The sequence below is a fragment of the Vipera berus genome, assembly GCF_964194415.1.
Source record: "Vipera berus genome assembly, chromosome: 7".
Lineage (NCBI taxonomy): Eukaryota > Metazoa > Chordata > Lepidosauria > Squamata > Viperidae > Vipera > Vipera berus.
The window spans coordinates 40,725,531-40,797,619 of NC_138209.1; the positions used below are offsets into that span (position 1 = coordinate 40,725,531).

General features: G+C 41.0%; 1 protein-coding gene across 1 annotated transcript; it reads right to left on the reverse strand.

The window, feature by feature from the left end:
* Positions 1-803: 803 nt before the first annotated feature.
* Positions 804-33,304, reverse strand: MYOZ2 (myozenin 2). The gene is made up of 5 exons (XM_081332076.1): positions 30,438-33,304; positions 27,822-27,991; positions 24,679-24,808; positions 13,241-13,424; positions 804-1,100 (listed from the first exon to the last, which is right to left on the reverse strand). The coding sequence occupies exons 1-5, from the start codon at positions 30,511-30,513 to the stop codon at positions 866-868; spliced, it is 795 nt and encodes a 264-aa protein (XP_081188202.1). The 5' UTR covers positions 30,514-33,304; the 3' UTR covers positions 804-865.
* Between the last annotated feature and the right edge of the window lie 38,785 nt (positions 33,305-72,089).

The window sequence follows — 72,089 nt, forward strand, 5'->3', positions numbered from 1 at the left end:
TTTTCAGATTCCTAGTGGCATACCTACTTAACAAAAGTATAGACTTTCTTTATTTTGGTCAGTTCAAATCTGAACATAAATAGTAAGTATGCATTCAGATTCACAAAATGATGTCATGTTTAATTTTATATCATGTACACATTGGGTCAGTCGGGTTCATTGAAATATGTAGTTTAACCAAGAGTACCTAACATTTGCTACTATATCTCAGTAGCATCTGACTGCTCTTTAGAAGGCCAGATCCTGAAGCTAAAACTCAAATACTTTGGCCACCTAATGAGAAGGAAGGACTCACTGGAGAAGAGCCTAATGCTGGGAAAGATTGAGGGCAATAGAAGAAGGGGACGACAGAGAATGAGGTGGCTGGATGGAGTCACTGAAGTAGTAGGCGTGAGCTTAAATGGACTCCAGAAGATGGTAGAGGACAGGAAGGCCTGGAGGAACATTATCCATAGGGTCGCGATGGGTCGGACACGACTTCGCAGCTAACAACAACAACAACTCAGTAGCATGTCTTATAAAACTAGAATTGATAGATAAATTTGTAATATCATTGAAATTGTAATCATTATCTGACCTCTTAATATAAAAATTGACCAGTGAGAATCAATTCAGATTATATTTAATATATAAAATGTAAAGGTTGGAAGAAAAAGTCAAATGTAGTTTTTTTTAAGAATGCATTGGCCACATAGTTTTATTTGTATTAGGAATCAATATCAATATTAGTTAAGCCCAGAATACAACTGCATCATCAGATCATATTACATTCAATAACATAAAATAGGATGTTGGAACAGATGTAGAGAGCATTAAAAGATTAAAACACTGCCAGGCTGAATCTGATTTGTGGTGCACTTACTTTTCACAAATCATCTGTTTCTGGAACACCATTGATTTCTGTAGACTGTATAGTTATCATTATGGGAATATTCTCAGAGGTCCAACCTTTAGGAGTCCTGTTGAATGATCTCCTGGTAGAAAGTGGGTTAGCAAGGAGCATAAATCGTGGATCATTTAGCAGCAGAAAGTTAAAATCTGGGACTTTGTACTTGATAAGCTTTGATGCTCTTTCAAAACCACCAAAAGGAGTGGCAACTCTGTAGAGGATGGGGATAAAACAGAAATAAGACAAATGCCTTGTTATTCTTCCTTATTATTTGCATCTGAAATGGGGATTTTCAATTTTTCCCCACTGTGTTGTAAAATTCTTGTTCTTCTATTTAGAACAACTTCAGCACAATTTAAAATACATCAATTTGTTCTAGATAAGTGGTACCAAACTGCAATCTTAGTGTGCAGGCTTAATTTCACTTATTGTATCTAGATAAAAATAATCTACTTTGTGATTTATATTTCATTTTTGTGGTTTGTGAAACTCGAGCATCCCATCTACCATATAACAAAGAAGCTTATCATATTTGAGACAAACTATAGATTTCTTGATTGCTAGCTCCTGTGGTAATGGTGATCATGTATTTGAGATTATGTACATGTCTTTAATTTTTAACAGCCAAATTCTATAGCTATTATTAAATCATCATCATCATCATCTATAAAAGAGCCAAGGTTGCCTACCCCTGCTCTAATATAATGAATAAATTTGGCAAATTTATGAAAGCCAATAAATTGTATTTTAATATATAAAGAAACATTATTGAATATATTAATGATACATATTATTTGTATTCTAGATCAACCAAGAAAAACCAGTAGTACATAGTTCAATATGGCAAAAGTAATCCTCCAGATGATGTCAAGGAATTGTAATGCTCTATATTGCTTGAAACCTAAACATATAATTTGAGGTCTGACTCACTTTGTACAATCAAATCTCAAAGACAATAAAATCTCCTTAACTAAGTTCAGGGAAGATGTTACCTAGCCTGGTAACAAAACGTTCAGAAAACCACCCACAAGCACGGAGAACGAACCTTTACCCTCATATTTGGTTCATCTGGACGACGCTGATCCTATTATTCTGGGAGTGGTCTTGCAGTTTTCCACAAGCGTCTTTGAAAAACTACCAGATCAGATAACTATAAATGTTAATGATATTGACAACTCAAAGGCAACATGTACCTTAATTGCAGGTTTACATATTCCCACCTACTTTCCTCACCTACGTATATAGTTGATTTGACTTACGTAAAAATTTTATTTACAAATCATGCTAAATGGTTTAGTAGAAGCTGTGAATATCTAGAAATAAGCCTCAGTACACCCTGAGCTGATGTTGTCCTATTTCTTCTGTGCACTTGGCAAGTCTTTAATCTTAAGTAAAGGTAACATATACCATGTTGGCATGCTCATTGGTAGTAACAGCATCAGAGAAATCAATGTGAAATCATGGGTTTTGAAGTTTGCATAATTTCCAGATCTGAGATTGTGGTTAATTAAAATCAGAAGTGACAATTTTTTATTTGCAAGCTACAAAATAAGTCCCAAGGACTTAATTTCAATTAATATTTAAATGCAAATAAACTTAGTTTTGATCCTAATCTTTAAGATCAGTGGGGTCATCGGTATGAAAACATAATATAAATATACGTAAACATAAATACATCTTTATCCACACCATGGAATTGCAGAAATTTGCACATTTAGCCAGAGTGAGAAATTTGACTGTGCTGAAAGGAAGAGATATTTAAGGAATAAAAATTAGGTTTCTATCATTAAAGAAGAAGGAAAATGATATTAAATAATCTTTTGAATAAAGGCCTATTATTTTTTGGTTTCTTGTTCTCATAAGAAATTGTGTGCAAGAAAGACAGTCTGCTGTATTACATATGGAAATGTTTGGAAGGAGTTAATATAAACCAGGAGAAAACTGGTTTAATACTTGGGGCATCTGCAGTATGTATCTACTGATCATCTTAATAAAAAGCATTTAAAGTAAAAGTTAGCTAAAGTCACCATATGTTAATTCTTTAAAATTAAATACTGATGGAATTGGCATGCTTCAGAGCAACATGATAGCCTCCACTATTATCTTTACTTCCAAGAATGTCTCTAGATCCCACAGAGGCGCCGTAGGAGTCTTAGGATGTATAAATGGCCATGGCTGCAGTCCAGACCTTTGTTTAGAAATGTCACCTCCCCAGAAAAACAAACAGGCTGAGCTTAGCTGGTAGGGAGCATTCTGGGGCAATGAGAGTCTAAAAGCAGCAGCAGAAAAACTTACTCAGTTTAGAGGGAAAAGAGGCAGTACCCAGTCAACCTCATCTGGATTTGGAAATTAAACAGGATCACTCCTAGTCCTAGTTAGTCCTTAAACGAATGGATGTACACAGAAGAAAACAGTGGCAGATTTCTTACTGTTGTTCACAAGAAGACTTATCTGGACATATCATTATCATCAGGCAGTTCAACTTAAAGGATAAGCTACCTTTTCAAGGAAGTGCTCTGTTAATATTTTAGCCATTTTATGGGAACCTATTATATACTCGCAGAATTACAGCCCCCAAAAGCTGCTTACCCTGTTTAAGGTCTGAAGAGCTGGGGTCTTGGCTAACATTTTCAGGCTGTTAGAGGATTATTATACTGTTAGTTGTTTAATAATTGTTCCAGTGTGGTACTGGCAGACGGCAGGAGATGGTTCATGTGTTACAGGATTAGGCTTGCTATATGTAGATTAGTAATATAGAACTACATCCAGATGGACAAGATTCCTGTACTGCTTTGAAAACAATCCATTTCAGGAAGGGAATTTGGCTTCTTTAACAAGATAGCCGCATAACCAGTCAATCCAGTTTACTGTTACATCTAGGCATCCCGCAGTGCTTCACTTCTGAATTAGGTTTCTATTTAAGATATTTCCTTAACTAAGGAAAAAAAGGCTTAACGCTGGGGGAAAACCCGGGCAGAGGAAATAGTTTTGCAGTTAATTTCATCATCAGCACCACCTAAATAAATGGGTTAGCAACTTTGAGATGTATTAATCACAGAGGTGTATTGTGGTATTCTTCCAAGCTGACTCAATTTATTCTTTATGGAATCCTAAGACATTTCCTTGGCAAGGTACACACAGTTACACTTTGAGAGGCGGGGGGGGGGGGGAGGAGTGCTGTTGTCAAACGGAAGATGCAAAGTCAGTGAGAAGACATTGTATTGATATTGGGGTTGTTTTTGTTTTCCTTCCCCCCCCCCCTTTATCCAAATAAATTAAGCTTATTTTACAGTTTTCATTGATTTTCCTACCTCTAAAAGGTAACACCATGCAGCTGCTAGTTCACAATTGCTGGTCAAAGAGAGCTCAGAGGACTCAAAGAATATATTCCTTTGCTTTCTAGGAACATTTAGCACTAGTTTTCAAGGGAGGAGAATGTTATTAAAATGATTTTTTTCCCATGAAGAAAGAAGTCTACTTTCAGGTAGTTAAGATTTCCATTTACAAGTTACATTGTGAATGCTATTTACATCACTTTTTTCCCTTCTGGTCAATTGTGTCAATTTTCAGAGACTACCTGGATAAATCTCAAACATGGCATTTAATTCAGTTGGGTTTTATGAATAAATGGTCTTAATTTAATTGTATATTCAATGAAAATCTATTGTTGGCAGAACCATATTTGTTTATTTTTTTCACAGCATTTGTTGAATTCATTTGAATTCTAATTCCCCAGGGTAGGGCATTAGAAAAATCAAAGGTTATGACAGATAGAAAAAAGAGCTGAAACATCAATCATATTATTGTAGATGACACCTTCAATTTTTTTACATTCCTATCTCTTCATATGTTCATTCAACCTTATTGTATTTTCTATCCAATAAACAAGCTTGTGTAATAATGTAAAAGTTATTGGAGAACTTTGGAACAAATTTGAAAAGCCATCTGGGGAGTCTGTCTATATTTCTAAATCATATGAAAATTATAAGTTCAACAACTGAAAGAATAATGAATGAATAAATAAATAAATAAATAAATAAATAAATAAATAAAAAGTTGGAAGAGATCTTGGAGGTCATCTAGTTTAACCCCCTGCTCAAGCAGGAAACCCTATACCATTTCAGGCAAATGGCTGTGCAGTCTCCTCTTTAAAACTTCCAGTGTTGGAGGATTCACCACTTTTGGAGGCAGGTTGTTAATTGTTAATTGTTAATTGACACCCAGGGATAGGGCCTTCTCAGTGGGAGCGCCTGCCCTCTGGAACCAGCTGCCGGTGGAGCTGAGGACTGCCCCCGACCTCCGATCATTCCGCCGGGGCCTGAAGACCTGGCTCTTTGAGCTCTCGGGCCCAGGCTGAGGAGAAATTTTAATTGGGGTTTTAAGTATACAGGGTCAATTTAATATTTTTTAATTTGGTTTTTTAACTTTTGTATGGTGGATTTTTTAATTTCCTGTAAACCGCCCTGAGTCCTCAGGGAATAGGGCGGTATATAAATGTAACTATAATAATAATAATAATAACTGGTTAATTGTTCTAACTGTCAGGAAGTTTCTCCTTAGTTCTAGGTTGCTTCTCTCCTTGACTAGTTTCCATCCGTTGCTTCTTGTCCTGCTTTCAGCTGCTTTGGAGAATAGCTTGACTCCCTCTTCTTTGTGGTAGCCCCTGAGATATTGGAACACTGCTATCATGTCACCCCTCACCCTTCTCTTCATTAAACTACACATACCCAATTCCAGCAACCGTTCCCTATATGTTTTAGCCTCCAGCCCCCTAATCATCTTTGTTGCTCTTCTCTGTACCCTTTCTAGAGTCTCAACATCTTTTTTACATCGTGGTGACCAAAACTGGATGCAGTATTCCAGGTGTGGCCTTACCAAGACATTGTAAAGTGGTATTAGTACTTCACGTGATCTTGATTCTGTCCCTCTGTTAATGCAGCCTAGCACTGTGTTGGCTTTTTTGGCAGCTGCAGCACACTACTGGCTCATATTTAATTGATTGTCTACTACGACTCCGAGATCCCTCTCACAGTTGCTACTATTGAGCAAGGTACCACCTATACTATACCTGTGCATTTGATTTTTCCTGCCTAAGTGTAGAACCTTACTTTTTTCACCATTGAATTTCATTTTGTTAGATAGCGCCCAGTGTTCGAGTCTGTCCAGATCCTCCTGTATTTTAAGCTAAATAAGATTTTGAAACAAGAAAGTTTTAAAATAATTAAGGGTCCAGAGAAATTTTAAATATTGAAATTTAAGATTTTGTTTCCAACTATATAACATAAACAGTTTTTTGTGGGAACCAAAATTATTTTGCCTCCTGTACATCATAGCAGAGCTTAGAGACCTTCTAATTAAAATTGGACAATAAAGGCAATTAAAGATTTCAGACAAAAAGAATCTAACAACTACCTTAAATTTACAAAATGATATACTACCCTATAATATTTGAAATGGTAAAGGAGTTCTTCTAAAAATGGATCCAGAAATTAGTAGCTACAATATCAGCAATGTCGTAACAAGATCTGCTTCTGTGGATTAGACTATGCTTAAAGGATGTTAATGAAGGAATGAAGATATGAAACAAATCTTGCTTGGTGCAGAAATAGTAGAAGTAGAAATACTGTATTTTAAAAGTGTGGATTACAAAACAAAGAAGATATTTAAATGGAAATACAAATGTCAGACCAAGTAAATGTCCTGGATAAGGATTCTTTACTCCAGGGGTCTTCAAACTCCGCCCTTTTATGACTCATGGACTTCAACTTCCAGAATTCCTCAGCCAGGCATGCTGGCTGAGGAATTCTGGGAGTTGAAGTCCATGAGTCATAAAAGGGCCGAGTTTGAAGACTCCTACTTTACTTGATATACAAAACAAGCTGGTTGAAGTTTTAAAAATTAAAGGGACCTCCAAAAGATAAATCAAGAGAATGATGTCTTTTTATTGGATTTATAAAATGACCTGTTAAAGCCTTGAAAAAGCATAACAAAAATTAAAGAGAGATCAAATCCTATGATAATATTTGAATAAATTAAAGGTTAAAATTTTTAGAGGTGAAAGGAACGAATATAAAGCTGGTTTAATTTATCAAGTTTAAAATGTGTTTTTTAATGAAATTTTAGTACCTGTACAGACTTTTTGCTGACACCAGGATTTAAAGTTGATAACTTATGGATTTGCTTACAGATAAGCAATGGATTTTGAGAAGAAGAAATATCTTTCTATAACTTCATAGAGGGTGAAGTGCTCCCAAATTGGTAATGGTGTTTCCATTGCTAAGCAAAGTTGTTAAGTGAGTTGCAGCTGATTGCACAATCTTTTTTCGCATGTTTGTTATACTAATCACTATAGTCAGAATCGGCTGTCAACTAAAATAGATAAGAAAGTGTTTGAAGAGTGATGTCATATTCTTTCTCCCTGACTGGTCCTCAGAACTTAATTTTAACCTGTGCACCTAGCTGCAAAATAATAATAATAACATGGCTATACCCAAATTATACAGAAAGTCTAAGATCAATTAACATAATTGTCTTAAAGGCTTAAGGAGTGGTTTTCTGCAGAAGGAATAATCTTTCCAAATATTATATCCCTTTTGGAAATGGAGTTATGCAGTATGTCTCAGAATCATTTCCTCCCATCATGATCAATGGGAGAATCCTAATGAAGCCTCCTTTTCCTCTTCCTCTTCCGCGTAGCTAACATCAGATTAGAGAAGTACAAATTTTCTTTTATTAAAGATTTATTACCAATTAGAAGAGTTTGGTAAACCAGCATCTTGCCTTTCTATAAGAAATAAAGCTAGGTTCTTTTCAAGCTACTAGCAAGGATTGACAGTAAGGTTGGGAGTTATTATGATATATGACATAACATATTGTGCATAATATGGTGTGTACTAGCTGCAGGCAGGCTATTATACCCCTTTCTAGAAATTGCTAGTGTTATTTCTCCCTTCCTTGCACCCTCAAATTTTCTCCCAAATCATGTATTTTTTGGGGGGGTGTCTCTAATTTTTTCTTAGCACAAGGGTCTAGTTCTCAAAATGAAAGAATTCAGTCAGTCAAAAACAAGGAAGAAATGGGTGCGGGGTGGAAACACAATTTTGACAGTTTGGAAAAGAAAATCCATTGGGAGAACAGGACACTCATAGGAATTCCAGACTTTTTGCCAGTCTTTAGTGCTGGTGTCTTGTGTGGATCATTTGGACCAGGTTAGGCATCGTTTAGATTAGGACTCGCCACATTGCTGAAGTGCCTCACTATTAGAAGTAATGGAGATTGAGTTGGGTTTGGTATATGTGAGTCTCCAACTATGATTTTAATATCCTGGGTGCTGTCAAAGTAGCTGCAGGTTTCATGACCACCATCAGATTATGATACAGGCACATGTTTGCAGACTTGAATTACTTCATTTAGTTCAGTTTGATGTGCTGCTGCTTACTAGGCTTAAGTCTAAGATAAACAGGGCAGATACTGTTTTATCAAGTACTGCTTCATATACATTTTTTTTAAAAAAATACTGAATTTTATGTTAGATGACTTTTATTCTGATTAATGTACTGTAAGGTTTACTGAGACAGCAAATGATGCATACATTAAAAAAACTAAAATAATGAAATAATAACAAGCAGCACTTTTCTTTTATGCCCTTTAAATCCTTTTAGCTGCGTTCTGAATCCATTCCAGCTTCTTTTGAATTGCCATAGCTAGACATGAAATATGCCAACGTGGTTGTGCCTGATAACTAAACGGATGTTGCAGCTGTATTCACTCTTTGTATTTGAGCTTGTTTTGTACAGTTGCAAACAAAAATGAATTAGGTAACACAAAAGCTTCATTCGTTTAGATAATTTCCAAATCTGAATGGGGAGCATAGAATATAGTTAATCTTCATATTTCTTTGATAGCAATGAGCATTGAGCAACTGTAGTATTAAACTTGGAGTTATATTTCCTTGATGTTCCTGCAGTGACATCATATGGATGTAAAGATCTGACTCACTCAGAGACTAATCTCACAGTTTAGACTCTATAGACTCTTTGATATGACATAATTTTACTTTGACCCCTAAATTGTAATCTCCAAAACAGGAAAAGATATAGAAAAAATAGAAAGGGGAGAAAATTTTGTAAGATTGTCAGTTTATTACTGAAGTGTTTATTCTTACCTAGTTAATACTAACAGAGTTTTCTGAATTGTATATTGTTTTCCAAGTTTAAGTTCTTTATTGGGTTTGTTTGAGTTTTGGGTGCTAGTGAGCCATGATGACATCACACATGTCATGATTCACTAAACCTACCCAATCCAGCCATTACTGGGTTCTTTATTTCCTATTGTTTCTATGATTTAAGAACAAAAACTCATCATGTTGTTGTTGTTAGCTGCGAAGTCGTGTCCGACCCATTGCGACCCTATGGAAAATGTTCCTCCAGGCCTTCCTGTCCTCTACCATCTTCTGGAGTCCATTTAAGCTCACGCCTACTGCTTCAGTGACTCCATCCAGCCATCTCATTCTCTGTCGTCCCCTTCTTCTATTGCCCTCAATCTTTCCCAGCATTAGGCTCTTCTCCAGTGAGTCCTTCCTTCTCATTAGGTGGCCAAAGTATTTGAGTTTTAGCTTCAGGATCTGGCCTTCTAAAGAGCAGTCAGGGTTGATCTCCTCTAGGACTGACCGGTTTGATCACCTTGCAGTCCAAGGGACTCGCAGGAGTCTTCTCCAGCACCACAGTTCAAAGGCCTCAATTCTTTGGCGCTCAGCCTTTCTTATGGTCCAACTTTCACTGCCATACATTGCAACTGGGAAGACCATAGCCTTGACTATACGCACTTTTGTTGACAGGGTGACGTCTCTGCTTTTTAGTGTGCTGTCTAGATTTGCCATGGCTTTCCTCCCGAGGAGCAAGCGTCTTTTAATTTCTTGGCTACAGTCCCCATCTGCAGTGATCTTGGAGCCCAGGAAAATAAAATCTGTCACTATCATATTATTGTAAATCAATTAAGAGACTATCTTGCTCACAGGATCCCCAAAGCACTTTTCATTCCCAGTTATTTTTATTAGGGCCTATAGGATATTGATTTCCTTACCATTAGTTCAATTATGCTCATGTTATAAATGTAAGAAGATTCATGACAGCAGTGTAATAAAAACAAGAGAATGACATAGCAGTGATATTATCTTATTTTCTTCCTTGCTTAGTTTTGTTAAACACAGAAAAACTAATATTCTCCACATGAATATTTTTTGTTTTAATATTTCAGTACAATCTTTGCTTTTTTATTTATAATGAATAGTAATCATGAAATCATATCAGTCAATATTATTCTGTATTTTACTGAGATGGGCAAATCTTCTTGAGAGAAGGGTCATGCCCCACCTAATAGGTACACTATTTATATACATTTATTTGGCATATTTATTTATCACATTTGTGCAATATGAACATCTGCTCAGATTATCCTGCCAGTTCTGATTAACCTTGAAGAGGTTCCTTATAATATCAGAAAGGGACCTTCTGGTGGCATCTGAAGAAATAATAGGGGATTGCTTATTGATAATAAATCTGTTTGATGTGTCTATGCTAGCTAGATTTATACATACACATCCATGAACTATGCTTAGGCTTTTTTAGTTCGGGTTTGATATCTTGAATGAGCCTAACCGCATGATTGTACTTTGTATGAGTCCATGTAAATGGCTTATTAAGCAAACCATGATTTGCTTAAACTTAGCATAATTTGTTAACCTAGTCTGATGTATTATCACACCTTTAATAATAAGCTGTAATTTTTTGGTTTACTTAAGGGTATTTGCAATGCCTTATTTTGCAGAGTAGAAAACTGCTCTTGAGCAGCTGCTAGAAACGTGTAGTGTCTGTTTCCTGTTTTCTGTAGCAATAAACTACTACCTTTTGATAATTTTGTCTGTGTGTATTTTGTGAGTATGATGTATTAATCACTCAGCATTAGCTACAAGCTATTAAAAAACAGTCACAGTTTCTCAGTGAATGAGATTACTATACTGAGTATGAATAAACATAAGCCACAACCTGGATATTTTATAAAAACACTCCCAAAGTATTTTGAGTCAATGTCAACATGTTTAGAACGTTTCCTAAAAGTACAGAGTAGATGAATAGTGGGTTGTTGGGGGGGGGGGGTTTGGTCAATCTCCTTACCATATGTGCTGCATTTATATGACATTTTCGTTCTATTTTGTATGCATTTATCATTTTGATAGTTTTAAAATCCTAACCATTACCTTCCATTTTTAAAAAAATAAGAGAGATTATCTTTTATTTAGCTATTAAGTAGCTATAGATTTCTTGATGCTCTCTGAGCTTGGTTGTTTGTTTGCAGACCTTTTATTTCTGAACTGGATAACATGATTACAGAGTACCAAGAACTGCACATTCCATTTTTCTTCCTGGAGCTCAAGATGGTGAACAGTGCATGCCTTCCCCTTATATTTTTCCTACAAAATCAAAATGTATAGTATTTTGGGGTGTAAGAGTGTGACTGGCTCAAAGGTAACAAGGAATTTTCCATGGCTGAGGGTGAACTAGAACCTCAGTCTCATCCCTTCCTGGTCCATCAGATTAACCATTGCATTAAAGTGATGATGATTGTTTTTTTTAAGAAGAGCAAAGCATATGTTATGTTAGAGCCAACTGTGGAATATAGATATATGGCTATATAAATATGTGGTGAGGCTTCATTTAGGACACTGTATGTATCTGTTCATTTCACAGAGAAGGTATTATAGAATGGGAAAATATGCAAATGAGTATGGCCAAAATAGTTACAATTCATTACTACATAAATTACATAAAGGATTTGGGTAACAGGTGAATTGGATAAGGGATGATATGATAGAAGTATATAAAATTATCAAAATACAGAAAATGTGGGTAGGATTAGAATTTGGATCATTCATTGAAATGAAATGTGTGGAGGTTAACATGTAGATGGTGATGGCTGCTGTGGGAATCATGGTAGTGATGTAAAGTCACAAGGGGGTCATGTCATTCACATGGGCAAGACTGAGATTTTGTGTTTCTTCCAGAGATTGTTTACACAATAAATAATTAAGAAATACTTTTTACACAATGAATAGTTTAACTATAGAATTAACTGTCATCAGAGGTGATGAAGATTACCAATTTAGTCAGCTGTAAAAGACTGGACAAATTCCTTAAAGATGAGGTCATTTATTAGTAGTCATAACAGCAGTAACATGCCTCATGAAACCCAGGCAGCATCATAAATCATAACTCCTAGGGAGAAATAATGGAAACGTCTACTTCTCTTTTAATTGGTATTCCCTAGCAGTTGGTATTTGAGATATGAAAATAAAGGTAGTCCTCACTTACCAACCTCAATAGGCATTAAAAACTATTGCTAAATGATGTTATAAAGTGACATCTGCAGTTCCAGCTGCAGCCATGAAGCAAATCATGGCAATTTGTGACTTCTTTCTGGCTTCTCCTTCATTTGTCACAAGCTTGTTGTGAATGTTGGAGATGGTGATCATGTGATTGAAGCATGCTGGAAACATCATGCAGTTAATACACAACAGTTGTTAAATGCCCGAATTGTGATTGCATCCTTGCAAGGACACTGTGATGGCCATAATTTCAAGTACTATTATAACTTTAAGCAGTCACTAAATAAGCAGTCAGTAAGCGAGGACTATTTATATACTGAAAGAAGGGTGTATTGTATATGTCAATTTTACCGTAAGTTTCCTGAATTTCTCCTACTGAAATTTATGTATACTTTGATGTCTAGTTCTCCAAATATACTATACATATTATACATATATATAGGTGAAGTTTTATAGTCATAGTTTTTGCTATGATTTCTTAATAACTTGTATAATTATTTGCATGAATACTGGAGAAACATTTTTGTACAGAATTAGCCCAGTGTGTTTTTTTTTTAAAATACTAGCTATATGCAAGCTTTGAAATAAAGTTTTGAATTAAAACTAAGCTTCAGTTAATGTGTTGAGTTGAAAAGACAAAATTAGATCAGTTTGCCTTCAGTATGAATTACAATTAATTAAATAATTAATTAATTCCCAGTAACTCTGGATGTCTAAACTAAATTACATCAATCCCCCTCTCTATTGCCCTCTTAGACATGCTTGTCAAAATCCTATAAAGAGTTGCTTGGTCATGGTATGGCATGGAAAAGCCTCTGGTGATCCAGTTTTTATGTAGACTAGAAAGTTAAGGGCTCTGGGCTTCTGATGAATCCATCAAAGGAACACAAATAATTGCAATCCTTTCGTAAGCTTCCTTATATTCACATCTTAAAACCCACATTCATTTTCTTCATGCTGTTCAAAATTACCTGTTAAAGCTCTTAAAGCTGGGTAGTTCTGGTATTGCTTCTGGCTTAAAGAATTTAGGACACAAAGCTTCCAGCAGCTCAGGGTCATTACTGATGGCCTCAATCCAAGGTGATTGATAGTATTTTGGTACAGATGTAGTGTTGAACTTCTCAGGAGGAATTATCTTCAAAGGTCCAGAGTAACCTTTAGGAAAAGGAGGATACCAACACATTTGAATTTGATAATAGTAGTTTCCCAATACATTTGGACAATTCATTGTTACTACATCTCCAATGGCTCAGAGGTTGACAGAGTTTGTGTAGAATATCTCCTGAGCAAACAAGGTGAATGCACAGAAGAAGTGGTACTGAGAGTAGCCAGGTTTTGCACAGCAACCACACTGATACACTGAGGCGTGTAAAAAGGGAAAAACTTTACTTTTAGGAGTAGCACGTCAAGAATAAACAGTCCAGGTCATACACGGCTACAGAGAAGATATCAACAGTTCAAGAGTTATCCAATACAAAGTCGTCTTACCAGTTCAAAAGTCAAAAAGACAGTTCTTCGGGTTTAGCAAACAGTAGCAAAACCACAATCAACAATAATCAGCAAGCAATGTAACAGAGTAACTAACACACACACACACACACACACACAGAGAAGCTATGTCTCTAGCTCCCTCTTATGGCCGTTGAAAGAACACAGCGTTGGCCAATCATTACACATTTAAAGGGATACAATACATTACAAATCATGGCTTATATATTGCCAACCCAACCAGTTAGGCTGTAATCATATGACTAACAGAGGTCATATTCTGTGTCCTGTACCTCTGAAGTATTCCTGTTGAAAATCAGTGGGTTTGCTCTGGGAATAGCAATTTGGTTTTACATTTTCATGTATCATGTATCAGGTATTATGAAGAAAAATCATATATGGAAAGGATGGGTAGAAAAAGATAAAAGTTAAGATGATAGAGTCAAAACACGAATTCTTCCCTCCCCCAAGATTTAGCTGTGCCCTCCCTATAATTATATAAAACAATTTAAACATCTTAAGTAATAGACGTATAGATGGATATAACTGTTGTGACTCAGGGCCAGCCTGTGGGTCCGACAGCCGGGTCCGATGTATCGGAGGACTCAGATGTGGGGGAGGAGGGAAACGAACCGGCTGATGATGATTTAGAGGCTTTGCAGAGTCCTCAGCCGGGGACCTCTTCTCAGCTGTGTGAGCCCGAGAGTGCGGAGGATGATGACCCACAGCTGGCCCTGTTCAAGGACGCCCGACGCAGGAGGCAGACGAGCAGGGACAAACAAAGAAAGACTATGGGACTCCTCGGGAGGAGGCACAGGGAGACCACGCCCTGAGCTCTCTATAAAAGAAGTGTTTGGGGAGGGGCTGGTTGCTGAAAGCAACCTTTTCCGCTTGAGAAGACAAGCTCTTGTGTTTTTGTTAACTGCGTAATTAAATCTTGGCAGAAGCCTTTTAGCCTTGGACGCTTTCCAGACTCTTCTTTTGATTAGGGGTGCGAGAAGAGGGCTGGTTCAGAACAGTTTGCTTTCAGCCACCCACCCCTTAATACTACGATGGAGCAGCTTCTTGCCGAGAATGCCCAGCTCAACCAGCAACTCACCTTGCTGGCCACTCAGGTGGCACAACTGCAGGCTCAGGTACATGCTGCCCCCCCACCCAGGAGGAAATGTCAGATAGCTATGCCGGATAAATTTGCTGGTAAACCAGAACTGTTTCCTGCCTTCCTGGGACAATGCCAGCTTTATATCAGCGTGAGAGCAGCTGATTTCCCCACTGACCGAGATAAGGTGGGATTCGTGTTGAGCCTTCTGTCGGGAGATGCAGCTCGTTGGGGCACGCCTCTGTTGGCACAGCCTAGCCCTTTGTTGGATAACTTTGGGGGGTTTTGTGACCATATGCGCCTCATGTACGAGGACCCGATTAAGGCGCAGACCGCCACCCGACGTCTGAAAGCTTTGAGGCAGGGTCTGCGCCCCCTACAGGCCTATATCAGCGATTTCCGGCTGCTTAGCCAGGATTCCGCCTGGAATGAGGCTGCGCTCGTGGATGCCTTTCAGGATGGCTTGTCAGAGGAGATGTTGGATGAGCTGGCCCGCGTGGACATTCCCTCAGACCTGAATGGGCTGATCCATCTTTGTCTGCGGATCGATGCCCGGCTGCAGCAGCGTAAGAGTCGCCGTGCCACCCCACAGACCCCTGCCGCCCCTGTTGTGCGTGAGCCCCCAGTCCAGAGGGAGGAGCCAATGGAGCTGGGTGCCGCCAGGTCCCGTCTATCGGTGACGGAAATGGACAGACGACGATCGGAGGGGTTGTGTTTTTACTGTGGGGACCCTGGACATTTGGCTGCTTCTTGCCCGAAGAAGCGTCAGCGGGCGTCAGTGACCAAGCCTGCCCCGAGAAAGTCCCCTGCTTTGCTATCGGGAAACGGCCCGAGCCCGATCTAGACGGTGTGAAAGATCGGGCGACCCACAACGATCACGCCGAGCGACGCCGTTCCGACGGTGCCTGTGAACCTCCACGGCATTTGATTTTGGAGGCACGACTGATCCTTCCTGGCAAGCCAGAGGGGATTCCGGTCCATGCCTTAATTGACTCTGGGGCTACCACTAACTTTATGGATTCGGCCTTTGTGGCCAAATGGGCTGTTCCCCAGTGTCCGGTGGATCCGCCCATGCTTGTGGAGACCATCGATGGTCGAGTGCTCCTGTCCGGGCCTATCACGGCCGCCACGCAACCCGTGTGTATGGCCATCAGTACCCATGTGGAGGCCATTCAGTTCTACGTCACTTCGGAACTGCACTTCCCCGTGGTCTTGGGACTGGCGTGGCTCCGGGCGCATGATCCACAAATCTATTGGTCTCAGAACTTGGTCACCTTCCCAAGTTTGCAGTGCGTGGACCACACCCGCCATATCTGTGCCGGCCAGGTGGAGGGTTCCCCAGGGGTTTCCTTGCCTCCTGAACTGTCCGACTTTGCTGACGTGTTCAGTGAGTCAGAGGCGGACCAATTACCCCCGCACAGGCCCTACGACTGCTCCATTGACCTAGTCCCTGATGCGCCTCTCCCAGTGGGGCGTTTGTACTCCATGTCGGAGCCCGAGTTGGCTGCATTGCGGGACTTCCTGACAAAGAACTTGGCTCGTGGATTCATCCGGCCCTCGTCCTCGCCAGTGTCTGCGCCCGTGCTCTTCGTCAAAAAGAAGTCGGGCGAGTTACGGCTTTGCTGTGACTACCGGAAACTCAACACCATCACGGTGCGTAACCGCTACCCGCTGCCCCTCATCCCCGAGCTCTTGGACCGACTCCGGGAGGCTAAGATCTTCACGAAACTGGACCTGCGTGGAGCTTACAACCTCGTCAGGGTTCGGCCGGGTGATGAGTGGAAGACGGCGTTTGGTACTCGCTATGGACATTTCGAGTACACGGTGATGCCGTTTGGCCTGACCAACGCCCCCGCTGTGTTTCAGCATTTTATGAACGACATCTTTCGGGATCTGTTGGACCAGTTTGTTGTGATTTACCTGGACGACATCCTGATTTACTCCCCGTCGCGTGAAGCGCATCATCAGCATCTCCGTCAGGTCCTGCAGCGCCTCCGGAAACATCGGCTGTTTGCCAAGTTGGAGAAGTGCCAGTTCTACCAGGTGACCATTGATTTCTTGGGCCACCGCATTTCTCCTGAGGGCATCGCCATGGAACCGAGTAAAGTTGAGTCGTTGCAGAGTTGGCAACCCCCGCGTCGCGTGAAGGATGTTCAGCGACTTCTTGGATTTGCCAACTACTATCGGACATTCATCCCTGGCTTTGCTGCCTTGACAGCCCCCCTCACCCGGCTCCTGCAGAAGAAGACTCGGTTCCAGTGGAACGCCCCCGAACAACAGGCGTTCCAAGCTTTGAAGGACGCCTTCATGAAGGAGCCCATCTTGAAGCATCCTGACCCGCAACGGCCGTTTGTCGTGGAGGCGGACGCCTCCGACATTGCCATTGGGGCCGTGTTACTCCAGGCAGCGACGCCCAACGGTACCCTTTTCCCTTGCGCGTATCACTCTCGGAAATTGAACCCCTCGGAGCGCAACTATACCATCTGGGAGAAGGAGCTGCTGGCCATCAAGGCAGCGTTCGAGGCTTGGAGGCATCATCTGGAGGGGGCGCGGCATCAGATCGAGGTCCGGACGGACCACAAGAATCTGGAAAGCCTGCAGACCGCTCGGAATTTGAACCAACGCCAGATCCGGTGGTCCCTCTTCTTTGCGAGGTTTGACTTCCGGGTGCGGTACATACCAAGCGGGCACAACCAGAGAGCGGATGCTCTGTCCAGGAAGCCCGAGTACACCCGAGTGGAAGACAAGCTTCCGCCCAGGACCGTGATCCCCGTCGAGTCTTTTGCTGCGGTGCGGGAGCCGGTGGATATACGGGCTCGGATCCGGGAGGCGCAGCAGCAGGAGGCGTGGGTGGCTCAGCGGAAGGAAGAGGTGGGGCCAGATTCGCCTTGGTCGGTCACGGATGGACTCCTGTATTATCGTGACCGGCTCTATGTTCCAGGAGGGCCACTCAGGGGACTCGTCCTCAGCCAATGTCATGATAACCCGGCTGCGGGGCATTTTGGCCTGTTCAAGACTCTGAACCTGGTCTCCCGTACATTCTGGTGGCCCCGAGTCCGACACGATGTCCAGTCTTATGTCACCTCCTGCGTCCCATGCAGGCAGGCCAAGTCAGCGACAGGGGCCCCGCCTGGTTTACTGCAGCCTTTGCCAACGCCCAAGAGACCCTGGGGGGCTGTGTCCATGGACTTTCTGACGGATCTACCCCCATCCTCCGGCTTCACGACAGTGTTTGTGGTGGTGGACATGCTGACCAAGATGGCGCACTTCATCCCCTGTCGCGGCTTACCGTCAGCTCGCGCCACTAGTCGCATGTTCATCCAACAGGTGTTCCGGCTGCACGGCCTTCCCGATAGGGTCGTCTCTGATAGGGGGGCCCAGTTTACAGCCCGCTTCTGGCAGGAGTTGATGCGGGCGTTGGACATTAAGGTTTGCCTCTCGTCCGCGCATCATCCTCAGACCGACGGGGGTACCGAGAAGGTCATCGGCATCTTAGAGCAGTATCTGCGCTGCTATGTTAACCTGCAGCAGGACAATTGGGTGGACTATTTGGCCATAGCCGAGTTTGCCTTTAACAACTCGCAGCACACCTCCACGCAGATGACACCGTTCTTGGCCAACGTGGGTTATCACCCTCGGTTTTTCCCCCTTTCTCCCGTGGACTCACCGGAGCCGGCAGCGAACGAATTCATGGCGGAGTTACAGGCGATCCATCGGTTGGTGCGACGGCAGCTGGAGAAGGCCAAGGCCGACTACAAGAGGTTCGCCGATCGGTCGAGAAGGGATACGCCTCCACTATCGGTGGGGGATCGGGTCTGGCTGTCCACCAGGAACCTACCATCCACTCGGCCGGCGAGGAAGCTGGACCACCGTTACCTTGGACCGTTCCCAGTCGAGGCCGTCATCAACCCGGTCGCCTATCGTTTAACTCTGCCACGTTCCCTGCGCGTGCACCCCGTCTTCCATCGGTCCTTGTTGGTCCCCGAACAACCGGCCTGTCCACTTCGCCAAGCGGAACCTCCTCCATCAGGAACTCGTGATGGAGGCAGCACCCCCGAGTACGAGGTCGCCAGCATCAGGGATTCCCGCTGGCTGAAAGGTCGCTTCCAGTACCTGATCGAGTGGAAAGGGTACGGGCCGGAGGACTTCACATGGGAAGACGCGACCGCCGTTCATGCCCCTGCGTTGGTGACTGCTTTTCACGAACAGTTCCCATCCCGACCGCATCCGGATCGGCAGACCCGGGGGAAGGGCCCTGCGGTGCGGGATAGTGTTGTGACTCAGGGCCAGCCTGTGGGTCCGACAGCCGGGTCCGATGTATCGGAGGACTCAGATGTGGGGGAGGAGGGAAACGAACCGGCTGATGATGATTTAGAGGCTTTGCAGAGTCCTCAGCCGGGGACCTCTTCTCAGCTGTGTGAGCCCGAGAGTGCGGAGGATGATGACCCACAGCTGGCCCTGTTCAAGGACGCCCGACGCAGGAGGCAGACGAGCAGGGACAAACAAAGAAAGACTATGGGACTCCTCGGGAGGAGGCACAGGGAGACCACGCCCTGAGCTCTCTATAAAAGAAGTGTTTGGGGAGGGGCTGGTTGCTGAAAGCAACCTTTTCCGCTTGAGAAGACAAGCTCTTGTGTTTTTGTTAACTGCGTAATTAAATCTTGGCAGAAGCCTTTTAGCCTTGGACGCTTTCCAGACTCTTCTTTTGATTAGGGGTGCGAGAAGAGGGCTGGTTCAGAACAATAACATAATTTGAGTAGTCAAGGAATTATGTCAGTCAAATGAGCAACCTGGCCTGAAGGATCCAGGTCAGGAGAAACCAGCTTGGCTAATTTCCAGCAGAAGCCAGACATACACTAATAGCTGCCTTTGCAACATCACTGTCACCTAACCTCCCCTTCCCAACATGGTTTTTAAGTAGTTAAGAAATAAAAGGATTTTAAAAATAATAAAGTGACAAACAAATTTAATAGAAGACAATACATTTGAATCGGTTGAGATCAAGAAGATCTTATTAGCTTATTTTAAGAAAATATGTGTGAAAAGTAAAACCATGGGAAGAGAAGACAAACTTGGTGTACTGTAGTAAAAACTAGGGCTGTACAGATATATGGGGGCACTTTGCTTCGGTGAAGCAATACTATTAATCAACAATGTGCCTCAATGTTAGATAGGAGGGCCAAATGGAGTGAAGCAGCTGACTGGATTGATTCATCTTCTGTAAATGGTGTAGCTCATTTTTTTGAGTCAAGAGTCACTCCTGGCTATTTAATGGAAATATTATCACTTAAGAACAACAATAAATTGCAACTGGCCTGACAATATGGTTGGTCCCATGATTGTGTGCATGTACACACACTATCAATATTTATTCAGCAGTAAGTCATGCTGCGTTCAATAGTGTACACTTTCAGGAAATTGTAATGACTGTTCCAGCTTCAATTAAATAAATCTCCTTTGAGTCAAATCTATTATGTGGCACTCATAAAAAAACAACACTAAGATCATTTTATAATTTATTTCTTACAAATTAGACAGCTCTAATTTTCCAAATGGTAAGAAAAAGGTTTTTTTGTGTCTTGATTTCTCCAAATAAATAAAACAAGTTTTCTTACTGGAAGAAGTTTTTAATCCAGAAAACTAAATTATCCTCAGTAACTCTCATCTAAACTTTCCTTTAGATCTTTTTATTTATTCAAACCCTGCATATTCTAGCTAAACATAATGTAATTGGTGGTGTCCATCTAGAAAATATTAGATCCTATCAGTAACAGCAATAAGAACAACAAAATGATAGATTTATACAGCTTCCTTATTCACAAAGAAGGCTCTGTGACTTCTCTTAACCCTAAAAAAATCTTATTTTTAAATTAGAACAAATAATGTCTGGCATTTATCAAGACAAGTTCATGAAGTGTCATCATACTAAATTCTCATCCAAACAGGCTTAAAATAAACATCCAACTAAATTAAAATCTTCCAGACAATCCACGGTAAATATACAAGGAAGGAGTCAGAACTCTTTCCTCAAATCACATTGTTCTTTTGGAACTATTACCGTTATATTTTTAAAGTATACATAATATTTTTATTTAAAGTTTTATTGTGTCCTCCTCTCCCACCCGCACAGAATAACCATTGCTACTGTGAAGACTTCATAGAAGATGAATGCATATAAGTGTGAATTAACAAATTAGTTAACAAATGAGCATTCACTTATAACTGCAGTGACTTACAACTGAAATTCTGGGGTCCACTGTGGCTGTAAGTTGTGGACTATCTGTACTCTTCTATTATATTAGAGAAAATAGAATAAGAGAGTTGGAAGGGACCTTTAAGGAGATATTCTAGTCCAGACATGTCAAACACAAGGCCCAGGGGCCGGATCCAGCCGTGAAGTGGTTTCATGTGGCCTGCGAACCTATCCTGGAAACAGTGAGGGAACGGCCCCTGCTGCCTTGGCCCTGGCCCAGGCCAGCTGGGAGCCAATGTACAATTTCATGGTGGCCTTCTATGCTGAAACACATTCAGTCTTAGCTCCACAAGGCCGTCTGGAAACAGCGAGGGACCAGCCCCTGCCGTGTCAGCCCCACCCACTGGGCACATGCTGGGGAGGTATCACCCTTTGTGAAGAATGAAGAAATGCACCATTGCCTGGAAGTGGCCAGCACATGGCCCTACCTACTTTGGGCAGGCTAGGGGCTGGGCAGCATTGTGCTTCTCTTCAGATTCATGCCACCTGGCTCTGCCTTTCAGCACTGTGAGGAGAGCACCCTGCTGCCTGCCAAAACCCAGAAAGCTGAGGGCTAGGCAGCATTGCGCAGGAGCATTGACTCTCATGCTGCTCATCGCATCTCCTCCCCCAGAGCCCACCAAGTCAGATATGTGAAGTAGGCGAGGGCCATGTGCTGGCCACTTCCAGGCGATGGTGCATTTTCTTCATTCCTCACGAAGGATGACACTTCACCAGCTGCATTTCTTGCCTGTTTTTCCCCCTCCCTCATCTCAGATATTTTCCCACTACTCTTAGGAAGGAAGGAAAGGAAGGAAGGAAGGAAGGAAGGAAGGAAGGAAGGAAGGAAGGAAGGAAGGAAGGAAGGAAGGAAGGAAGGAAGGAAGGAAGGAAGGGGAGGGTCTGAGGGAAGTCCTGCCTTAGTCCTTCCCTGTTGCCCTTTCACCATCCCCTTGCCCCCTCCTCCTAGCCTATCCTGGGGTGTCTCCCATCCTATTGCTAAGGAACCTTTGGATACAAAGCCAGGTCTCCTCACATGGAGAGGGAGTGGGACTCCCTCTTGATTTTGCCCTCGTACCCATCATGAGCAACCTGGCTAAGGAGAGCAAGCACAGCAGCAGCAACCTTGAGGAATAAGTGCAGCTGGACACTCCCTTGGGGAAGTGGGGCTGGGCTTAGTGCCGTGGGAGTTTGAGGACTGGGCTGGGCATTTGACCTCTGTGCCATTGTCCAGCACCCCCCCCCCCTGCATGGCCTGAGAGGAACAGTGAGGCTCCTCCAGTGGACTATGCCTTGGCACTTGTCCCGGTCCCATCTCCTTCTGCCAGAGACCTTCAGATCTGCCCCACTCCTGCCCAGGCCCCCAAAGGCACCCTTGACATGAATGATGTATAGCTGGCCATGCCCACCCAGTAGGCCACACACACTCCAGCCACGCCCACCCAGTAGGCCGTGCCCACCCTGGCCACACCCATCCAGCCCCCTGACAGCAACCGCAATGCTGATGCGGCCCTCAATGAAATTGAGTTTGACACCCCTGTTCTAGTCCAACTACTGTCAAGCAGGAGATCCTGACCTATATCATTTCAGATAAATGGCTGTCCAGTTTCTTCTTAAAACCTTCAGTGATGGAGCACCCACTACTCCAGGAATTGAAGTTCTGCATGTCCATTTATTGCTTTTAGATGTTGGCCTAGAGTTCTAGTCCTGCCTTAGGCATGAAAGCCTGCTGGGTGACATTGGCCAATCACACACTCTCAGCCCAACCCACCTCTCAGGATTGTTGTGGTGAAAATAAAAGGAAAAAGGTGTATTATGGATGTTTGCTGCCTTGAGTCATTTATAAAAAAAGTCAGGATAAAAACAAACAAACTTAAAAATTACAAAAGATTTAAGAATAAAATAGATTTAAAATATCGTAAAGGAAACCTTGATGGCATATTCTTCAATTACCTTCTGTTATTACCTCCCACCTACTAATCACTATTTAAGTATTTACATTATGCTTTTAATATTTAATATTAAACATTGGAAAATGTTGCTTATAATCTCTCATTGTCACTTCATCTGTTATTTTTAATTAGACTCTTGACTCTTTTTCTAGAAGGTGTATTCCAAATATTTATTTATTTATTTATGCATTGTATAATTACAATGTATATTTATATTTAAATATATTAAAGTCCTTAAATTTGGTTACATTTCTCTTATAAATATGTATTGTTAGGTGTGCTGTTGGCTACATATTCAACTCTTTTGAACACCCTATCTTTGGCAGATTTTTATTTTTCCAATATTGTTCCAGTTTTATTCTTACTGTGGTCAGCATATATCTTTATAGGTTGTGATACTTTTCATTTATGCTTTCTGAAATTATTCTCACATATGATAAAATGCCATAGTAAATACCACCTACAGACCATTTAATATATTGTTTTCTATAGCTCTTCCCATTGTTCCAGTGTAATTATGTTTTTGAAATTTTACATCTACTTTACCATGAAATTTTGAATTTGTTCCATCTCTTTATCAAATTGCAAATCCATGTCTAATAAAGATTCAGTTCTTCTGGATTCATTTTATCGAGGGCCTCTAACAAAAAGTCCATTCTAAATTATCGAAGGCTTTTTCTGCATCCAACCTGGATCTCCATCCATACTATTATTGCCTTCTTTTTCTTGTTGTTAATATATTCTAATGTATTTATTATTAATCTAATATCTGTCATCTTTTGGGAGGAATATAATCTGTTTTACCTAGATGTATACTTTTGGAAATATATTACCTTGTATATTTGGTTAGTATCATTCTATCCAGCTTTGAATCAATTTCATACTTGCTTCAGCCATTGTAATCAGTGGGAAATTTATTCTCATAATACTGGATTTTTACAGTTCTGTTTTATGAATCACAATACATGGCTGGTTATAAGTTTAATTTACTAAACTAATGACAACATTAGTTGCCTCTTCCCTATCTATTACCAAGAAACTTACATAATCTGCAAAATTCTTTATTTATTTTGACATAACCAATCAATATGAACCTGCTTGTTATTGACTTATAAACTACAATTATCTAATCTAATAGTAATTAGAACTTGTTATCTGATCTTATTCACTAGAAGTTAAATGTAAGATCTGTATTCCACACTGAACTATAATTCTTTCCACAGTTTCTAGCACTTTGATTAATTCTTTTAAATGCTAGTTCAAAAGTTTTATTTACAATACCTCCCTGTAAAATGTCCTAATTAGAATGTTTCTGTCACAGTTACATTGTAGGTTCACTATTCTATCTAATACATCGCTAAACTAGAAATTGTACCCCTGAGAAAGCTAGTTACTATCCTATAAACAAAATCTGGATGTTTTATTTATTTCAACTGTAGAATAATCCTTAAATGTTGGATATGAAAGTCCCATTCCTCTCAAAGTAATTATTATGATTCACCTGCATTGTTTTGATGTGAATATAGACATTTCATCATCTTTCTGGAGTGGTATTTAAGATTAGTTCTCCTAGAGACTTATTAATTCTTTGTGATTTTTTAAAGGATTGTTTAATATAAAAGCTGTGCAATAGCTTACCTGGGGCAATAGTTTCAGGATTGGGTGGACCCCTTGGATCAGGTGTATTAGGAGGTGTCATTGGTGCATTTAGATGACTAGGTTCCATGCCATGAGCATCCAACTGGACACACTGTATGATCTCATTGCGCTATAATTGAATAGGAATAAGAATCACATCTATTAATTGCAAATGCCATTTAAGAGAGGTGCCAGAATGTGTCTTGGCTATTCAGCTTTCCCTAACTGGAAAAATGATAGTGTAGCTGCTCTTTTTAATTGCTTTCTAGCCATCTCTCTCTCTCTCTCTCTCTCTCTCTCTCTCTCTCTCTCTCTCTCTCTCTCTCTCTCTCTAATTTTATCAAGAATTTTCTGAATGAAATATCTGTCATAAAGGCATAATCAATGGTCTTTGTTTTAGGATCTTCTTCATAGAGAAACTACAAAATCATTAGTAGGTGAAATGGGAAAACCACATAGTGGTTTCAGTGTGGTATTGGATTCTAGACCATTCAAGCTAATTTAATCAGAAGCTCTTTAGCTCTTTTATGCATAAGGGAGTTTAAATCTTCCACCAATTGAAGCCCAGACTAATTATAATGCAAAGGATACAAAGGATTCTGCTAAAAGCAATCATAAGTGGTCTGATTTAATTTGGAGCCAGGTTATTGGGAGTTGGTCTGTTTTCTGTACACCATGGACGTGATCAAAATTGCTCTCTTGAAGTTAACATATATTAATATTAAAGGCAAAAATATACATGCACTGTCCCTTTCACATTGTTATGTCCTGATCCAAAATGACTCCCCAGAGTTTGCTTTGGGTCTAGGATAGGGGTAGGCAACCTTGGCTCTTTTATGACTCATGGACTTCAACTCCCAGAATTCCTGAGCCAGCTGGCTCAGGAATTCTGGGAAATGAAGTCCATGAGTCATAAAAGAGCCAAGGTTACCTACCCCTGGTCTAAGAAAAAGATACTGGGAAATTCATTTTGACATTTCACATATCCCATTTATGAGAAGTTATACAGAAGTCTAAGCAAGGAGGTGCCAACACTTATGGAAACTGAAAAATTTGTTACCATACCCTTTACAGAATTATAGTTCCAATGCAGTTGGAGCTTTACATTCATTTGGTTTTAAAAATCAGGACATTTCTATTGATTTTATTTTATTCTACATTGTATCCATAAAGAATTTTCCCAACATTGTCTCAATTGGCAGTCATAATAATAACCTTAGTTCTGGCTACTGCGTGAAGATTAAAGGCAGGCTGGCATTATCCACTCTTTCTACTAGCTCATTAGTTCCAACAATGCATCCCAAGCCTTAATCATTGTTTTGTTAACATAAATTAGAGCTCTCTAAAACGTCAGAAGCTAATTTTAGCTATGACATTAAAATGAAAAGATTGTTACATACAGACTGTGTTAAAGTACAGTTTTCCATGGATAAGGGGGAAAACTGAAACCTAAAGATTTAAAAACAAGTCTTCCATGGAAAGGCTGACACCGGTTCAGCTATCTCATTTTTTAGAATTCCTAGACTAGAAGAAATTACTAAGATATGGGCATCAGAGCTTTAAAAAGTAACGGAAATGGGGAAAGTACAAAGGTCCTAAATAATTTGATGGTCATTTCTAAATGATGATCATAAATCTCATAAGTCTTTCAACTTTCAGGGAAAGGTTTAATCTTGCTTCTTCAGTGATGCCATTGCACACACACACACACACACACACACACACACAGACAAACACACAAAGAAAGCAGTGGCAATCACACCACCCTTACTTTATTAAGATTATCATTGCTGCAATCATATGTCTTATTAGTTTGAAATAAACTATTCCTCTCTTAATGATAGTGCCTTGATCAAATGAGTTTGAAGTATGTGAATGCTTCTTAATTTATTCAATGAAGGTGTTTCTTTTTTTTTTAAATGGACCTTTTACACCTGACACTTTACTGCTTCTGAAATTCCATATTAATATTGAAAGAATCAGTTGTGGTTCATAGGCCATCAGTACGTTTTTATTAGAAGTAATGGTATTAATTATTTATATGGATTTTAATATTAAAGCTCAGTGTCATATTTTTTAAATAAGAAAGTTTACTTAAAATGATATTTAATTTTATTTTGATCATAAAAAGTTAATGCAACATAAAAATATTTTATATACAGGTAGTCCCTGTCATATAGATAAAAGATTGAATATGAGAAGAAGAGATGTTTTATTGTATTTTAAAATAAGGTGATAAGTTACTAAAATTATATTTGCGATGAAGGGGAAAATCATTTTATATTATCTTATTTTTTCTTTCTATTTTTTTTTGTTTTCTGAGCTTTCTATTTTTCTTTTTATTCTTTTAGTTCGTATTAGTTTTTATCTTTGTAATTGTAATTTTTAGTAAAATTACTATTAAAAAAGTAAATGCTAGATTCAAGGATTATCCCAGCAAAATATAGAATTCAATCCCAGAATATGCTTATAAAGAAGCTCAGAGGTATATGATTATCTACATTTTATTATGAAATCATCTGCATCTGTTTCTCATTCACCGTTTCAGTCATCACATTTTTGCTTCAATGTTTGCTTCTGCTTAGTGAGATTGAATTTCTAAGCATGCAAAGAATAATATTTTGTAACAGCAAGATAATGTTTCTTTTCTTCAGGCAGAAAGATCAGCCATGCTTATCTTCCCTGAAATAATGAATGTATACAGAATGATGTGTTAGCATTTTTGTGATTCATCTATAGACTTCTAAGGATTCACTGTGGGATCAAACGGTTAAACTAGATATTTACTTGGCAAGTAACTGTACTCAAGTTTGGTGATGGTGGATTGTTTTCATGAGACACTTCTGTCTCCCATTCCCAAACACATAGAACACTCTTTTTTGCTGTTGACTGTTATTTTGAATTAAATGTCATAAAACTATAGGAAATCCTTTCAAAATAATTGATGTCTATAAGCCAAGACATAACTACTTTCTGACATTTGGAACTAAGTCAAATTAGTAAATCTGGAAACTCACCAGTTATTCAATAGTATTTTAACAAATTAAGTACATAAACAATCAGCTTTACTGAGTTTAGGGATTCATGAATTTTCCTAGGACTCTTAAGCTGCCTTACAACTGAAAACTAAATAAAGTACTCACATTGCTTGGTTTGCTAGATAAAAAATGAAGATTTTCGTATGTGTACTTGTCAGATCTCTTTTGCCGCCTTTTGAACAGCCTTGCTCCTCGATTACTGAGTAGTGACAGTTCTTCCAGCATGATATCCCTAGGGATGCTAATCTTTTTCCCAAGATCCATTTGCAGGGATTCTACAAAATAAAACATAATTTCTAAGAGAAGTCTCCTAAGTCTCCTAATTAATATTATAATAAGTCAATTTCAATGATAGATTATCTTTTCCCACTAATAAAGCTGGCTGATCATTTTCAGATAAATGCCAATTCAAAGGACTACCTCTAGATTGATGAATAAAATAAGATATTGTCTTTGCAACAATATATCATGTTAAAGGTATAAAATGCAATTATGGCAAGGCCAGCGTCTGTGATCTGAGAGAGGAAAATGGTAACAAGGCTGTTTGTTACATTCATGAAATTCATTCTCTGCAATTATATCAAATTACTGATTAATATACACAGAAATCATAATTACATTTATCCATACCAGTAGGATTTGAGGTATAGGAGATGCGTGAATTTCGTGGAGGAAAGGTCCATCAGTAGCTATAGAAATTTTACATTCAGAAGTACATTACCGGTTCTTGGGGCCAAACTGTCTTAATAGGACAATTGTGTATTTCCAGAGATATCTTTTTCATCAGCAAGATAATGGACTGTTTGAATATCCACTGACTGCTGCAAGGGTATTTATGAATATTGAAATGAATTAATTTTTAAAAGCATCCTCTTATGTCTAATATTCTAAAGCAAAAATTTACTATTGTCCAATATAATGTATTTTGTTGCACAATACAAACTCTTCAGGGAAGTTTAGGATTTATAATAGAAAAACATGAACCTCAGTTTGCACAATATGCATTCAGACTTAACCAGATTTTGCATACAGATTTAAAGTGATATTAAAGAATCCTTCATTCTTGTCTCCCCCCCCCCCCAAATCAAAATATGGAAAATGGCTACATCTTGATTTTACTCTGGTAAACTGTTTTCCTGGGCTTAAAAACAATTCTGCATCCAGAGAGTACTAGTAGAAAATATGTGGATTTGTCTGCCTTCTAGTTGTACTACTTCTATTGTCTGTTCTGTAATGAAAGAATTGGAAGGGTGAATTTGACCAGTGGGATTATTTATTAAAATTCCACATTGGAATGTGAATGTTATAAAGTATAATTTTTCAACTTAAAAACCTGCTAGTGAGGTGAAATGAACAGGACAAAAGTTTTGTTTATAAAATTGAATTATAATATATAATATATAATATATATTGTATTATATATATTATAATATATAATATATATTATATATTATATTATATATATTATAATATATAATATATCTGCAGTGGAAACTTTTATAATATATCCATGCACCAGTCTAAACCTTACAAGTGTAAATGGAATTCTTAGATTAAAATACTGTCATGTAAAATGGTATGGAATATGGGAAGATGGAAAATCATATTACCAATATCATTTTTTCTTATTATACTGAATCAAAAAATATTATTCCAGATCTTCTATATCACATCTAGCATGGACCCTAAATTTGTTTAAAACCTACTGATATTAAAGAAAAATTGGGAGCTGGGGAAAAAGCTGGTTGCCTTAGGATAAAATGTTAACCTTGCAGATGATGAATTATTTCAATTTTTTACATTAACTAACATAATATTGATGAATTATTTTTAGTTTATAAATTATAAAGTTTTACGTTATAAGATTCAATTTCACTTGTGGTGCAGATGGAAGTTTTTTGTTTTGTTTTTAAAGATTAAATTCCAACAGTAACCTGGGCAGTCTTGAAGAAAGGTAAGGAATTTTTGAAATTTGAATGGACAGGTATATTCATTTCTACTTGAACATGTGCACATATGTTTTAGGAAAAGTTCCAAAATTAGACCTCAATTATGTTTTTTAACATCAGAAGGAAGAATAATATTTGAACTATTTATTTTGAGGGACATAAATCCTCAAAAATAGTGTTGAAGTTTGTGTCGTTCTTTGCTTTAGGAGAAAAGGCCAGTCTTGATCAGCCATAGACTTTCAGAATTCTATCCCAGTAATGGCAAAGACAAGATTCTGTTGCAAAATATTTCTTAAAAGAATTTATATGAGAAGTATGCCTTGTATGGTTGGATATGAATACAAGCCCCCTTGAGTGGGAAAGGTAGAGACTGAAATAACTTTACATATATCTGGCTTTTTAATTTAAAATTGCATGTTTACACTCTTAAAGATAGTTTTAAGTCAAAGATGGAAACATTTTCCAGGAATTCTATAATATAATGTCCAAACATTATCCTCTCCTCAAAAAATATTCCGAAAGTCAATTCTAGGCAGAATATGCATCAGCTGTTGAGTTACTTCATTCCTCCACAACAGTTGTACATCTGAAAATAGCTTTCAAATGAAAAGAAGCCATTACAAAAGGATTCGTTACCATAGGCAGTGCAATAGCTGCATGAGATTATTTATGGCAACACACAAAGGGAAAGCCATAGGAGAAGTATTGCTGTAAGACTAAAAAGAAAGATTAGATGTGACACTAGCCATGTAGTAGGTATTTAACTATGTACCATTTAGCTGTATCTCCTTCATGATGGCTGATGCTTGCTGCTTTCTCTCTTTGATCATGTCAGAATGTGAGAGCATTGTCGTGATGAGCAAAAATTTTCTTACTAGAAAAAAAGAGGATAGTTAAATGCTATACCAACAAGTATATTTAGCTTGTGTTTTAATTAAAATCACTGCTCCTGAGGTTTACAAAGGCAATTTTTTTAATCTCAATTCTTGGGAAATTATAAAAAATATATTCTACCACACTGCATGTACATCTTACAGCATCATTGGTTCCTTTGTTTTGGTTCATTTGTTCCTTTGCTAATTATGTGGCAGGGTAAGGATTGGCCTTCTTGTTTTTTCTGTAGATGTTCATCTTTGCTGAAAAATAGGTAATTTGTTGTTGTTCGGATTTTTTTGGTTACCAAATTGTCAGTGTATTTGTTGCCTCATTGCTATATCCTCAACTAACTTCAGATTTTTTTTCCTGTTTTCAGCCTTTAAAAAATAAAGTCTTTTGCAGTTTCTACTACGGGATCCCTAAAAATCAGTGAATGCATCAATCTCTGAATTAGCCTCTATTAATAAGCAACAAACTATATACAGAACCATCTTGGAAATGCTGCTGTACCTCTCTACAGTAAATTGCCTGTTTGTTTCTGCAAGCTGAAGCATTGCACTCATAGGACAATCAATGTCATTTATTTCAGGAAACAATATGCTCACTTACCTTATTGTTCAGGAAAATACTGATCTTGATGCTTTGAACAGAGTTTATGGAATTTGCTATGAATGGGGATGACCTGTCCAGTCCTTGGAGGTTCCTATGCGTCTTCTAGGGTTTGCATGATGCCTAGTACCAAGACAAACTGGGGACTGACCCTCTTCAAAAAGATTGGCATCTAGCTGACATAAAGTAGCTATTTATAGATGCAAACATCCAGCCACTCATATCTTCCTGGCAAAAGAAGAGAACAGAAATGATTCTGCTCCATGCATCACAAAAGAGTATGCATGTCTTCCACAGGTCATTGAAATATTTGATAGAACACTTACCATATATATGTGCAGCTCATCCTGCCATCACCTTTGAGAAGGCTATTCTCTATGTTGTAAGTAGGGGAAAGACATGTAAAAATTAGGTCAACTAAATGTATAGCAAAAACTTAATGAATTGAAATTCTTAGTTGACAGATGTAGAATGCTCCTGTAGTAATAACTAATGTTAATGCTTTGGACAAAAACTTTGCTAGATATTATTCAGTGTTGTCTGTACTGAAAAAGTATTCTCAGACCTAAAAGTAAGAGCCCACTTTTAATAGAGACAACTGTGATGTTAGTAGCATTTGACACAGCATCCTTTCTTTTTAAGGCTAGCTATGCCACAACTTCAACATCAATGAGGTGGCTTACTTTTGTAGCTTTGTTATTCAACAGGACAAGCAGACATATGTTCAAGTTCACTTCAAGTGGAAAAAGGGAGATAGTTACTCCCAGAAATGTAATAGTGCCCAGATATTATGCAGTACTGGTTTTCAAAAATAATAGATCAGCAGATTAACAGGTCTGTATAAACTGAATTGAATCACCACCAGGCGAGGAGGGTGGCATATAAGTTAAATAAATAAAACAAACAAACAAACAAACAAATAAATCCAGATATGCTCATACCTGATAGAATATTATTACAATAATGTTATAATAGCTATATAATCATTGCCTAGAGATAAGAAAGTATATAATTTAGTATATAAATAGTGCACAAGTTGCTACACATCTAAAACAGCTTTACCAATCTTCATTCAATCACCTGTTGCATAATTGTTTTCTTCACCTTTCATAAGATTTGCTCAAGACCTTTTAGGCTTGGCAAAACCACTATTCATTGTCTTACCTACTATGGTCATTATACAAATTCTTAATATTCTGTCTGTAAACATAATTCCAACTTGCTACATTAATTTATGAAGCCATGTATAATTTAGAGATTGCTTCTTGCCTTATGCTATATAACTTTATTTGGGCTAGTTATATGTATTTGTACCAAGATCTTAGTAGTTCTAGAACAAGTTCTAGAAGTTATAGAAGTTGGAACAGTTGATGTTTTATGTAAGACTATAAAAATTTGAAAAGCTATAGAAACCTAAAATAAATATTTTTCTTCTCTGCCTGTGATATGCCAGTCCCATTTTAAAATGTAAGCTAATTATAGTTGACTGAACTCTCCAATATGCCACCTACATTTTTCCCCTGAGTATGCTATAATCCTTTAACAATCAGAGGTGTTCAATGGTACAGTGAACATGATGTTACTGCTAAAGATAACAATGTGTTGGCTCAAGCTCATATAGAAACAGCACAGATCAGATGTTGTAATGGTATGTGGGAATGACCTTGGGAGGGTGAGGGGGAAGAAATGTTGCCTACGGAATCAGGTATAAGAGGGCATAGCTGGCAGCTGCATAACGGGCAGAGAAAAAGACTAAAAAAGGAACATCCTTAACTTCTTAGATGGTAAAAGAACAGCATTTTACCTTTCCATTTGAAGTTAATTACCTCTTGAACTTAATTCTCCAACTGACACATAATTATACATCAGAGCACTTTATTCCATCCAACAGAAATGCTTCATTGAGATCAGGAGATTTTGTTCTTAGGGCTCTTCCTGCTCTGGCTTTACCAGTTATCTGAAAATATAAGGAGTGATAGTAACAAAACAAAAACTAGTTGCATTTAATGTTTTTGATCTCCATCATTTTCTTTCAACTCCAAGTATTGCCTGTTCATCAGTTGCAGTTCCAATTCACACATGAAATGTTATGTATAAAGAATATTGTAACGTGTATAGCTATTTAGCATGTTTTGTAAAAATAAATAAATGTGAAGTTGAAATGAAGTGTATTGTTTAATGATATATTTTATTTATTTAGTTAAAACATTTAAGTGGCCGCTCATCTTAAACCAATTGCACCTGGGAGGAAACTGTGAGCTAGTGCAGTTCACAGAACAGGAGTGTAATGTGGCCAGTTGTAATTTCTGGGTAGTCTTCAAAGCAGCCTCATATATAGAACATATTGCAAAAATCCAAACAGGAAATGACCGAAGCATGTCAGCAGAACCTCTGAGCCCAGGAATGGATGGAGTTGGTGCACAAAATGAATCTGCAAAGCCCTCTAGCCACAGTTGCCCACCTACTCTTCAAGCCATGAGTTTAGGAAGACACACACACACCCCACAAAACAAAATGCATACTAGCTCATCAAGGGGAGTGCTATCCCATCTAGATGATATACTATATCATTCAGACTTGTAGGGCCAAAAACCCAAAGCCACTCCATCTTTCCAAAATTGAGTGAAAACTGTTTTTCTCCATCCAGACCCTTAAAACATGCAGGCGCTCTGTCAGTATCACAACAGCATCAGCTTTGTGGCTAGAGGTGGATATTTCTAGCTAGGTATCATCGTCATACTGTTGTTAATGTACTCTACGCCACGGGTGTCAAACGCAATCACGTCACAGGACATATTGTGATGTATCATGACGTTTTTTGCCTTTGCAGACACAGGGCGGGCATGGCCTGCGCGTGACGCATCTGGCCCGTGGGCTGCCAGTTTGACACCCTTGCTCTATGCTGTCAGATAACCTCACCCAGCAATTGCATGTGGATATTAAAGAAGAAAGATAAGACTCAAGTCCAGGGACAGAGAGGGGCTTGAGAAGGCGTGACCTCTATTCTTGAAAATAGATTTCTTCTTCAAAATCTCAATCTATTTACCTTACTGTTTTATTCTTTCCAATTTAATAGAACGTTAGAAAGCATTTTTTCTGTCCATTAGCAGGATAACACTCAGAAAACAGAAGAGAATGGGACCAAGTTTGGGCTAATTGGGATGGATCCATGATGTGCTGTGCTGGGAAAAATATCCAGAAAATTTCCCCCTTGTATGTGAACAGATTGCTGAACTCTGCTTTACTCTTCAACCTTTTCCTCCAAAACAAAGAATTGGAAAGAATTTTAGAAGCTATGCTTTTACATGCCTTTCCTAGTTTTTTTACCTACTGTACTCTGGCTTGCATTAATTCAAAAAGGAAAGGGATATCCATTAGGCACAGAGAACTTTTACCTATAGACATAACAGTAGAAATGTTAATCATTAAACAATCTCTTATGAAATGCTACTAGGAATCTTTTTGGGAACAGAGCCACATTTAAATAAAAACAAGATTAGTTCAGCCATGTATTTTCTACCAAAGCTCTCATGAGTCCAAAGAAACCTAATTAAATTTTGTTCAACAAGACTTGAACTTTACATTTTTTTTTACACTAGCTTTCAAAAGCCACAGAAAGAATTATTATTCCAGTTCAGAATGAGCTCAGTGGTTCAGAGAGACAGAAAACCTAGAAAAGTAGCTTAAAACCTATAACTCCAATATGCAAGTTTTTATTAATTACTGTAGTGAAGATATACAGAGAAGTAATGCTAAGACTGAAAAAATAGTGTACACCAGCTGTGGCAGAGATATCTTAATAGTATTATTGGCTATTATTAAAGTATTGGGAATCTTACAACCTTGAATATGTAGATCTGATCCATTTTCTATGTCCTGGTATATTCTCCATACTATCTTACCTTCTCGTCTTTGGAATAATCAAGCCTTTTTTTTTTTTGCATTACGGTGAAATGCTCATAAATTACTGGCAGCTAACATTTCTTTAATGAAACATATTTCAGGTTTTTTTTAAAAAAAAAACACTCAAGGGCAATTGCTCTAAACATTGTTGCTCTGACCACAATAGAAAAGTTATCGGCTGGGTGCAACAAAACTGACACATTAAATTCTTAACCAATTTAACAAATTTCTAATTTTATTCTGACTTTTAAACAGTTGCCAACTTGTTCCACTTGCTAACAAGACTTAGTTGCATGCTCTACAAAAACTTTGCTTTTTGGCACAGCAGGAAAAACCATAAATGAATTGGATTGCTGTGAAAGGAAATACTTTTCTAGATGGCAGACATCTGTCTATCTGGAGGCCAGGGCAATACTGACCTCAGTTCTTCCTCTGCAAAGTTATAGCCTAAATGAGCCAACACTTTCCACATCTGCTCCTTATGGTTGATCTTCATCACACAGTTTGCAGAATATAGTCAGAAAGGAAAACAAGCTTGGTGAGAGACAAAAATAAGGACAATTATCAGTTTTTTTCTTCTTTTTTGTGTTCTCTCCCCACCCCCCCTGCAGCCTTGCCTTAGTGAAACATCAACATTCAAACTTAGGGATAAAAATAAACACATAAGTGCAATGTGATTTTAAGCTTAGCCTCAATTCCCACTCCCACCTCAATATTTAAGGTGCTGGTACTTACCTTTAAATCCCTACATGGCTTAGGCCCGGGATACTTGCAGGACCATCTGCTGCCGGGAACGACTTCCCATCGCCCAGTGCGCTCACACAGAGAGGGCCTCCTCAGGGTACCATCGGCTAGACAATGTCGGCTGGCGACCCCCAGGGGGAGGGCCTTCTCTGTGGGAGCGCCAGCCCTATGGAACCAGCTCCCCCCTGAGCTTCGGATGGCCCCAGATCTCCGGTCCTTTCGCCGCGGCCTCAAAACACTCCTTTTCCATCAGGCTGACCTGGACTGACAGGGATTTTAATTATGTTTTTAATTTTTAACTTTAATTTTTAACTTATTTTAATTTTAATTTATTCTACAGGGGCCATTAATTTATTTTTCTTTTAACTTCTGTATTATTGTATTTTATTGTTGTTAGCTGCCCTGAGTCCTTCGGGAGATAGGGTGGCATATAAGTCCCAATAATAACTAAGTAAGTAAGTAAGTAAGTAAGTAAGTAAGTAAGTAAGTAAGTAAATAAATAAATAAATAAATAAATAAATAAATAAATATTTCATGAAATAACTTTAAAAACTGATTCCTTTAATACCAGATATTATCTAAGTAAATGCAACAATATCAGACTGATATTACAGAGTTTGAATCAAGAAGAGGAAGGGTTTCCTTTCGACATTTGTCCACTACATTCTTCTTTGCAAACGTATTATGAACTTCCTAGAATTTGCTTATTCCAACCTGTACTCCATATATTTTAAACTACAATCCCGGTTATCAGCCTGTAAATCAAATCTATTTGATTTTGTATTGCAAGGGCTATTGTGGCCCACACTGTTCAGATTAACTGCTTATTTGATTTGTCAAGATTATTGCTTATTGATTGCAATTCAAGTAGATCACAGGATTGATTCTGGGAGAATGATGCACAGACAGGCCAACTTTCAAGGCAACAAAGTATACCCGATGGCCTTCAGGAAGATACTGAGGATCAAGCTGGTTTGCAAGGCATTCTAGTTAAACCTGACCATCTTTTATTTTTATTATTTTTACTTGAATAGGGGGATGTTATTTCATTTTGTTTCTTATTTTTGTTTTAATTTTCCCAAATCTACCTTTTGGCATATTATAAGCATTCAAAACCTCCTGTCTTATCTACTATTAAATTCAAATAATTCTGAAAATTATTTTCAAAAATATTATGGTAGTAATGGGCATCAGAAGGTAGGGTAGGAGACAGGAAGAAAGCTGTTCTTTTGAGTATGAGCACAATGTCTCATATTGGTTTTGCATTCTAGCTCCCCGATCTCAAAAGCCCTGGCTTTCAGCTGCTGCTACTAACTGCCTAGTGGCCTTGTAATATGGCCTCCAGAAATTACCAGATGTAAAACCTTATTCATTAAGTTGGGCTCTAGGAATCAGTTGGATTGTTGCTACTGTACCTTCCTGTTGAAGGAATGGCAATGTGACCTGGAAGTCGGGGAGTGTCAGTGCCCTCTTTGTAATAAATCCGATCATACCCTGATTACTATGGTACCAGTATTCTCTAGCACCACTATCCACTGCAGGGAAGCTGAACCTCTTAGACTGACCTGCCCTTAGTGACTAATGGACTCAGAGGGGTTTCAGAGGGACCTGGGGTTCTTGCTGGTCTGCTGCACAGCTCACCTGAAGCTTTGGTTGCTGCTTGGAATAAGAAGGCAACTGAGGCTTTGGACGGGATCATGCTTACGCAACCTCTACTCTCTTGTGGATCCTGTCATTCTCCATGATTTACAGAGGTGTTGAGAGAGAATGAAATAGGAAAAGAGATGTCTAGAGGTTTAATGGCATTCAACGGGATGAACTCAACCACACATAGGTTAGAGCCACTATTAAGACCTACCTTGTGGTAAGAGACACAAAGCAACAATTCTTTTCACATCTGTGGACAGTTATCCTACAACTGTATTTCAAGTGACACACACCTTCTTGGGTAGAGGGTTCTCGAGATCCCCTTGAAGTATCGTGCAGAAGAATTTGCTCACCATCTGTTGGATAAAGTCATTCAGGTTTGCTCACAGTCTTGTTGCAAGTCCAAGAGAGAGGCCTGGAGAGGAGCCTGGCCCTGATATCTGGGAACAGTTCGAACCTTGGTGGGCCTATGGAAGTAGACATGGTCTTTTATGACTGTGATTCAGCCACCTGCTCTTTAGATGTATGACCTTCCTGGCTTGTGTTAAAGCAACCCAAGAATTGTCAAGTGAGAGGGTTCTAGTGGTGTTGAACTTTTTCTTGAGGGAAAGAAACCTCTTAAAGAAGATTTGGTTCTCCCCTTCCCCCTTCTCCCCAAGGATCACCGGAGAATTTTAATTCAGTACCTAATTTCCTATTTTTTGGAAAGGTGATTAAGAAGGTGGTCATGCAGCAGCTTCAGAGGACTTTAGATTAAGCAGCTTATCTAGTCCACAGCCATATACCCTTTTTATTGTCTAAGAAGTATAATGAGCCATTTAATTTGAATTTAATAAATACAATAAATATAACATTCAAAACCTTTCTGGAAAATAAAATTTTAAGAGTCGGAGCCTTGCTTTGCATTATGTTCCCTTTTTAAATTTTGAATAAAATTAATATTTTAAAAATTTGAAAATAAAGAGGGATAGTTTGTCAGGCATAATTGCTGTCTATATGGAAAGAATCAATGCCTAGCAGTTGTGGGGATTTCTGACTTATCAGATATAGTTATTAAAATAAATCTTCTAATTCTGGGTAGATTTGGGAGGCCCAGTTCCTAACTCTATTACAAAAATAAATATGGGCACTTGTTTAGTGCAGATTACTATATTTCAGTCTATTAATAAAATGCAGATTACACATATGGATCTATGATAAGTCTTATGTAACACAGTAAACATGAAAAGCAATCAATAGGTTCTTTGTTTATGTAATTCCACTTGTAAAAACTCCAGGGAAACAGGTTTCCCTACTCTCTCAAACACTCTAGCCTATTGCATAGTCACTTTTGTAATTAAGAAGATTTCCCATCTCAATCAGCAACAATGCAAGGGTCCCTGGGTACAACAGACTTTCATGTACACCATGTAATTACTAGTCAGGTGTTTTGCTTTGTATCAGCAAAGTCTTGAAATGTTTGGTATTTGGTCATTGGTCAACAAATTTGTCATATTGGTTGTTGCTCAGTCACTAAGTGGTGTCTGATTCTTCACAAACCCATGCACTATAGTACACCAGTCTTCCACTGTCTCCCAGAGTTTGTTGTTGTGGTATACTCATTTGTAATTAGGACATTTTTGCCTTTTTTTCTTGTCTACCTTATGTCTTCAAAATACACTACCGCTCTCAAAATTTCTTTTTGTGTGTGTGTAGATTAATGATAAATGCAGGTTGGCTGAGTTTGCAACAAGCTAGCATTCCATTCATTTCCTTTCAAAGAAAAAAAAGAAAAAGCAAACTCAATGGTGCAGGAAGCCTGGCAGGTACCAAAGGAAACACCTGTAAGGCAATCAGTATCCATGAATGGCCTTTTGACTAGCCTTGTTTTAAAAGAGATGGCCCTATGCTGCAATATTTGGTACAAGACACTATTCTACAAATTGTTCTGATGAAGTCCAGTATCTGGATAGGAATTGCCTGGAAAGTATCTTTAATTTGCTTTGAATTTCTCAGAGAAAGCTGGGGAACCAGCATCATTGGGGAAATAATGTTATATTTTTTTCTTTTCTTTTTTAAAAATTTAATAATTTGTTTAAAACATTTAAAGAACAGCGTAAATGTCTCTCTCTGTGTGTATCATAAATGCTAATGCTAATTTATTTTATATATTATAAAATATTATATAGCCACCCATATTTCAACCCATCTTTGAACCAAGAGTCAATTTGGTCTGATGTTTAAGGTATCAGGTTACAAACCAGGAGGCAGTGAGTTCTAGTCCTGCCTTGGCCATGAAAGTTGGTTACTTTAAAGGGTTGTTGTTGTGGGGACAATGTTACAATCATGCTTATATTTTAACAGTTGTGACATGAGGGGAAATTTTCATTTATTTGCTTTTTTACTGATTAAATGAAACGGGGCATATAAATATTAACTTCACAATGATAATATTGCTCAGTAATAATATATTCAAGAGTATTCAATGTTAACAAAAATAAGAATCACCATGCCCTTAAGAACAGTTGTGTGTTGGGACTTCCGGTGGCGGCGCGGCGCCGAAGACAGCCGCTTTCGGGCTGTCCGCTTCGCAGCTGTGTTTATCCACCGAAAACAGCGCCGATCAGCTGTTTAGGTGGATTTGAAGCCCCCTCCTCGGGAGAAGAGGAGGGGTGAGGCCCCAGGTAGGGGTTGAGCTCTCCGGGGCCGCCTGAGCTGAAAGTTTGGGCGGCTGAAGGATTGAGCCCCCCCGAAGCCTGGGTTGCTCCGAGCTGCTCAGCGTCTCTGCTCCGGGATTTTTGGAGCAGAGCCAGGCGTTAGCGACCACCCCTGCCAGAAGGAAAGACTTTTGAGTAATAAGGAGCAGGCAGAGCGGTACAGGAGGTCAAGGTGAAGTGGATTTTTATTTCTACTCCCTAGCTCAATGGACTTTATAGCTTTAAAGTGAAAGTACGCAATAAGTGAAAGTGGGGAAAGATGGCGGCTAAATCTTCCTCTAAAGTTCTTCGAAGTGCGGGAACTTCCCCGGTGCAACAGACATCGTTGCAAGCTTTGCTTCCTCCTGCACCTCCTGTGGCATTGACGCTTAAGGACTTACAAGATGCCTTTGCAAAGCAATCCCAGGTAAAGTCAGAAATGATGGATGATAAGATGGTAAAGCTGGAGGAGAAACTGGAGAAATTGGAGGAGAGGATGGAAGAGAAGTTTAGTGTAATGGAGGAGAAGATGGAAGAGAAGTTTAGTGCAATGAGGGTAGACATTTTGTCTACAATTGAAAGCGTGGCTGAATGTGTGCAACATTTGGATGAAAAAGTGGAGGATCTTAGTCAAAAGAACTCTATATTAGAAGTAAAGGTACTGGAGAATGAAAATTTAAGGGATAAAATGGACGGAGAATTGAGCCTTGTCCAGTATCATCAGATGCAGTATGCTATTAGAATCAGGGGCTTTGTTCTGAACCAGCCCTCTTCTCGCAACCCCTATTCGAAAAGAAGAGACTGGAAAGCGTCCAAGGCTAAAAGGCTTCTGCCAAGATTTAATTACGCAGTTAACAAAAACACTAGAGCTTGTCTTCTCAAGCGGAAAAGTTGCTTTCAGCAACAAGCCCCTCCCCAAACACTCCTTTTATAGAGAGCTCAGGGCGTGGTCTCCCTGTGCCTCCTCCCGAGGAGTCCTGCAGCCTTTCTTTGTTTGTTCCTGCTTGACTGCCTCCTGCGTCGGGCGTCCTTGAACAGGGCCAGCTGTGGGTCATCTTCCTCCGCACTCTCGGGCTCACGCAGCTGAGAAGAGGTCCCCGGCTGAGGACTCTGCAAAGCCTCCAAACCATCATCAGCCGGTTCGTTTCCCTCCTCCAAACCATCATCAGCCGGTTCGTTTCCCTCCTCCCCCTCAGAGTCATCCGATACATCAGAGCCGGCTGTCGGACCCACAGGCTGGCCCTGAGTCACAACACTATCCCGCACCGCAGGGCCCTTCCCCCGGGTCTGCCGATCCGGATGCGGTCGGGATGGAAACTGTTCGTGAAAAGCAGTCACCAATGCAGGGGCATGAACGGCGGTCGCGTCTTCCCATGTGAAGTCCTCCGGCCCGTACCCTTTCCACTCGATCAGGTACTGGAAGCGACCTTTCAGCCAGCGGGAATCCCTGATGCTGGCGACCTCGTACTCGGGGGTGCTGCCTCCATCACGAGTTCCTGATGGTGGAGGTTCCGCCTGGCGAAGTGGACAGGCCGGTTGTTCGGGGACCAGCAAGGACCGATGGAAGACGGGGTGCACGCGCAGGGAACGTGGCAGAGTTAAACGATAGGCGACCGGGTTGATGACGGCCTCGACTGGGAACGGTCCAAGGTAACGGTGGTCCAGCTTCCTCGCCGGCCGAGTGGATGGCAGGTTCCTGGTGGACAGCCAGACCCGATCCCCCACCGATAGTGGAGGCGTATCCCTTCTCGACCGATCGGCGAACCTCTTGTAGTCGGCCTTGGCCTTCTCCAGCTGCCGTCGCACCAACCGATGGATTGCCTGTAACTCCGCCATGAATTCGTTCGCTGCCGGCTCCGGTGAGTCCACGGGAGAAAGGGGGAAAAACCGGGGGTGATAACCCACGTTGGCCAAGAACAGTGTCATCTGCGTGGAGGTGTGCTGCGAGTTGTTAAAGGCAAACTCGGCTATGGCCAAATAGTCCACCCAATTGTCCTGCTGCAGGTTAACGTAGCAGCGCAGATACTGCTCTAAGATGCCGATGACCTTCTCGGTACCCCCGTCGGTCTGAGGATGATGCGCGGACGAGAGGCAAACCTTAATGTCCAACGCCCGCATCAACTCCTGCCAGAAGCGGGCTGTAAACTGGGCCCCCCTATCGGAGACGACTCTATCGGGAAGGCCGTGCAGCCGGAACACCTGTTGGATGAACATGCGACTAGTGGCGCGAGCTGACGGTAAGCCGCGACAGGGGATGAAGTGCGCCATCTTGGTCAACATGTCCACCACCACAAACACTGTCGTGAAGCCGGAGGATGGGGGTAGATCCGTCAGAAAGTCCATGGACACAGCCCCCCAGGGTCTCTTGGGTGTTGGCAAAGGCTGCAGTAAACCAGGCGGGGCCCCTGTCGCTGACTTGGCCTGCCTGCATGGGACGCAGGAGGTGACATAAGACTGGACATCGTGTCGGACTCGGGGCCACCAGAAGGTACGGGAGACCAGGTTCAGAGTCTTGAACAGGCCAAAATGCCCCGCAGCCGGGTTATCATGACATTGGCTGAGGACGAGTCCCCTGAGTGGCCCTCCTGGAACATAGAGCCGGTCACGATAATACAGGAGTCCATCCGTGACCGACCAAGGCGAATCTGGCCCCACCTCTTCCTTCCGCTGAGCCACCCACGCCTCCTGCTGCTGCGCCTCCCGGATCCGAGCCCGTATATCCACCGGCTCCCGCACCGCAGCAAAAGACTCGACGGGGATCACTGTCCTGGGCGGAAGCTTGTCTTCCACTCGGGTGTACTCGGGCTTCCTGGACAGAGCATCCGCTCTCTGGTTGTGCCCGCTTGGTATGTACCGCACCCGGAAGTCAAACCTCGCAAAGAAGAGGGACCACCGGATCTGGCGTTGGTTCAAATTCCGAGCGGTCTGCAGGCTTTCCAGATTCTTGTGGTCCGTCCGGACCTCGATCTGATGCCGCGCCCCCTCCAGATGATGCCTCCAAGCCTCGAACGCTGCCTTGATGGCCAGCAGCTCCTTCTCCCAGATGGTATAGTTGCGCTCCGAGGGGTTCAATTTCCGAGAGTGATACGCGCAAGGGAAAAGGGTACCGTTGGGCGTCGCTGCCTGGAGTAACACGGCCCCAATGGCAATGTCGGAGGCGTCCGCCTCCACGACAAACGGCCGTTGTGGGTCAGGATGCTTCAAGATGGGCTCCTTCATGAAGGCGTCCTTCAAAGCTTGGAACGCCTGTTGTTCGGGGGCGTTCCACTGGAACCGAGTCTTCTTCTGCAGGAGCCGGGTGAGGGGGGCTGTCAAGGCAGCAAAGCCAGGGATGAATGTCCGATAGTAGTTGGCAAATCCAAGAAGTCGCTGAACATCCTTCACGCGACGCGGGGGTTGCCAACTCTGCAACGACTCAACTTTACTCGGTTCCATGGCGATGCCCTCAGGAGAAATGCGGTGGCCCAAGAAATCAATGGTCACCTGGTAGAACTGGCACTTCTCCAACTTGGCAAACAGCCGATGTTTCCGGAGGCGCTGCAGGACCTGACGGAGATGCTGATGATGCACTTCACGCGACGGGGAGTAAATCAGGATGTCGTCCAGGTAAATCACAACAAACTGGTCCAACAGATCCCGAAAGATGTCGTTCATAAAATGCTGAAACACAGCGGGGGCGTTGGTCAGGCCAAACGGCATCACCGTGTACTCGAAATGTCCATAGCGAGTACCAAACGCCGTCTTCCACTCATCACCCGGCCGAACCCTGACGAGGTTGTAAGCTCCACGCAGGTCCAGTTTCGTGAAGATCTTAGCCTCCCGGAGTCGGTCCAAGAGCTCGGGGATGAGGGGCAGCGGGTAGCGGTTACGCACCGTGATGGCATTGAGTTTCCGGTAGTCACAGCAAAGTCGTAACTCACCCGACTTCTTTTTGACGAAGAGCACGGGCGCAGACACTGGCGAGGACGAGGGCCGGATGAAACCACGAGCCAAGTTCTTTGTCAGGAAGTCCCGCAATGCAGCCAACTCGGGCTCCGACATGGAGTACAAACGCCCCACTGGGAGAGGCGCATCAGGGACTAGGTCAATGGAGCAGTCGTAGGGCCTGTGCGGGGGTAATTGGTCCGCCTCTGACTCACTGAACACGTCAGCAAAGTCGGACAGTTCGGGAGGCAAGGAAACCCCTGGGGAACCCTCCACCTGGCCGGCACAGATATGGCGGGTGTGGTCCACGCACTGCAAACTTGGGAAGGTGACCAAGTTCTGAGACCAATAGATCTGTGGATCATGCGCCCAGAGCCACGCCAGTCCCAAGACCACGGGGAAGTGCAGTTCCGAAGTGACGTAAAACTGAATGGCCTCCACATGGGTACTGATGGCCATACACACGGGTTGCGTGGCGGCCGTAATAGGCCCGGACAGGAGCACTCGACCATCGATGTTCTCCACAAGCATGGGCGGATCCACTGGACACTGGGGAACAGCCCATTTGGCCACAAAGGCCGAATCCATAAAGTTAGTGGTAGCCCCAGAGTCAATTAAGGCATGGACCGGAATCCCCTCTGGCTTGCCAGGAAGGATCAGTCGTGCCTCCAAAATCAAATGCCGTGGAGGTTCACAGGCACCGTCGGAACGGCGTCGCTCGGCGTGGCCATTGTGGTTCGCCCGATCGTTCACACCGTCTAGATCGGGCTCGGGCCGTTTCCCGACAGCAAAGCAGGGGACTTTCTCAGGGCCGGCTTGGTCACTGACGCCCGCTGACGCTTCTTCGGGCAAGAAGCAGCCAAATGTCCAGGGTCCCCACAGTAAAAACACAACCCCTCCGATCGTCGTCTGTCCATTTCCGTCACTGATAGACGGGACCTGGCGGCACCCAGCTCCATTGGCTCCTCCCTCTGGACTGGGGGCTCACGCACAACAGGGGCGGCAGGGGTCTGTGGGGTGGCACGGCGACTCTTACGCTGCTGCAGCCGGGCATCGATCCGCAGACAAAGATGGATCAGCCCATTCAGGTCTGAGGGAATGTCCACGCGGGCCAGCTCATCCAACATCTCCTCTGACAAGCCATCCTGAAAGGCATCCACGAGCGCAGCCTCATTCCAGGCGGAATCCTGGCTAAGCAGCCGGAAATCGCTGATATAGGCCTGTAGAGGGCGCTGACCCTGCCTCAAAGCTTTCAGGCGTCGGGTGGCAGTCTGCGCCTTAATCGGGTCCTCGTACATGAGGCGCATATGGTCACAAAACCCCCCAAAGTTATCCAACAAAGGGCTAGGCTGTGCCAACAGAGGCGTGCCCCAACGAGCTGCATCTCCCGACAGAAGGCTCAACACGAATCCCACCTTATCTCGGTCAGTGGGGAAATCAGCTGCTCTCACGCTGATATAAAGCTGGCATTGTCCCAGGAAGGCAGGAAACAGTTCTGGTTTACCAGCAAATTTATCCGGCATAGCTATCTGACATTTCCTCCTGGGTGGGGGGGCAGCATGTACCTGAGCCTGCAGTTGTGCCACCTGAGTGGCCAGCAAGGTGAGTTGCTGGTTGAGCTGGGCATTCTCGGCAAGAAGCTGCTCCATCGAAGTAATAAGGGGTGGGTGGCTGAAAGCAAACTGTTCTGAACCAGCCCTCTTCTCGCAACCCCTATTCGAAAAGAAGAGACTGGAAAGCGTCCAAGGCTAAAAGGCTTCTGCCAAGATTTAATTACGCAGTTAACAAAAACACTAGAGCTTGTCTTCTCAAGCGGAAAAGTTGCTTTCAGCAACCAGCCCCTCCCCAAACACTCCTTTTATAGAGAGCTCAGGGCGTGGTCTCCCTGTGCCTCCTCCCGAGGAGTCCTGCAGCCTTTCTTTGTTTGTTCCTGCTTGACTGCCTCCTGCGTCGGGCGTCCTTGAACAGGGCCAGCTGTGGGTCATCTTCCTCCGCACTCTCGGGCTCACGCAGCTGAGAAGAGGTCCCCGGCTGAGGACTCTGCAAAGCCTCCAAACCATCATCAGCCGGTTCGTTTCCCTCCTCCAAACCATCATCAGCCGGTTCGTTTCCCTCCTCCCCCTCAGAGTCATCCGATACATCAGAGCCGGCTGTCGGACCCACAGGCTGGCCCTGAGTCACAACAGGCTTAAAAGAGAATCCTAAAGAAGATTTAAAGCAGCTGATTTCTGAGGCTTTGGAAGCAGTATTGGGCCAGCCAGCATCTGAAATAGAGGGAAGTATGGATAAAATTTTTCGTGTAAATTCATGGATTGCAAGGCAGAGGAAGCTACCTAGAGATGTGGTGGTCTATTTTACAAAGAGAGCTACTAGAGATGAAGTTATTCAAGCTGCTTATGATACTAAAGTTGTGGTTGCTGAGCAAGAAGTCCTGGTTCTAAAAGAGATTCCTCCAAAGATTTTAAGGAGAAGGAAAGATTTTGCATTTCTTGCACAGGAACTTAAGCAACATGATATTAAGTTCAGATGGGAGATTCCAGTTGGATTGGTGGTGATGCACGAAGGTAAAAGATATCGTCTGGTTACCGTGACTCAGGCGCGTGATTTCTACAGCAATGTTTTAAAAGCAACCCCTCTATCACTCTTGGAAGCTGCAAAGGGATCTGGAGAGGGAAAATTTCAAGATGCTGAAGGGGGACAGACAGAGGAGGACGGTGCTGGAGGGGATCAAACTACAGCTTCATCGGCTGCTGCTGGAGAGCAGAGGTTGACCCGTGCCACTTTAAGACGAGCAAGACAAGTACAAGAGCAAGACCAGCAGAAGTTTATGGAACTTTCAAAGCGTACTTACAGTGAAGCTGTGGGAGGAGCGCGGCCCAAGGAAGTAGCAGGGGCCATTGAAGATGTGCTCCAAAAGCTTCGGGGCGCCAAGCATGGCGACTAAATTTCTAACCTGGAATGTTAATGGATTAAACTCACCACAGAAGAGAAAGAAAGTTTTTCAATATTTAAAACAATTTAAGATTGATGTTATATGTTTGCAAGAAACGCATATTAGGGTTATGGATCAAAAGTATTTATCGAACTCAAGGTTGGGTACGCAATTTGTTGCCTCTGCGTTGAACAAGAAAAATGGAGTGGTTGTCTACGTTAAAAGTACCCTAACAGCGGAACTAATTGAAGCAGATAAGCAAGGAAGATATGTTATGATAGATTTGCTGTTAGAAGGTAAAAAAACGTTTCTAGTTGGATTGTATGCTCTTAATCAACAACAAGCTGATTTTTTTAGTTTACTTCACACAAAGGTTACACAATTGGATTATAAATCGTTTATTTTTATGGGGGACTGGAATGGTGTTTTAGACATACAGATGGACAAGGCTGGTTCTTTTAAGCGTGTTCCGAGTCATGCTAGATTGCCTAAATCTTTTTTTGAAATGAAGGATGATTTGGAACTGCGAGATATCTGGCGTGACACACATCCACACGAAAAGGATTTTTTTCTGACAGACATCAATCTTTTTCTAGGATTGATTTTATTTTGCTGACTAATGATTTTTTTTCTAGGATTAAGAAGGTAAAGATCTGTGCAAGAACTATTTCTGACCATAGCCCAGTTTGGTTAGAGATCAATAAGGACAATAGGGATAGGCGCTCGTGGCGCGTAAATGAGAATTTGTTTAGAAATCAGAAAAATGTGGAAGAATGTAAACAGCAGATGAAGGATTTCTTTGAAATTAATATGAATAAGGATACTTCTATGGACATGGTTTGGGATGCTAGCAAGGCCTACATGAGAGGGGTGTTGATATATATGAATAATAAATGCAGACGTACTTTGGAAGTCAGAAGGAAAGAACTGGAGAATGAAATTAGGGAAAAAGAAAAGGCCCTAATCTTGAACCCATTGGATGTGAAGACTAAGGAGGTTATTAAGCTATTAAGAGGACAATTTGATAAACTGATGGCTGATCAAGTGGCAACCAATTTACGGTTTGCTAGGCATAATACTTTCTGCAATGCTAATAAGCCAGGTAGATGGCTAGCTTACAGACTAAGGAAAAAGCAAAGGGCTTCTAATATAGATAAAATTGAACATAAGGGAAAGGTTGTGTTTCAACAGGATCTTATTAAGGAAGCTTTTGTGGATTTTTATTCTAAATTATATGCTAAGGAGAAGATTAATGAAAAAGACATTGATGTATATTTGGAGAATGCTAGCATCCCGGTTCTTACGCAAGCACAAAGGGAGGAGATTAATCAATTGATAACAGAAGAAGAAATTTTTATAGCAATTAAGGAATTGAAGGTGGACAAAGCGCCAGGTACGGATGGTTTGACTGCGGCTTACTACAAAAATCTACAACTGGAGTTGATAAAGCCGTTAAAGGAACTGTTCCAGACAATCCAGAGAGGGGGAAAGGTGCCTCCGTCTTGGAGAACTGCTTTTATTTCTTTGATTCCGAAGGAAGATCAAGATGCTACTCAAGTAAAAAACTATAGACCGATATCACTTTTAAATACAGATTACAAGATATTCGCCAAGGTGTTAGCTAATAGATTGATGAGGGTTCTGCAACAGGTGATTCATGGGGATCAAACTGGGTTTATTAGTGGCAGGCAAATGAAAAATAATGTGAGGCATATAGTTGATGTGATGGAGTTTTTGGAAAGGAACAACCAGATCCCTGCGGCGCTAATTTTTCTAGATGCTGAAAAAGCTTTTGATCAATTGAATTGGCAATTTTTGATGAAAGTTTTAGATAAAATGAATTTTGGGGATATATTTTTGCAACCAATTAGGGCATTATATCAAAAACAAACTGCCCGAATAATAGTTAACAATAGTTTGACTGAAGTATGTAATATTGAGAAGGGCACAAGACAAGGGTGTCCGTTATCACCTTTATTATTTGTTTTAACATTGGAGATATTATTGGTAAAAATACGGAATTCGGAAAGAATTAAGGGTATACAAATTAGAGATCAGGATTATAGATTGAGAGCGTTCGCAGATGATCTGGTTGTCACGGTGACCCAGCCAGAAAACTCTGTTGTGGACCTGATGGAGATAATAATGCAATATGGGAAGGTTTCTGGATTTAAAGTTAATGCACAAAAAACTAAAATTCTGGCCAAAAACATGACAGTATCGCAAAAGGCCCTTTTAGAAGGATTAACTGGATTTGAGATTGTTAAAAGGGTCAAATATTTGGGGGTGTTTTTGTCACCCTCTAATACAAAGTTATATAAAAATAATTATGAAAAGTTATGGGGAAAAATTCAAAAAGAAATGGAGAGTTGGGAAAAATTGCAATTGTCTTTGCTGGGAAGAATTGCAGCAGTGAAAATGAATGTCCTGCCTAAATTTCTATTTTTATTTCAAATGATACCGGTTCTTAAAAAAGATTCTAATTTGGAAGAATGGCAATGGGGTATCAATAAATTTGTCTGGGCAGGGAAAAGGCCACGAGTTAAACTTAAGATTATGCAGGATACTCGTGAAAGAGGTGGTCTTAAAATGCCTAATCTTAAATTATATTATGAAGCTGCTGCGTTATCAGGAATAAGTGATTGGATTAATTTGACACAAGAGAGATTATTAAATCTTGAGGGCCATGACTTGTTATTTGGCTGGCATGCATATTTGTTGTATGATAAGAAGGTAGATAATGTGTTTAAAGTGCATATTTTAAGACAGGCATTGTTGAGAGTTTGGAAGAAGTACAGACATAAGCTAGATTTCAAGATGCCGTTGTGGGCAATTCCAAAACACGCAATAGAAAACATAAATGTTGGCTTTAAACATGATGTGACTACGTATAAGGAGATTTTAAGCTTGGAAGGAAACGTCTGGTGTTTAAAGCCGTATAATCTCTTGCGAGATGAGAAGATTGTTCAAACTTGGTTTCAATATACTCAATTACAGGCCAGGTGGAAAGAAGATCAGAAAATTGGTTTTTCAATGACCGATGAAAATTTGATAAAGCAAATTAGAAACCAGGGTCCGGCACATATCAAACGGATATATCTTGCATTGATAGAAATTGACTCAGAAACAGAACTTGTTAAAGATTGTATGATAAAATGGGCCCAGAATATCCAAGAAGTTATTACAATGGACACGTGGGAAAAGATCTGGGTGAGGAACGTAAAATTTACACAAGCTCAAAACCTAAGAGAGAACTTTTATAAAATGTTTTATAGATGGCATTTAGATCCTAAAAAGCTTGCAAGTATGTATCCGAACTATCAGCCAAAATGTTGGAGGTGTGGTGGCGAAGATGCAACATATTTTCATATATGGTGGACCTGCAAAAAGGTTAAGGTTTTTTGGATATAAATTTGGTGGAATATGCAGAAGATCTTCAAGCAAAGGATAAAGTTTTGTCCGCAATTGTTTTTGTTGGGCATAATTACAGATGCAACTGTTGTGGACACTAAGTTGATGTTGAACTTAATTACAGCAGCAAGACTCTTAATAGGCCAATATTGGAAAAAGGAGGAACTGCCGACTATAGAGGAATGGACTTTAAAGGTTTCTGACCTGGCGGAAATGGCAAAGATCTCGGCTTATTTGAAAGATCACTCGCAAGAACGTTATATTATGGAGTGGAAAAAATGGATTGATTATATCCAGAACAAATATGGGACTAAAAAGTTTCATTTAGCATTTGAATAAGTCTTCCTTTCTTTTTTCTTTTTTCTTTCTTTTTATATGTAATATTAATATTGCTTGTAGTTATCTTATATGAGCTAGAGAGCGATAGATTTAAGAGTTTATTGTTGTTAGCATATGGATGTTTATGATTGTCCTTTGTTTTTATACCTTGTACTTAGCTCTGGGAAGTCGGGGGGGAGGGGGGAATGGGGGGGAGGGGTAGGGAGGGATAGGTAGGGGTGGGGGGAGGGGGGATTGTTAAAGATAAAATGTACTTTAAAACTTTTCAATAAAAAAAAAGAACAGTTGTGTGTTTAAAAACAAACCTGCTGTAACTGTAATAATGTGATATCACATATTGATGGTATTACTTGATCATTCCATATATATTTAAATTGCTTTTATTTTCAGTTGAGATTTTATGAACCATTTTAGGCCAGTATTGATTTAAAGCTGGCAAGATGGGGATATGATTTTGGCTAATATATACTAAAAATTCATAGCTGCCAATGGGAAACAGTTTCCAGAACTGTAATAAGTAGTGAAGAGAAATGAAAATCTTGTCTCATGAAAAAAAAACACACACACACCAGTTTCTGTTGAAATTCACCACTGTAAGAAATTTGTCATCATAAATGGTTCTTTTATTTTGCCTTTAATATTGACTCTTGCAAATCTGTTCCAAATGAAAATAAAAGAATGCAGTTTTTGAAGGAATCAAATACCTGCTTAATATACAACAGCTTTTGATATCCCATCTTTTTGTGGTATTTTTTAAATGGTTTCCGTTTTATGTTAGTTTTTCTAAGCTCTCATTCCCCAAGGAAGTAGAAGTTCAAAGCAAAGTTTCCCAGAGTCAGCATGTTCTGCCAAGTATTTGTGCTTTTCTTTAGAAAGAAAAACCAAATAACTCAACTTGGCAAAGTTTCTGCCTTTCAGTGGAGGTAAAATGTCACACGAAGAGATCCTGTTTAAAATGTGCTTTTAAGGGCACTATTAACTGCAGGTTGTTTTCTGACCCTTGGAAAGGCTGATTTGAAGAACATAGGATGGGTCATTTTTGTGAAGAATGCTACTGGAATGAAAAATAAACTTACTTTGTGTTTTTTCTGGCATTTACATTTCCTACAGAAATGTTTACATCATTATTGCTTTACCCATTCAGATACATATTCAAAGAAAACATGGAAGGGTGGACCAAGCCACATCGGCTGGCTGTGGGTTGTCTTCTATCTTAATGAGTTCTTATATTGTTCATTGTGTTGTAGTGTGCATGGGTTTAAAGGCTACATGATAAAAATTCATGACCAAAGAACATACAGCTTTCTTTTAAGAACTTTTTAAAACAATATGAACTTGTGACTTAAAAATATTGTCTGAAATCTATTCTTGTTTATATTTCTTTAGATGTTGAACTAGAGTTACTACAATGAGTTTTAGATTGTTGCTAGTGATTTGATGTTATCTGTATTTTACAGAAATGGTTTAGTATGAATAATAAGTCAGTTCTGGTACACATTATGTTAAGCCAAAGGCTTTAAACTGTGGCTGTTTAATAAACCGCAGTAGCTGGGCTTACTGGTAATGCCACATGAATGTAATGAGTGGGTAGATTCATCCATCTTGCTGAATCAGAACCAAAAAATATTTAGCTTGATGTAATAATAATAATAATAATGATAATAATAATAATAATAATAATAATAATAATAATAATAATAATAATAATAATAATAATAATAATAATAATAATAATAATAATAATTTTATTTGTATACCGCCCTTCTCCCGAAGGACTCAGGGCGGTGAACAGGGCAAATGTATAAAAAATACAAAAATACAAAAGTTAAAAGGAATTAAACATAATGCCCAAGGTAAAAACAGTAAATACAAATATTAAGAACAATAAAAACCCAACCCATCCCCCATCAGGCCAAGCCGGCTTGTTCAAATAAATGCGTTTTCAGATCGCGTCGGAAGGAGCGAAGGTCGGGCGCCATCTGGAGCTTGACTGGCAACCGATTCCATAACTCCGGGGCGCCCACAGAGAAGGACCTCCCCCTGGGGGCCACCAAACGACATTCTCTGATCGGCGGCACCCTGAGGAGGCCCTCTCTGTGGGAATGCACAGGGCGGAGGGAAGTTGATGCCGGCAGCAGGTGCTCCCTAAGGTACTCCGGACCCATGCCATGTAGGGCCTTGAACACCATTACCAGTACCTTGAATCTCACCCGGAAGACAACTGGGAGCCAATGCAGCTCACGGAGCAGAGGTGTAACATGGGAGTATCGGGAGACTCCCAAGACAACTCTCGCGGCTGCATTCTGTACCAGTTGGAGCCTCCGAGTGGTCCTCAAGGGCAGCCCCATGTAGAGAGCGTTGCAGTAGTCCAAATGAGAGGTCACAAGCGCATGAGTGACCGTACACAGGGCACCCCGGTCTAGATAGGGCCGCAACTGGCGCACCAGGCGAACCTGGGCAAAGGCCCCCCTAGTCACGGCCACCATGTGATCTTCCAAAGTAAGCCGTGAATCTAGGAGGACTCCCAAGTTGCGAGCCCTATCTACGGGGGGTAATAGCTCACCCCCCATAGAAAGAGATGGGATATTCTGAATATCCCGGGATGCCGGTATGCACAGCCACTCAGTCTTGTTGGGGTTGAGTTGAAGTCTGTTCTTCCCCATCCAGACCCGAACCGCTTCCAGGCAACGGGACATCACGTCGAGGGCATCACTGGGGTGGTTTGGGGTCGAAATAAAAAGCTCCAACTCCAAACCCACAAATGATCTCACCCAGCGGTTTCATATAGATGTTGAACAGGAGAGGCGAGAGGACCGACCCCTGAGGAACTCCACAAACGAGAGGCCTCGAGGTCGACCTCTGCCCCCCCTGCCAACACCGACTGCGAACGTCCAAGGAGATAGGAGGAAAACCACTGGAAAACTGTGCCTCCCACTCCCAGTCCCCTGAGACGCCGCAGCAGGATACCATGGTCGATGGTATTGAACGCCGCTGAGAGGTCTAATAGGACGAGGACATGTGGTGGAGCTCAGCCTCCCCATAATCCTGTCCACTTCCTCCGGAGTCACAGAATCAAACTCCTCCCAGGTAATATCGACAAGACCTTCCGCGTCCTGATCGTCAGACTCTGCCCAGTCAGAGCCCAGACCGGTCCGAATCCGAGCGATTTTATCCGACAGATGTTGACTAAACTCCTCGGCACGACCCTGCAAAGGTTCCTCCCTCACCTCCTGGTTAAGGAGGGAGCGGGTCACCCTAAACAAGGCAGCCGGGCGGTTATCTGCGGACGCGATAAGGGTAGCGAAGTGATTAGACCTCGCCGCCCTTATCGCTGCAAGATAAGACCTAATATAGGTTCTTAGTCGCAATCGGTCGGATTCGGATCGGCTGGATCTCCAACAGCTCTCTAGGCCCCGTCTCCGACGCTTCATCTCCCGAAGCTCCGCGGAAAACCATGGAGCTCGCTGGGATCTGCACCGGGTCAGGGGCCACAAGGGTACAACTCGGTCAAGAGCCTCTGTGGCTGCCCTTTCCCAGGCTTCCACTAAGGCATCCGCCGAGTTGTGAGCAAAGGAGGCAGGTGGGGACCCCAGCACTGCCTGGAACCCATCAGGGTCCATTAAGCGCCTGGGGCGGTACCATCTAATAGGCTCCACACACCCACGGCAGGGAGTGGCAAAACGGAAGACCAGCCGCAGGAGATCATGATCGGTCCATGACAGGGGCATAACAATTGGGGAGCCCCCACCAAGATCATTTAACCACCGTCCAGATAAGAAAACCAAGTCAAGGGTGTGGCCTCCCACATGAGTCAGTCCATAAATTACTTGCGTCAGGTCCATGGCCGTCATGGAAGCCATGAACTCCCGAGCTAACTCAGATGATCCTCCCAGGGATGGTAGATTGAAGTCACCCAAAACTATAAGTTTGGGGAACTCAATCACCAACCCCGAGAGGATGTCGAGAAGCTCAGGCAGGGCTGCTGCTGCGTGACTAGGCGAAAGGTACACCAGCAGCAAGCCCAACTGCGCCCCAGGACCAAATCTCAGGAAGAGAGACTCACACCCGACCATCTGGTGGCCTCCTGCAGACACAAGGTCTCCCTCATAACAACCGCCACTCCCCTGCCCCTACCCTGAGCCCAAGGCCGGTGTAGCACCCAGAAACCTGGTGGGCAAAGATCAACCAGAGGAATGCCGCCCTCTGGGCCCAGCCAAGTCTCCGTGATGCAAGCCAGGTCTGCATGCTCACCCTCGACCAGATCCCGGACAAGAGGAGCCTTATTAACAACGGACCTGGCGTTCAAGTACACCAACCGGAGCTCAGGTGGCTGCACATCCTCGCTCCCGGGACCTCGGGGTAGAAGCAGAGGGTCGGAGCGTCTCACCGCTTGTAAACAGCAGAGAGGCCCTCCCGGGTATCGATACGGCCCTCTGTTCGTACACCTGCTGCCATTCCCTAATGTCGTGGGAATAGGTAATCCCACGACCCGCTCCGGAGCTCCGGGGGCAACCAACCCCCGCTCCCCCCCCCACACAATCAATCCCGGACCTGGCCTGAACAATGGTTGCTGGACTACCCCCCATTGCCAAACAACCACAAGAAATTCCCACCCCCTCCCTAACCCCACAAAAAATTTGACTAAGAAGCTAACCAGGGGCCTCTTATTAAATTTATGTTGGAGGCCCCTGCCCCTGCCCAGCCATCTTTCAGGGTCCCAACAGTCGGGCCCTTCATTGAGATTATAAGTGGCTAGAAAGGCGGGTCGCACCCAGGAAGGGGGGGCACCCCTGAGGGCGAACAGGTCCGTGCTAGTATAACAAAGCTGAGGCATAAGGAGCAAATCCAGGGGAAGGCAGTCCCATATTAATTGATTAGGAGGGTCTAAAACAAAGGTAAGTGGGTGTCCAGACCATCAGCCCAGCTTCACTGCCACTCAAGCTGGGTGAACCCCCAGAACAGGCCGACCACCATCCTCTCACGACGGTCGCGGCTCTGTTCCCGGGGGTGGTCTGGAACACACGCTCTGGGTAGGGCATACCCCATAGAGCTCTCACCTCTAGGGGCAGCAGATGTAAATTTAAGCCACCCTCTCACCATGGCTTATACCCAGGTCCCTCTGAGTCCTTTGGGGATGATATGCAGGAGAATTAGGCAAATGTTCGTGCGAGGCAAAAGTGTGATAGGCCATAGTAGTCCCATCTGCTAATGGCCGGCCACTCAAGATGCCGCCACAGTTCCTCCGCCGCTCCACCATTCCAGGCGTTAGTCCCAGCCGCAACTCCAAGGGCCCCCCAATTATCCACTGATTGGGGCCTTCCAGAGCGCGGCCTTCTAAAGTGTGGCTCAGATCTTCCGCCACAGTTCCTCCGCCGCTCCACCATTCCAGGCGTTAGTCCCAGCCGCAACTCCAAGGGCCCCCCAATTATCCACTGATTGGGGCCTTCCAGAGCGCGGCCTTCTAAAGTGTGGCTCAGATCTTCTGGGCTCCTCCAGTCTGACCAGACTCGGCTGGGCTTGACCGGGCTTCATTGGACTTATCCGACTAACCCGAGCCCCTTCGAGGGCTGCCGAGGTCGCTAAGGACGCCAGGCCATCCAGAACAAACAGGGCAACTGAGGGACCGGAGCGAATTGAGGGCCAAGCCGCCACCGGAACCGCTGCTGCTGCCGGGAAAACGCCGCCGCAAGCACCGCCGCCGCCGTCGCCGAGAACACCGCCGTCGCCGCCGAAAACGGCCCGAAAACGTCATCACTGCCGGCGAAACGGGCCAAAAGGCTCGAATATGCCGCCACTGCCGGCGCAAGCAGCCCGAAAACGGCCTGAAGACGCCGCCAATGCCACCGAAAACGGCCAAAAAATGGCCCGGGAACGCCGCCACCGCCACCGCCGCCACCACCGAAAACGGTCCGAGAATGCCATCGCCGGAAACGGACCGAGACAGCCATCCATCGAAAACGGCCCAAAACGGCCCGAAAAACGCCGCCGCCACAAACGGTCCAGGAACGGCCCAAAGATGACGACAACGACGACGAAAAACGGCCTGAGAACGGCTCGGAGATGCCGCCGAGAACGGCGAACCAGGCAACAAGCAGAACGGTAAATCAGCAGCCAGCAGCCTCATTCCCTGATTCATTGCCTGCTACTACCCCCCCCCCAACACAGAGGGCATAGAGGCACCCCTGAGGGGCTCCTAGGGGACGCCTAATTGCTGGAGCTTGCAGAGCTCAGCCCAGCACGTCCGCCATCTTGGGCATGCGAAGAAAAAGAGGATATTAACCTAGCCATTAAAACAATAACCCATATAGCTTAGAACAGGGCTTTTCAACCAGTGGTACGGGTACCACCTGTGGTACATTGGCACCTGGCAGGTGGTACGTGACCATCCTAGAAAAGTGGTAGCAGGGGAGCGGAATGAGCTGAACCAGTGGCAGCACCACACAAGCCTGAGCGAGAGATGGCTGGAGCTGCAGGGCTGTCAGGGCTCAGCGGAAGAACCAGGATCAGCACCAGGCTCCAGCTGGAGCTCGGCACTGATCCTGGCGCTTCTTCTGAGCCCTGAAGAAGTGCCGATCAGCTGGAATATTGCAGCATCTCCAGGGTCTTGTGATTTACATTCAGATGCTTGGCAACTGATTCATATTTATGATGGTCACAATGTCCCAGGGTCATGTGAAGTGCCCAAAACCTGCTGTAACCACCTAGCAGATGGGGCGAATAAAAACCAAACACCCCCCACCCCACCCTCACTGCCAATCCTCAACAGAAATGCTCACAACAATGGAAACCTCGGACAGGAGGAAGAGCGCCACTGGGCAGGCAGGCAGATGTCTTGCTAGGCTGTGGCTTGGGGGCACTTTTTTCAGTGCAATTGTAACTTCGAACAGTCACTAAGTGAACTGTTGTAAGTCGAGGACTACCTGTACTTCATCACTTTTTTCCTTTTTTTTTGGTCATCAAGTTTTTGACATCTTGCTAGGCGACTGGTAGTACTTGGATGTTGCCATATCCTAAATGTGGTACAATGGGTGAAAAGGTTGAAAAGCCCTGGCTTAGAAGAAGCTATACCTTCTCCAGTGTTTGTAGCATAGCTCTAGCCAATTCCTATCATCAAATTTATTTGAAGAAGAAGATATGGATCTATCTGCTTAGCCTTAGCATATCTTCTTCAGAGTAGGAAATTCTTCAGTTTGCATTCTGTAGTGTTTATTCTATAGAGAATAAGTTAACAGACTATTAGGTAATTTATGCTTCAGATTTATTTCCCATAATTTCTGAATTGGCCACAAATGGATTTTCAGAAGTTTTCAAAATGCCTTGAAATAAACATAGCACTTGAATGGTCATCACCCAGAGAACAACAATATTATTCTACAGATGAGGTACTAATTTTTGAGAGCAAAGGAGGGTGGAAGAAGTGCAATTCTTAAATAGGCAGGATGAGATATCGATTATATTCCTGGAATTCCAGCAGATGCAGATCCTAATGATAGATATCAATGATTTCTTATGTTAAAATCTTTTGCTTAATATTTAAAAATTCTCCAAGGATTTTATTTATGGCCTGCAACTCTGTTTCATATTTTGCTGGGCTGTCAAAGCATGAAGTGGGGTTTCTGATAAGCATGAGGTATGTTACTGAGTTCAGAAAATCAAGGGTGTGTTGTCTTTAAAAAAACCAAACCAAAATAAAATAATTTGGCTTTAGAGAAAACCATTTGGTCAGTTGCTTTTCATAACTCTTAAAGTTATAAAAATAGATCCAGAAATCTCCAGCCTGTTAAGGTCTGCTGCTATGCAACTCCAAATACTTAAATGACTTTATAAGATCATATATACAAAATATATGGACTGTTAACATTTCACATTTAATCTATTTTACTGAAGTTGTTGTGAGATCAAAATGGCAAGTCAGCTATCCTGAAATTATAAAACCAAAGGAGCTGGGAAAAGTAACTAATCAAGTTCTGTAAAGCTGAAGGAAATGCATTGTTATAATATCTCTATTCTCTGGAAGAACATACATTTGTTGTATAATGTATGTCAGGCTTCCGTAGCATCTAAAAATGCTTGGAGTTTATACAATATTTTCATATCTGCAGCTGCCTAATTTTGGGGACTTTGGTACACTATGCAACTGTACTTCAGTGACCTGAAGTTACCTATCTTATCCAATTGCCTATACCCCAGGCTTTAATTATTTTTAAATAAAGGTAAGTAAAGGTTTAATATGGGAACTCCTGGGCATTGTCCCCAGTACTGAAGTACAAGAAGTCAGCATAAAGAGCCCAAATGCTAAACATGTGAACAATGCAATATGATAGATAAAGAAGTAATTCAGGATGCAATGAAAAAACATCTAGACAGCAACAAAATAATGATATTCCATTCTGCTTTGATCAGATTTAACTTTGAATACACTTCTGGCAATTTAACAGCAGTGGCAACAAATAGGAAAACGTCCAGAAAAGGACATGAGTAAGTCTTATGAGAAGGTTAGAGATGTTGGATATGTGAGATCCTTGGTGCTCTATGAGCTTGGTTGCTTTCTTACAGACATTTCATTACCAAACTAGGTAACAACATCAGTGTAATTGTCAGATATGCAGATGTTGGAAATGTTTAGCCTGGGGAATAGGCAATTGGATAAGATAGCTAACTTCAGGTCTCTGAAGTACAGTTGTATAGTGTACTAAAGTCCCCAAAATTAGGCAGCTGCAGATATGAAAACACTGTATAAACTCCAAGCATTTTTAGATGCTACGGAAGCCTGACATACATTATACAACAAATGTATGTTCTTCCAGAGAATAGAGATATTATAACAATGCATTTCCTTTAGCTTCACAGAACTTGATTAGTTACTTTTCCCAGCTCCTTTGGTTTTATAATTTCAGGATAGCTGACTTGCCATTTTGATCTCACAACAACTTCAGTAAAATAGATTAAATGTGAAATGTTAACAGTCCATCTGTTAACAGACAAAATAATTTAAGTAGTAATGCAACTAGGATTAGGATAAAACAGGAAAACTACCACATCTATTGCTATGAATGTCTTGGAGGAAGACTAGGATGTATATGGAATATTTCTCTTGAGAATGCAATAAAAATATTTCAATAAATTTTCAGTATTATGCAATACTATGAGATGATTCATAAGCTTAGTTTTACAAATATTTTTTCATAAACTACTTTCATGTATCATGTGTTCGATATTCAAATATACAAATGGCTAAATATTAATAGTTACTCAATAAGTGAGTTTACTATTGATGAAGCAGCATAGGTGTGGGTTTTACTGTATTCATCTCAACTTGGAACAAGCCCTAATCAGATATATCTTTGGTTATAGAAACGAATGAGAAAGCATTGGGGATCAACTTCAATTCTTTCTATGCTGGGCTGTGACCTCAGTGAATTGCCAGTCCCTGGACAGAATGCTCTCTGCTGCTTTGGCAAAACTTACTTGGACAAGGTTACATTGGAAGCAATGAGCTGGCTGAAACACAGTCTTATTTTTAAACACACACATATATTGTTAATTATATTTTTTTAAAGTTGACAAAGAAGGGTCTTATGTTATATGTGTCAATTTCCCCACTGTGTGAAGGGTGTACACATTGTACTACCAAGAAGTGAACAAGAAATGCCATCTCCTTTTGAATTGTCACATTGTTTCTGGATATGAATGGTTTTTAGAAATACATGTTCATTCATCATGCTGACCTTTCTCTCTCTTCTATCTTTGGTGAACAATTTACAATACTTTCCAAGTGGGATTTAAAATAAATAAATATTATGGTTGAAACAGGAAAGGAAAAGTTAAAGAATAAGAATAGAATGGACTAACGGGGTTTCTGTGGGATACAAAGCTACGTTAAACTGCAGTGCTGTCAGCAGGAGTAACTTACCAAAATACTGTATGTATTCACGTTTCAGTAACTCTATGTAGTGTCTTGAGATAAAATTTGACTGGAAATGTGTGTGTATTTATATATATACACAAACACACATATTTAGCAACAATGTAGATCCAATTCATATCTCCCTGAAAAGTCGACATTCTCTCTATCTCTACTAATCTATGGGGAGGGTGTAATGAACACAAACCAAACTAAGAAGTAGACCACAACAAATCAAGCTGCAGTTCAGCTTCACAAATAAATGCCTACCAAATCATCTTTTGAAATGCATCTTTGTGTCTTGATGTCTCTTCTTCACTTCATGTTAGAAATACCTTCAGACATAAAAAGCAATAAGCAACATTGATTGGGGATTTTGGCTTTGATTGGTGGATATTAAAATACTTAACTGTCATTTTTGAGCCAAAAGTATATCCTCTCTCAGATTATTCCATTTTAATATTATAAACAGTGTTCCATACGTATATACATTTCATGCAATGTCTAGTCCAGGGGTAGGCAACCTCTGCTCTTTTATGACTCATGGACTTCAACTCCCAAAATTCCTGAGCCAGCCTGGCTCAGGAATTCTGGGAGTTGAAGTCCATGAGTCATAAAAGAGCCGAGGTTGCCTACCCCTGGTCTAGTCACAGTTGAATTATTCTTTATCTTCTAACAATAGAACATTCTATTTCCTCAGATGTAAAAAAATGGAACATTGGGTTAGTTTTATTATTTACAACTACAGTATGTGTCATTTCCTAATTTCCTAATATTTGGAGGCAATGGTGGTCACAACTGATAAAATTCTTTCAGTCATACTCAGATTCTTCTGAATAACATGTCTTCCCTACAGTTACTGAAGAGGTCTATCCTATTAAGTGCTTACCGTAATTTGCAAGCTGCAAAGGAGAAATGAAATACCAGATATCACATCTCTTCCAGTGCTTCCAACTCTGTAGAAAAATAGATTCAGCAGCTATCCTTCACTCCTGAGTAGCTAACTTTCATGTTTTTGTGATATGAAACTTAGTATATTCCTGTACTTCATTTTATTAGACTTTTTCAATTCTACTTTATCCTCCCTCAGAAAAGAAAAGGGTAAACATGTTACATTAGTTAAGTGTTTCACCATCTGAACCCATGTTCTTTTCAAATGATTAACAGAAAACAATGATTTCATCAGCACATGCTTTCCCATTTACAACAGTCTCATCATGCCAGAAGTGCATTCCATTCCTAGGTCCCATCCCCAACACTTCCAGAATTAAACTTGCCTTAAGACCTTGACGTTTGTGCTTTTTTGTGCTGAATTAAGTAATATAATAAACTAACTTCTGCAGTTGTTGAAGCGAGATAGTATTGCCTGAATTGGTTGTGTCCTTAGGCTGCTCATTGCCAGTGTGACCACTTAGCACAATGAAGGTGCCTAAGGATTTAGGAGAAGCATCTCCCAATGTGTCAAAGACAAACTGAGTTTTGTATGACACGTGAAAGTCCTTGTTCCAAAAGTGAGTAGGTTAAGAGGCCATTTAGAGATGGGAGGCTAGAAGAACAGAAGATGAATGTGTGATGTAAACATTTTCAAGGCTTGAGAATTTTTTGTAATCCATAAAGCCACAAAAGTGTAAAAAATAGGCCAAAGGTTTGTTTTACCAACTGGGATCCTCAAGACAGATTCTGGTGGGCTGCACAAAACTTCCAAACTGTACTTTTTGTCCCATCGGCTTAAGAAGTTCATTTATAATATCATAGTAGTGTCCATATATGTTCATTAAAAGGACATTTTACACAAAAATCTCTCAAGAATCTGACATTTGTTGTCAATGATGATTACTTATCTTCAAGTGGTTGTTGACTCTTAATGACAACATAGATTTTCTCCATGATGACTCCATCACCTCTGTAACTAAGTCCATCCAATTAGCTAGTTATCTTTTTTTCTTTCACATTTACTAACATTAGAGCCTTCTCCAGAGAGCTATATTTTCACATGTGTCCAAAGTGAATAATTTGAGACATTTTTTTTCTGAGCACTTTCCACATCTAGATGTGATCAACATAATCAAAGGTCTTTGTATCAATAAAGCACGTAGTGACTGTGTGTGTCTGGAGTTCAAACTTGACGGTACAAAGTTGACTCAGCCTTCCATCCTTCTGAGGTTGGTAAAATGAGGACCCAGATTGTTGGGAGCAATATGTTGACATTTATAAACTGCTCAGAGTGCTGTAAAGCACTATGGAGTGGTATATAAGTCTAAATAATCAGGGGTGTCAAACTTGCAATGTCACGTGACATGTCATGATGTATTGTGACTTCTTTTCCATTGCCAGCAATGGGGTGGGTGCGCTTTCACTATGATGCATCCAGCACATGGGCTGGCAGTTTGACACCCCTGGTCTAAGTGCTATTGATATTGCTATATATACACATACACATACAGACACACTTCCTCAATTTTCCAGCATGCATCAGCAAATAGCTCAAGATACTTGGCAACTATCAACACTAATATAGAAATAGTGCAATTAAAAATGATAAAAATTTTCAATTTGAAACTTGATCGAACTTTTCAACATCTTAAAAGCCATCCATGTGTCAAACCCCATCACAGAGTTCAGGAAGAGGAAGGGCATTCCAAAGCTCAGGAGCAGATTCTGAAAGGATCAAAAACAAAGAAATCAGCAACTGCAAAGCAAATAGAATGTAATTGGTAATTGAAAATTTATCTTATATAACTAAAGGTTTGTGGATATATAACATTGACAGCAGCAATGAAAGAACAAAGAAAATATTTCTTAGAGGGAGATACATTGCTATCACTACAGAGATCTTTTATCCAACAAGACTGTTTTGAAAATGAGTAAGAAAGCTATCTTTTAAATACTCACTTTCCAGTTCTTTAAAAAAAAGTTTGGAAGATGTAGGTAGAGTTAGAAATAGGGCACTTGTATTCAATTCTGTTTAATTAAATAGTTGGATTTTTTTTAAAAAAGATAACTCAAAATTCTTAAGACTCTCAACTTTTATCGCTCTGTAAATTAAAAACAACAACATAGTATTGTTAAAATAAACCTCTTTAGCAAAGTCTGCAAGGAAATTACTATAATAGTAGTTGACTGTTTGCATGTTCTAAGGAATTCTAGAGATAGAGGCAGTCAGAGGTGATCACAACAGCAAGGGGATAGCTTGTAGAAAAGAAACTGTTTCTGCAGATAAAATTAAACCAGAAGGAAAAAAAATCAAATGTTTTATTACAATTGTAAGTCTTCATCTACTATGTCATCTGATCACAGTCTCCTCTGACTTGGAAAAGGGAACTGTGCTTTCCTATGGGAAAGGTAATAGGATATCCTAAAAGGAAACAACCACTTGTTGTTACTACCCAAGAAGGGGAGATGCAAGTAGGGAATTTTATGCCTCACATTTAAGTAATGTCACTTGCCATTATTGGCTAAAATGGTTAAAATGTATCTTGACTGAAATGGAGAAGACATCAGGGAGGGTGACTTCTCTTGGGCCAGGTCTGCTTTCTCCCTCAACTGGGGACAGAGTGATTCCTTGGCAGCACCTAGCTGTTGTTGTTGTTGTTTTTTTGGGGGGTGGGTTGGACATAAATCTTAACCAGATTGTATCTTCACTGATAGGTATACTTGACCTTGTGGAAGACTTTCTGTTGAAATATGTTGGGCAGGATTTTTCTCCCTAGCAATTCATCTTTCATTCACTAAGTGTGGGATTTTGCTTCTGCTTTAGTTATATTTCTTAAAGACCTTGATATATTTAACACATTTTTCCTTGCTCCAAGTTACTGGGGTCAAGGGTCAAGCACAACAACAATCCCATTATCTGAATTAAAAACATTGAAAGATGGCATGGCACAAAATCTGAATAACCTAGCTAAAAACTAGAACAGGATAAAAAAGCTGTAAGAATCTGTTATTTTAGCTACAAGAGCAGCCTAGCAATGAACGGCTATTTGTTTCCTACAGAACACAAGCTTATCACATAACTCCTTTTGCTTACAGATGGGAAGAAAACAATTTGGTCCTGTGAGCCAAGCCAGTCGTCTTAAAATTCTCAAGAGGCTTACTTGATAAATAAGAGATGGGTGGTTCAAAAATGTGAAAAACAAATGAAATAAAAGTGAGGAAAACTCATAATAGGCACAGGAAGAACTGCATATAGGGCAATATTGGGCTTGTTATTAAAACAGAAGTTTGTACAGTTTTAGCCTAAAATACTATAATAATTAAATCACGGTCACATATTATAGCAGGATAAATATATTGCTTTCTACCTTATTAGGAGATCAGTTGTGCAACTGTAAGTAGAAATTAAAAGAAAATGATTGTTCCAACTTTTTTTTCTCTGTTCTTAATGAGGACAGCACTATGTATTTTATGTAGCTGGCTTTTTCTCCTGAGGTGCAGAGGAAGATGCTGCCCCATCACATCTGTCTGGGGCCTGAGATATGGTACCTTATTCTTGTTTCTGGTTACAGAGTGTATTGAATGAGAAATAAAAGTGTATTAAATAAGTGCATGTGTATATAACAGCAACACTATTCTCTTGGGTAAGCAACATTATATAAACTCAGAAAAGAAATAAGAAATGTAAGTCAAAGGCAAGAAATAAAGGGAAAAAGATGAACTAGAGCTATAATAAATGTAGTTTACACCATCATTTTTTTACTCCCCCATCTCCATATCTATAAAATATCTGTTTATAGAGATGGAGTTTCTATCATGATTTTGAAACATGATTTTGAAACATTATCTATGGTGCTCATTCATCATACATTCTAATATTTGCTGTTAATTTCTGATTAACAACATGAATCAACTTGCATACTTCTCTACACATTATATTCATACACATAACTACCCTCGCAATAGCACTCCATGTATGATTTTGTATACATAACTTAAGGGCATATCATGCATTTTTGTTTTATTCCCAGCACATTGCTGAACCTTATACAAAGCATTCTGTTTATTTTCATGTGTGCTCTTATCCCAGGGCTTTTCAAACAGTGGTACGGATACCACCTGTGGTACATTGGCATCTGGCAGGTGGTACGTGACCATCCTAGAAAAGTGGTAGCGGGGGAGGGGAATGAGCTGAACCAGTGGCAGCACCACACAAGCCTGAGCGAGAGATGGCTGGAGCTGCAGGGCTGACAGGGCTCAGCGGAAGAACCAGGATCAGCGCCAGGCTCCTGCTGGAGCTCAGCGCTGATCCTGGCACTTCTGTTGAGCCCTGAAGAAGCGCCAATCAGCTGGAATGTTGCAGCATCTCCAGGGTCTTGTGATTTACATTCAGATGCTTGGCAACTGATTCATATTTATGACGTTCACAATGTCCCAGGGTCATGTGAAGTGACCAAAACCTGCTGCAACCACCTAGCAGACTGGGGGAATAAAAACCAAACACCCCCCACCCCACCCTCACTGCCAATCCTCAACAGAAATGCTCACAACATTGAAAACCTCGGACAGGAGGAAGAGCGCCACCGGGCAGGCAGGCAGGTGTCTTGCTCAGCTGTGGCTTGGGGGGCACTTTTCTCAGTGCAATTGTAACTTCGAACAGTCACTAAGTGAACTGCTGTAAGTTGAGGACTACCTGTACTTCATCACTTTTTTCCTTTTTTTTTTTTTGGTCATCAAGTTGTTGATCAAAAATCTAAGGCTAAGGTCACCAGCAACTTGACAAAAAGGATACAGGATACAAGGTTGAATCCACCAAGTGGAAGTAGGAATTGACAGCATAATATTGAGCCTATGTTTTGCCTGGTATCCCTCACTGTATCAACTGACTCATAATAACAGTGATCTGTCTACTTCTCCCAGTTACATAGAACAGGGCTTTTCAACCAGTGGTACGGGTACCACCTGTGGTACATTGGCACCTGGCAGGTGGTACGCGACCATCCTAGAAAAGTGGTAGCGGGGGAGGGGAATGAGCTGAACCAGTGGCAGCATCACACAAGCCTGAGCGAGAGATGGCTGGAGCTGCAGGGCTGTCAGGGCTCAGCGGAAGAACCAGGATCAGCGCCAGGCAGGCAGGCGTCTTGCTCGGCTGTGGCTTGGGGGGCACTTTTTTCAGTGCAACTGTAACTTCGAACAGTCACTAAGTGAACTGTTGTAAGTCGAAGACTACCTGTACTTCATCACTTTTTTCCTTTCTTTTTTTTTGGTCATCAAGTTTTTGACATCTTGCTAGGCGACTGGTGGTACTCGGCTGTTGCCATATCCTAAATGTGGTACAATGGGTGAAAAGGTTGAAAAGCCCTGCTCTTATCCTATTCCACTCTTACATCATTCAGCAACCAACTTGCAATTTTATATTTATGCATGCCATTCCATATTTTATTTTTTAATTTTATATAATTTATCATAAAATTATAAAACACAAGTGAAAATAAAGATAATGGGAAAGTGGGGAAGGAAGAAAGGAGGAAGAGATAAGTGTGGCATAAAGGGGGAAAAACCATCAACTTACATGTCTATGGAGATTCTCAGTCGTCCAGGTCATGGTTGTCCCAAGGGTGGTTTTTCAAAAGGCAACTGGACTTTCTTTGTTTTTTCCTTGAAGACGTTTTGCTTCTCATTCAAGAAGCTTTTTCAGTCCTGACAGTCAGAACAGAAAAAGCTTCTTGGATGAGAAACAAATGTCTTCAAGGAAAAAAACAAAGAATGTCCATTAGAAAAACCACATTTGGAACATTAATTTCCAAATTTTTTCAGTGCAATAAAATAAAGATAATAACATTACAGCCTCAACTTTTTACTTTTGCAAACTTATTTTTTACTTGCACACCATTTCTATAACAAACCTGTGTCAGCAAATCCAGAATTAAAGTTTCATTTTTTTTCCTATCAAGCATAAAATCTAGAAGTTTCCAACTAGAAACAAACCTGGAATACCATTCCATATTTCAAGCATATTCACCTGAGTTAAATCAACAGACATATAACATATCCATATTTTAACATTTTTTCCAATCACACTATCTATACATGCAGCCTTACAATTTTAAATCTCGCTGCATGTCATCATATCCACCCTGACATCAGCATTTTTACATTCCTACTTTCATTCCTACTTCCCATCGCCCAGTGCGCTCACACAGAGAGGGCCTCCTCAGGGTGCCATCGGCTAGACAATGTTGGCTGGCGACCCCCAGGGGGAGGGCCTTCTCGGTTGCAGCACCAGCCCTGTGGAACCAACTCCCCCTTGAACTCCGGATGGCCCCGGATCTCCGGTCCTTTCGCCGCGGCCTTAAAACTTTCAGGCTGACCTGGACTGACGACAGGGTTTTTTAAAATGTTTTTTAATTTTAATTGTTTAGTTTAACTTATTTATTGGGGCTGTTTATTTAATTTCTTTTAACTTTTGTATTGTTGTTTTTATTGTTGTTAGCCGCCCTGAGTCCTTCGGGAGATAGGGTGGCATATAAATAAATAAATATGCATCCACAACGACTAAGAAATGCCAATTCATGCTGTCTGGCAATTTTTAGACCAGGGGTGTCAAACTGCTGGCCCACAAGCTGGTTGAATCATGCAGAGGCCGCGCCCACTCCAGCTCTGGCAATGCGAAAAAAGTCGCGACATGTCGTGACACATCACATGATGCAGTGAGTTTGACACCCATGTTTTAGATGATACTAGGTAGGGAATTCTGGGAGTTGAGGTCCACAAGTCTTAAAGTTGCCAAGGTTGGACACCCCGTTTTAGTCCTTTCATTTGTAATTAATTTTACACACTCACTTTCCTCTGTGAATTAATTAAATTTGCTCCAAAAGATCTCATTATCTTTTTCAGATGAATTACATCTTTTCTCTTTCTACAAGTGTTACATTGGTATCTACACTTTTTCTTAATTTGTTATTTCATGCTCTTTATTGTCTAATCCTTTTACATTCCAAGTTGCAGTTGTTGTACACCTGTCAAATTCCTCACCCAAAGTACTACATATAAATACTTATCAGCCTTTCATAATGGTTTGGTTAGTTTTAGGGAAACAAATTTTGTTGACTACATTACCAATCATAGTCACACCTGGATTATGTGTGGCATTTTGTGATAATGAAAGAAGAACACTCATTAGTTGGTATGAACAATGTTACTGTAAATTTGTACCTTTGATTATAATTAAAATTAATAAGTTATTAAGTTATATTAATGGAATACATTTTATTAAGTCCTAGCATGATTATTATAATTTGCTTGACGTGGGGCTAAAACTCAGAATTCAACTACCACAAAAATTGCATACCTACAGCATTGTGCATTTGATAGATTTCAGTATAGATAGAATTTAACATGTGAAGAGTCCCCTGACCCTCATTTATGAATCATAAATGCTACACAGTCATCCATGTTGGAAGTTTTAGCATAATATGAAAACTTACACTTCATCTGGAATTCTGATGCTCTGCCACTGTGATGCTCTGATTTGGAAAGGTGATTCATTCACTTTGCAGAATGCTTTTCAAAATGTTTGTATGGTCTCAATGTAATTAAAACTAGAATATTTGAAAAACACTTTGAAACTATTGCATATTATTGAGCTTTAAGGGGGGTGTCTTACATTGGTACATGTATGTACATTTTAAATCAAAGGTTCCTCGGTGAATACTGTAGATGCTTATTCCCAGGTAGATGCAGATAAGATTGCAACCTTAATAATATTTTGAGTTTGTGGGATTTGGATGGTTTGCTTGTAACTTTTTAGTTCTGAAACACTTTATGACCCAGCTTGTACTCTCGGGACTGAAACTTAAATAATTATGTAAGAAATAAAATAGTACATGCTTTAGGCAAGGAGTGGCTTAACACGTGGGAGTGAGAAAAGAATGCAAAGCACGCCCTCTATAATGTCTCTTTCTTAAAAGCAAAACAGTCTAGCAGAATGTTAATAGACTGTGCACTTTGGCCATGGAAATTCATTGCTTGACTTGGAAGGTATTTTCATTCAAAGACAATTACTCAAAGTGCTTGAAGAAAAAGATCATAGAGGAGATGGTGTAACAGTATGGAGCTGGGAGACCAAAATGAATATAATTATATTACACAGGCAGTGCTCCTCCTTTACTATCAGCTGCAAAAGAGTTAATTCAACATTGACCTAAGACATAACTACAACTCTACTCACATTTGCACCTGACTTGTGTAGTTACTTTACTTATTTATTATTTATTTATTATTGGGACTTATATGCCGCCCTATCTCCTGAAGGACTCAGGGCGGCTAACAACAATAACATACAATAATACAGAAGTTAAAAGAAAATTAAATTAATGGCCCCTGTAGAATAAATTAAAATTAAAATTAAAATAAGTTAAAAATTACAGTTAAAAATTAAAAACATAATTAAAATCCCTGTCAGTCCAGGTCAGCCAGGTGGAAAAGGACTGTTTTGAGGCCGCGGCGAAAGGACTGGAGATCTGGGGCCATCCGAAGCTCAGGGGGAAGCTCTTTCCATAGGGCTGGGGCTCCCACAGAGAAGGCCCTCCCCCTGGGGGTCGCCAGCCGACATTGTCTAGCTGACGGTACCCTGAGGAGGCCTTCTCTGTGTGAGTGCACTGGGCGATGGGAAGTCGTTCCTGGCAGCAGATGGTCCTGCAAGTATCCCGTTGCTTCCTGTATTGCACCTTGTCTTCATTCCCTCCCCACTAAGATGTAATAATTCATACATGATTGCAGTGGAGGGAAAGTACACCTGGGGAGACATCCTCTGCCTACAGAGAAAGAGCCAGTGGTTTCATATGTGTCAGGGACAGCCACCTGTTTGATTTCTATATGGTCCAATTTAGAAATATATACAAACTTGATTTTAGCAATTTTGCAGTGATTCAGTGTGTGCGTGTTCGAACATGTCATATTTATGTTGCATTTTCATATATTCAACTTACCTTGTAAAATGAACAGTCAACATAAAGTCACTAAGTAGGGAACCATTTCATCAGCTCATAATAGAAGGAGAAAAGAAGGAAAGGAAGGCGAATCTGTCTACTCTGTTGAAATACCTTCAGCTCTTTTTTTCTTAAAAAAAAACACTCCCGTTTATGACCCTGTAGTCGCTACTCAGGGTAGAGTCAGGGTGACTGGATGGAACTGAGCATTTACTGGCTGGATACCCCTCCCGATACCTAAGTGTAGTTTGCAGTTGCGCCCTAGGATTGCTGCTACCTAGGATTGAGGATCTCAACCTTCTTAGTGGGAGGCGAGCGTCTTCACCACTAGGCCACTTAATCATCCTAAATTCTATTTGATTGCTGACGTTTCATAAATGTCATACAACTTTTAAAAACTGTTGCCTAATCTGAAAATTTAGGCTTGGTTTAACATACTGTAAGTTTTTATTATCTAAATTTTTGTTTGCTTTGCCAATACAAATTACTGTAAAGTATAATTTGATTCCTAATTTATACTACTAATAATAATTCATTATTACTAATCATTACATACTTATTTGATTTTAATATGATCTGAAGCTCTACATTAACACAATGTTTTAAAAAATGTGGGACAAAGCAAATGTTTTTTTGAAAAAATCTTTTTATCTAAGCATATAATGTTTGTAAATCTTTTTCCTGGTTATTTTTCTTACTCTTTTCTTTCTTCACCAATTTTTTAAATTTTTAATCGAATATAGAATACAAAAATAAGCATAAGATAAAATAAAATAAAAATGGGCACCTGAATGACTCTTCTGCTCCCCACATCCTTCACACCCCCCCATGGAATACATTAAAGTTGTAAATTTAAAAGCAGACATTTTCCCACAAATTGCATAAAGCATCTGAATATCCTTTCTGGCCAAGCAGCAGAGTAAATTAAAAATACAACAAACAAACAAGCAAATCTTTCAGTTTTAGATTCCAACACATATTCCAGCTGCTCTGAGTAACAGAAAAATAATTCATACCATAATACAATAGATTAAAATGTGAACAAATACAAAGAGGAATACTCTATGGAAATTATCAAGTCTATGGAATAAAACTCTTATATGGGCTGGTTTGTTTCAGAATTAATTCTGTTATTTATAACATTTGTAAAAATATTACACATTGATCAATGAAGGATTAACTATATCTGTATGACCATGGTTACATGCAGCATTGTCTTTGAAAACACTTCATAGGTTACAGTAGTTTGCAATATTATATATAGCAACTTTTTCACAATAGTATCTGTCTTACAGAATTTCCTCTCTATAGGGTTGTGCCTGATTCAGTTTGGCTCCCCTTAAAAAGTCTTTAAAGGATTCTTGTTCTCTCTGGTTATTAATTGAAATGATTTCCTAGTGCTTACTGATATTTATATTTCTTGGTTTTAAACCTTAAGCCTTAGAAATATATTCAGTAGTACTGAATAGTGGCTAATTGGTATAAGCAACAAGCAAGATTTCAGCTAATGTACCTTTAAGCAGGCAGAGGAAATAGG

What these genes read in the sequence shown, in the direction of transcription:
- MYOZ2 (XM_081332076.1), bottom strand. Translation starts at nt 30,513, where the DNA reads ATGCTCTCACATTCTGACATGATCAAAGAGAGAAAGCAGCAAGCATCA. An exon ending in GAAGGAGATACAGCTAAATG is followed by an intron (nt 27,992 to 30,437) that starts GTACATAGTTAA and finishes TTTATTTTGTAG; the next exon opens with AATCCCTGCAAATGGATCTT. An exon ending in AGCTTTAAGAGCTTTAACAG is followed by an intron (nt 1,101 to 13,240) that starts GTAATTTTGAAC and finishes CATCCTCTACAG; the next exon opens with AGTTGCCACTCCTTTTGGTG.